General features: G+C 49.5%; 1 protein-coding gene and 1 pseudogene across 3 annotated transcripts; one reads left to right on the top strand and one right to left on the bottom strand.

Annotated features, from left to right (window-relative positions):
- Window positions 1-18,945: 18,945 nt before the first annotated feature.
- Window positions 18,946-43,744, top strand: LOC144277806 (adhesion G protein-coupled receptor E3-like). Of its 3 annotated transcripts, none has more exons than XM_077838803.1 (16): window positions 18,946-18,989; window positions 20,877-20,954; window positions 26,327-27,556; window positions 29,434-29,510; window positions 29,848-29,937; window positions 30,471-30,651; window positions 31,630-31,746; window positions 32,648-32,847; window positions 34,080-34,250; window positions 36,964-37,158; window positions 37,873-38,108; window positions 38,819-38,885; window positions 41,022-41,113; window positions 42,274-42,442; window positions 42,552-42,656; window positions 43,446-43,744. In XM_077838803.1, the coding sequence occupies exons 1-16, from the start codon at window positions 18,959-18,961 to the stop codon at window positions 43,479-43,481; spliced, it is 3,075 nt and encodes a 1,024-aa protein (XP_077694929.1). In that variant the 5' UTR covers window positions 18,946-18,958; the 3' UTR covers window positions 43,482-43,744. The 3 variants fall into 3 exon arrangements, with proteins under 3 accessions (XP_077694929.1, XP_077694931.1, XP_077694930.1); XM_077838804.1 differs by lacking the exon at window positions 18,946-18,989 and adding an exon at window positions 19,590-19,710; XM_077838805.1 differs by lacking the exons at window positions 42,274-42,442; window positions 43,446-43,744 and having other exon boundaries at window positions 42,552-42,622.
- LOC144277899 (adhesion G protein-coupled receptor E3-like) lies at window positions 43,509-68,983 on the bottom strand (annotated as a pseudogene).
- Window positions 68,984-70,930: the final 1,947 nt, after the last annotated feature.

Raw genomic sequence — 70,930 nt, 5'->3', positions numbered from 1 at the left:
ATAATTTAATGACCAAGCTTCCATCCAATGTGACTGCACAGAGTTGCACATACAGTTACATTGATAGAACTGGGTTTTATCATTAAACAAAAACTTTTCTTGACATCTCACATAAGTATCCAAAGTACCCTCCATTAAAACGTCAGAAAAACAAAAGAGTGTGGAAAGGCAGGTTGCACTTTGAAACTTTCTTCTTTTTTTTCCTTCTTTTTTTTATTCCTCTTCTTCCTCTCCATTCCCCCAGGACCAAGTCCCAGCTCCAGTCTCTAAAGGTAGTCTGTTAACTCTGCTTTTGACTTTAAACCCTGTTGTGCCAAATCATCGTTCACTACCCCTATCTATAATGACAGGTTTCAGAGTAACAGCCGTGTTAGTCTGTATTCGCAAAAAGAAAAGGAGTACTTGTGGCACCTTAGAGACTAACCAATTTATTTGAGCATGAGCTTTCGTGAGCTACAGCTCACTTCATCAGATGCATACCGTGGAAACTGCAGCAGACTTTATATACATACAGCTATAAGCTATTACCAGCAGGACAGTGGGGTGGGAGAAGGTATTGTTTTATGATCTCTGTATGTATATAAAGTCTGCTGCAGTTTCCACGGTATGCATCCGAAGAAGTGAGCTGTAGCTCACGAAAGCTCATGCTCAAATAAATTGGTTAGTCTCTAAGGTGCCACAAGTACTCCTTTTCTTTTTACCCCTATCTAATTTACAACCCTTCAGCAGCCCTTGCTGAAGCAGCACCAAACTTGAAAGATTACTGGCAGCTTCCCATAATGCTGCCCTTACTTCAAACCTCTCATGAGCGGACTGAAGTGCCTCCTTTCCCTGGAAGGCATTCAGTCCCATGGGCAGGGACCTTCTTCCACTACCCATATATCAAGGAGGGTGGGCTCCTCAGCCACCCCCCATCCCTCTGGGTCCCCTAACACTTCCTCCATTTCCTTTTTAATCTCATTCCAGATTGACCCCTGCATCTGGTATTGGCCCTGGTTCTTCCTTATCCATTTATCCAAAAAAAAATCCTTTACCCTGGCTTGCCAGAACCCACAACTACCATCACGAGAGTTCGTGATACCCAAGCAGCTGTGCGGACTGTTGGGAAGGGGGACTTACAGGCTGCCACTCACCTATCAAATGCGATGCATCTGAGTCACCGGCACCAAGATGTTAGGGGACTTATTCCTTCACCCACTTACTTCCCTGGTCCCTCTCGCATGAACAGAGAGCAACAATACCCGAAGTCCAAAGGTGCAAACAATTTGATGTTTATTGGGGTGAACTTCCAGCAAGCATGATTCCAGTTTCCTTCCTTAGTATCCTCCTTCCCAGCTCTGACACCACAGAGCCTTACACCCGTGTCCCTGTTCCCATTCCTGCCCTTAGCCAAACAGGATTCCAGTTTCCCCACTCCCATTCCCTGTTCCCATCTCCCCCTTTAGCAAAACATGATTCCAATTTCCTTACCCCATTCCCATTCCCCCCCCCACCCCCAACCACTTCCTGACTGACTGCAGACTATATAGTAAAACTTGAGTTCTGCTTTGCTATACCTTAACCAATCATGTTCCTGAAATTTAACTAACCAATCCTAACACAGGTTTCAGAGTAACAGCCGTGTTAGTCTGTATTCGCAAAAAGAAAAGGAGTACTTGTGGCACCTTAGAGACATATTGTAACATGATTATGTAACCAATTATATCCCACCACCTTAATTAGTTTACACCCAGCAAAATTAATTATGCAGCAGACAGTAACAATCACAGAACCAGACAGAGATTATACAGACAAACAATAGCAAAGTAGGAACTATAATGACAAAACAATACAGAAGTGAGGATTTCACATCTCAGCTAGTGATAAGTGAGTTCTTGCCAGACAGCATGCTATCAAACTAAGTTTCCTTTTACATCTTCTAGGCACTTCCCTTTCTCTGGAGGCGATTGGCATTATCAGGACAGGATTGTGTTCCTAACAGCCCAATAGCACCTTATTTTAATGTGACTAGTTTGGAATGTGAGGAGGGGACCGGTCGTTTCCCAGCTTATGGCTGCCTCTGCCGCTTAGCCAAAGGCCTTAGCCTAAGAACAGGGCCTCAGACTGTCACAGTAAGAGAAGGCCCTTACACTGGCAGACAGTGATTTTGATTCATTTATACCTCTATAACTAGCCAAGTGATAAGAATACACCTAAATTCTTAGAGTATAGGCCTTTACAGACAGACCTGAATATCTATATCTTAACAACACCCATTCACACCAGCTGAGGATCTGGCCCTGTATGATGAACTTCCACACACTCGGGCGTAGGGTCATGCCCAGAACTAGTGCAGGGACGAGATGGGGTGATTAACGAGAATGAGGAAGTTCTTCAGAAGTGTTCTATGTCTAACCTGGGGGCGTGAAACTCAGGCTCAGCACAGAGGCTGTTTGAGCCAAAACACTGAGCTGATGCAGGAGACCAAGCCCAGACTGCAAGGGCTAGTGAGGCTCCCAGCACAGGCTGAGCTTCACGTCCCCCACACAACACAGACCACACACTGCAACTGGAACGCTGTCCCCTCGCCAGAGCAGTTTCTTCCCCAGCAGCACTAGTGTTGTGGATGTTCAATGCAGTGGCTGGTTGTGTCGGGAGCACTGAGTGCACCCGCTGATGAAAGGCTGGTGTTTCGGGGGGCTTGTGGGGCACGGAAGCTGTGGTAATGACACAGTGTGACTGTGCTGGAGCCATGCCATGGGAACTGGCTGTGCTTTTTATTTCCTTTCTTTTGTGGGCTTCATTGTGAACGTGTTTCAATGTGTATCATTACAAAGCTTATAATCTGCTGTGTGTTCATCCTATTTCTATGTATGTATTATTCTTGTATCTAAAACTAGAAATATGAAATATAATTCTGAATAATTCCAATAGGACTTCAAAGTGTGGGCCATTCATAATGGCTCGGAATCTTGATGGCTCCCATTAATTAGAATAATTGACTGTAGATGGCTCAGTTTACCTGCAAGCCTGGTGACGTAACTAGGTTGCATCCAGTTAATGATGCAAACAGAACAAAGGGGTCCCAGTCATGTGGAATCCCCTGCTTTTCACATAAGATGCCTGCTGGAACTAACAAGATCTGTACCAGGGGGAAGGATTGGGCCCAGACTAAGAAGGAGTCTAGTCTGTGAAAGGTTTCAGAGTAGCAGCCGTGTCAGACTGTATTCGCAAAAAGAAAAGAAGTACTTGTGGCACCTTAGAGACTAAATAAATTGGTTAGTTTCTAAGGTGCCACAAGTACTCCTTTTCTTTTAGTCTGTGAAAGAAGCTTATTGGAACATCTCTGAGGGTGAGATTTACCTGTATTAAGGTTCTTAAATGTATTAGGCTTAGATTTGCATGTTTTGTTTTGTTTTGCTTGGTCACTTACTTTGTTCTGTCTGTTATTACTTGAAACCACTTGCATCCTACTTTTTATACTTAATAAAATCACTTGTGTTTATTAATCTGTGCCTAGAAGATCCTTGACCTCCACTCCATCCTCAGTGTTTAGCGGTTCCACTTCTTTCTTTTTGTTTTCTTCTTATTTATATGGCTATAGAACCTTTTACTATTGGTTTTAATTCCCTTTGCAAGGTCCAACTCTACTTGACTTTTAGCCTGTCTCATTTTATCCCTACATGTTCTGACTCCAATAAGGTAGCTTTCCTTGCTGATCCCTCCCATCTTCCACTCCCTGTATGCTTTCTGCTTTTTCTTAATCACCTCTCTGAGATGCTTGCTCATCCTGCTTGGTCTACAAATCCTGCCTGTGAATTTTTCCCCCTTTCTTGGGATGCAGGCTTCCAATAGCTTCTGCAGCTTTGATTTAAAGTAATCCCAGGCCTCCTCTGCCTTTAGATCCATAAGTTCTTCAGTCCAATCCACTTCCCTAACTAATTTCCTTCATTGTTGAAAGTCATCTCTTTTGAAATCAAAAACCCTAGTTGCAGATTTATTTTTGTTAATCCTTCCATTCAGTTTGAACTGAATTAGCTCATGATCACTTGAACCAAGATTGTCCCCTACAACCATTTCTTCTATGGGGTCCTCACTACTCACCAAAACCAAATCTAAAATGGCATCCCCTCTAGTCAGTTCAGCAGCTACTTGATGAAGGAATCCATCAGCTATCGCATCTAGGAAAATCTGAGCCCTATTATTATTACTAGCACTTGTCCCCCAGTCTATATCTGGGAAGTTAAAGTCTCCCATGATCACTCAGTTTCCATTAGTATTTACTTCATTAAAAATATTAAAGAGGGCTCTATCCATATCCAAATTAGATCCCGGCGGTCTATAGCACACCCCAAACGCTATCCCAGGGGAGGCTCTAGTAGTTTTCTTCCCCAATGTAATTTTTGCCCAGACTGACTCCGTCTTATCCATTCCTTCGCTTCTTATTTCTTTACATTCTACCTCATCATTGATATACAATGCTACAACTCCACCTTTACCTTTATTTACCTTTCCTAAACAGCACATACCCTTCAATACCTGTAGTCCAGTCCTGACTACTATTCCACCATGTTTCTGTTATCCCTATAATATCTGGTTTCACTTCCTGCACCAGTAGATCTAGTTCCTCCATTTTGTTACCTAGGCTCCTCGCATTGGTGTACAAACATCTTAATTTTTGCCGTTTGGCCTCGCTCACATTCTGTACTCTATTAGGCACGGTGATTCTATAGCCAGTATAACCTATTAGACTGGTATCCACACTGCCCTTCCTCCTTATGTCCATTCTCCTACCCACGGCTGTATCCTTTCTTACTTCGTTTTCTTCCCTCTCAATGCTAAAATCCAGCGTGGAGATTACCTGGACATCTCCCAACCATCTCCCCCAAATTCCTAGTTGAAAGCTCTCTTAATCAGTTGTTTCAGCCTCCATCCTCAAAGTCTATTTCTTTCCCTACTCAGATGAAGTCCATCCCAAGAGAACTGTCCTCTGTCCATGAATGCATCCCAGTGGGCATACATCCCAAAGCCCTCCTTATAGCACCACTGCCTAATCCATCTGTTGATAGTCATAATCTTGTCACACCTTTGTTGCCCTTCTCTAGGAACAGGCAGAATCGCACTAAAAATCACCTGAGCCTCGATTTCCTTAAGCATCTTCCCCAGCCTAGCATAGTCTCCCTTAATACTCTTCTATTCTCTGGATCAGCTCTAGTTACAGGCCTGTCTATTCTTCTCAGTAAAGAGTCGATCACATAGACCTGCCTTTTCCTGGTGACGGTGCTGTTCTCCAGTCTATCCCCTGTTCCCACTGGCTGCAAGTTCTTCCCATTCCTATTCTCCCTTGTAATCCTCTTCAACCCATCCTGTATCCTCCTGGGGCTCATATTTGGTGTCGTCTCCGCTGACTCTTCCCCTTTTCCTAGCCGCTCTTCTCTTCTTTCTTCGCCCTTCCACCTTCAGTGACTACCTGCTGAGCCACTTCTTCATTTTCCAATTCTGCAAACCTGTTCTTGAGCTCTATTTCTCCTTCACTAGCCCATCTTTTCCTCTGCCTGGTTCTTTTAGTCACATGCTTCCACTGACCACTTTCCTCACCCAGCAGTCTCCCCTCAGAATTCCTCAGTCCTGCTTCCATCTGCAAGTCTGAGCTTTTCCCTTCAGATACCTCATGTCTTTGCTCCATAATCTGCTCGAACCCCTTTCTAAACTCAACCAGACTTTCCACCTGCATCTCCAAACCTCGGATCTTTTCCTCCATCAGCTCTCTCAGACGGCATTTCATGCAGACAAAACTCTTACCAGGTACCCCCTCCAGGACCATGTACATACCGCAGCTTCCACATCCAGTCATCTTCATTGTGTCTTCCACTGCCTGGGTCACTCCCACTGCTGCCTCTGTATCTGTCATCGCCTTCCTACCTAAATCCTGTTCATCTGGGAAACACAAACCACACCAAAACACCACCCCCCACAGCAAAAACAAACCCCAAACAAGCACCACAAACACAAACTACCCTTACAAACTCCCCCTGAAACTCCCCTGTTTACAGCTCTGTTTGCTGGCTCCCGTGCCGCTACAGCAGTCTGTATCTTTAAATATTCATGGTAAACAGGCCCAATGGCCTGTGAGGGGATGTTAGATGGGGTGGGGATTCGAGTTACTGCAGAAAATTCTTTCCTGGGTATCTGGCTGGTGAATCTTGCCTATATGCTCAGGGTTCAGCTGATCGCCATATCTGGGGTCGGGAAGGAATTTTCCTCCAGGGCAGATTGGAAGAGGCCCTGGAGGTTTTTCACCTTCCTCTGTAGCATGGGGCACGGGTGACTTGCTGAAGGATTCTCTGCTCCTTGAAGTCTTTAAACCATGATTTGAGGACTTCAATAGCTCAGACATAGGTGAGAGATTTATCGCAGGAATGGGTAGGTGAGATTTTGTGGCCTGCATTGTGCAGGAGGTCAGACTAGATGATCATAATGGTCCCTTCTGACCTTAGTATCGATGAATCTATGAATTAACCCAGAGTAAGTAATTAATGCCTGGGGGAGTAAACAGCTGTGCATATCTCTGTCAGTGTTATAGAGGGTGGACAATTTATGAGTTTACCCTGTATAAGCTTTATACAGATGAAAAACAGATTTATTTGGGGTTTGGATGCCATTGGGAGCTGGGTGTCTGGGTGCTGGAGACAGGAGCACTTCTTAAGCTATTTTCAGTTAAGTCTGCAGCTTTGGGGGCGTGGTTCAGACCCTGGGTCTGTGTTGCAGCAGGCTTGCATATCTGTCTCAACAAGGCAGGGTCATGAAGGCATACTGCGGCAAAGTGAGATACCATCTCATCAGCTGAGTGTTGGCAGTTTTCATGATGCCTAAGCACCCTAAGGGCTCATGATCGGTTATCAGAATGAAGGGTTTCCCAAAAAGGCAGTATCTAAGGTCCTCAGTCACCCATTTGATGGTGAGCGTCTCCTTTTCTATAAATCGCATAGTGGCGTTCTCTGGGGAGGAACTTCCGGCTAATGTAGAGAACAGGGTGCTCCTCCCCATCCACCTCCTGGGACAAGACCGCCCCCAGCCCCACCTCCAAAGCATCCGTCTGGACCAGGAACTCTTGGTCAAAATTGGGGCTGAATAGTACAGGTTCCTGACACAGGCTCTCCTTGAAAGTTTGGAATGCCTCTTCGCATTCCACAGACCAATGTACTCGACGTGGGCTGTCCTTAGTTAAAAGAGCCCCGACGGATGTGAACTGGGGGATGAAGCGTCAATTGTATCCTGCTACTCCCAAATACTGCTGTACCTGCCACTTTGTAGTTGGCACTGGGCAGGCCTGCAGGGCTTGAACTTTCCCTACGAGGGGCAGTACGAGGCCTCACCCTAGGGTATAACACAGGTAGGTAGTTTCCTGCCATCCAATCCAACATTTCTTCAGGTTGGCCATGAGGCCTGCTTTCTGAATGGTCTGCAGGACAGCTGCTACCCAGGCTAAGTGTTCTTCCCAGTGGGGACTATTGATAACAATGTTGTCTAGGTAAGCAGCTGCTTAGGTGATATGCAGAGTCAGGAGGTGATCCATCATGCTCTGAAAGGGAGCTGGGGCCCCATGGAGGTTGAAGGGCATCCAGACAAATTGATACAGCCCCGTTCAGGTGGCAAACACTGTCTTCTCTCTGGAACACAAGTCCAGGGAGATCTGCCAATACCCTTTTGTGAGATCAAGTGTGGTGATGTAATTCGCAGTTCCCAGATGGTCAAGGAGCTCATCAATCCGGGGCATCGGATAGGCGTCAAACATCGAGACTGCATTTATCTCCGAAAGTCGATGGCTCCTGTCAGGTTTTGGGACCAGTACAATGGGGCTGCGCCACTCAATGACTCCCAATTCTACCATTGTTTGGACTTCCTTCTCCATGATCTCTTGCATCTGCCGTGGGAGGGGGCGGCCCGCTTCCCAGACCACTTGTCCCGGGGTTGACTGGATCGTGTGCCGTACGATGGTGGTCTGGCCAGGGCGTGTGGTGAAAGTCTTCTGGAAGGCTTCCAGGAGGCACTGAGCTTCTTTCCGTTGATCAGCTGACATCGTGTCACCCAACTGGGGCTCCTCCATTTGTCCAACTCAGGCACTTGGGGCCCTAGGGCTGGTTCTGGCGGGTAGGGGGCGATAAGCAATCCTTCCCAGGCATGCCAGGGTTTCAAGAGGTTCATGTGGTATACCTGTTTCTTCTTCCTCCAGTTGGGCTGGTGAACCTCATAGGTGACAGGCCCCACCTGATGGACAATTTTTGTATGGGCCTTGCCACCGGGCCAGGAGTTTTGACTCTTCTGATGGGAGGAGTAGAAGTACCTGGTCCCTGGGTGCAAAGCTTCTTGTTTGGGCCCCGTGGCTATAGCACCTCTCCTGGATCCCTTGGGCCACCTGAAGATTTTCTCAAGAGTGGGTCCTGGCTCGGTCAAGCTGGTCTCACAGTTGCAGTACATATTGGTGAATCCCCATGACAGTTGAAGGGGGTGTACTCCCAGGCCTCTCTCCTCAGATCCAATACCCCATGGGGCTGGTGTCCATACAGGAGTTCAAAGGGGGAGAACTTGGTGGATGACTTGGGGTACTTCGCGGATGGCCAGGAGCAACGGTGGAACTAGCTAGTCCTACCGTCACAGTTCTTGAGGAGGAAACTTCCTCAGCATTGTCCTGAGCGTTTTATGAAAGTGCTTGACGAGCCCATCCATCTGGGGATGGTATATGGACATTTGCAGCTTCCGAAGGCCGAGCAGGGCGTACACTTGATGGAGTAACTGGGATGTTAAATTGGTCCCCTGGTCGGTGAGGAGCTCTCTGGGAAGCCCCACCAGGGTGAAAACCTTCACCAGCTCAGCCGCGATAGTGTGGGGCTGGTGTTCCACAGCAGGATGGCCTCAGGGAAACCAGTGGCATAGTCCAGGATGACGAGGATATGATGGAACCCAGCCTTGTTCTTGGACAGGGGCCTGATCAGGTCCGTGGCAACTCGCTCAAAGGGCACTCCCACCACAGGCGAGGGAACTAAGGGCCCCTTCGACACCCCAGGGTTGGTGGCCAACTGGCAGTCTGGCCATGAGTGGCAATAGTCCCTTACATCCCAGTCAACTCCCGGACAACAGAAGCGGGATAAGACCCAAGCCAGGGTCTTTTCTTGTCCCAGGTGGCCGGCCACAGGGATGTCGTGAGTGAGCTTCAGAACACTTCTCCTATGGCACTGGGGAATGACCAGCTGGGTCTGGACCTCCTGGGTCTGGGGGTCCCGCTCTACCCAAGAGAGGCGATCGGCTGTGAGCTCAAACTGTGGCAACTGTAGTGCTCTCTGGGGGTTTACTACAGTCCCATTGACGTGGGACACTTGGTTATAGGCATGTTCAAGGGTGGGGTCATCCCATTAGTCCTGAGGGAAGTCGGGTAGGGAGGTTTTCGGAGGGTGTTCCCCCCACTGGATCTGGGGGCCAGGTTTGGGTCCGGGACTCATCAGGGTTTTCTTCTCCCTGTTCCTCTTCCTCTGGTTCACGGTGTTGCTCTTAGTTGGCCTCAGGGTCCTGGTCTGCTACTACATCTTCCCCTAGAGCTGTCAGAGGAAGAGTTCCCCGAAGGCTGGCCTCCCAGAGAAGGTCATTAAAGCCCAGCCAGTCCCAGCCAAGAATGACGGGACAGGCAAGGGCGGGGGCCAACTCTACTATCATCTCCTCGGTCACCCCATTTATCGTTAAAAGTACCTGGACCCATGGGTACAGTTTATGTCTCCGTGACCATACTGGAGTCAAATCTCTCCGTCGGTCCTTTTTGGGTTCGGGATGACTCCCTGCCGTATGAGGGTGTGCCCACATCCTGAATCAAGGAGGGCCGTGACTGGCTTGGGGCCTACTTCCTCTGGCGTTGTCAGCTTCGGGGAGGATGGCTTGTGGGTCTGGGATTCCCTGGCGCAGACCTGGCCAAAGCTACAATCCATCTCAGGACATTAGTGCTGTAAGTGTCCGAAATGGCCACACGTGAAGCAGGGCCCCATGTCTGAGTGTGTTGGCAGAGACACTGCTTCTAGAGGTAGGCTCCGATGATAGTCTGGGCCCACCAGGCTCAAGGCTCCCCGAGAAGCGTGCCCTGTGGATGATTGGGTGGGGAGTTACAGGTGCGGTTCTCTGAGTTGCGGGCACCTGGGTGCTGCTCAGGTCTGGGTTCGGGTGTCTGGGTTGATACTGGCTGCCAACTAGACATCGAGCCGTTGATCACTACCCACTGAGCCCGACAATCTAGCCAGCTTTCTATTCACCTTATAGTCCATCCATACAATCCATACAGTATTCTTGCCAGAAAGTTAAAGAAGTATCAAAAGCTTTGCTAAGGTCAAGATATACCATATCCACTGCTTTCCCCATATCCACAGAGCTAATTATCTCATAGAAGGCAATTAGGTTGGTCAGGCATGACTTGCCCTTGGTGAATCCATGTTGACTGTTCCTGATCACCTTCCTCTCCTCCAAGTGCTTCAAAATGGATTCCTTGAGGACCTGCTCCATGATTTTGCTGGGGACTGAAGTGAGGCTGACCAGTCTGTAGTTCCCCGGTTCTCTTTCTTCCCTTTTTAAAATATGGGCATTATATTTGCCTGTTTCCAATCGTCCGGGACTTCCCCTGATCACCACAAATTTTCAAAGATAATGACCAATGTCTCTACAATCATATCAGCCAACTCCCTCAGCACTCTTGGAGCCATTAGATCTGGACCCATGGACTTGTGCATGTCCAGCTTTTCTAAATAGTCCTTAACCTGTTCTTTCACCACTGAGAGCTGCTCACCTTCTCCCCATACTGTGCTGCCCAGTGCAGCAGTCTTGGAGCTGACCTTGTCTGTGAAGACCGAGGCCAAAAAACACCCCAAACCCAAAACCGAAAAAACAAGCCAAAAAAACCCCCACATTGAGTCCCCAACACTCTCCAAAAACTTCCTGGATTGTCTGTGCACTGCTGTATTGCTCTCCCAGCAGATGACAGAGTGACTGAAGTCCCCCATTCGAACCAGGGCCTGTGATCTGGAAACTTCTGTTAGTTGTCTGAAGAAAGCCTCGTCTATCTCATCCTTCTGATCTGGTGGCACACGCCCACCACGACACCACCCTTGTTGCTCTAGCCTCTAAACCAAGTTTCTGTTATTCCAATCAAATCATAGTTCCTTGACTGTGCCAGGACTTCCAAGTCTTCTAGCTTGTTTCCCAGGCTTCTTGCGTTCATGTACATGCACCTAAGGAAACTAGCTGATTGCCCCTACTTTCTCAGTATGAATCAGGAGGTTTCCCGTCATGTACACTCATCCTTGTGTTTCGTCCTGGTATCCCACTGCACTTACCTCTGGGCTTAGGTCACCGTCCCCTGGTGAACCTAGTTTAAAGCCCTCCTCACTAGGTTAGCAAGCCTGCCTGCCTGCGAAGATGCTCTTCCCTTTCTTCGTTAGGTGGATCCCATCTCTTCCTAGCAATGCTTCTTCCCAGAACAACATCCCATGGTCTAAAAATCCAAAGTCCTGTCTCCGACACCACCTGCATCACCACGCATTCACCTCCACAATTTGACAGTCACTACCTGGGCCTTTTTCCCAGCCCCACCCCAGAGCCTGCACCCCCAGCCAAAGCCCTCAGCCCCCCACCCCAGCCCAGAACCCCCTCGTGCACCCCAAACCATTCATCCCTGGCCCCGCCCAAGAGCCGACACCCCAAGCTGGAGCCCTCACCCCCTCCTGCCCCCCAACTCCCTGCCCCAGCCTGGTGAAAATGAGCGAGTGAGGGTGGGGGAGAGCGAGCGACAGAGAGAGGGGGGATGGAGCGAATGAGAGGTGGGGGCCTTGGAGAAGGGGCGGGACAGGGGCAGCACCTCGGGAGAGGGGCAGGGCAGAGGATAGGGCTAGGGTGTTCGGTTTTGTGCTATTAGAACTTTGGCAGCCCTAACTACATACTATCAGTACCATTCTAAGGAGCCTGATGGGTTCTTTAAAATAGTTATACCAGCAAACCCTTCCTAGTGTAGACTAGGCCTTAGTTCCAATCAGTTAGATTTGTGCAAAACTTTTGAAGACAATGGGGTTGCTCCGGTGTCACTGAGGTAATTCAGATTTATACCAGTGTAAATAAGATCAGGAGAATTTCCAGTAAAAGCTGGACGTAAATGACAGGAGACTAAAGCCCAGACACTCCGTTTTTTCCATTCAGGTCTCATCCTCTGATATTGCTTAGGGCATGGGTCTGAGGGGTTTTTCATTCTCCTAGCACTGCAAGTTTTGAGGATGAGACAGGGCTTTCCCTGTGTGCCCTTATTCGTTTGGCCTCTGATTACACAGGACTCTCCCATCCACTCCTCATTGCTCAGTGGGGGAGCACAAAGATTTCTATTAGGGATCAGGAAGACATCTTACCTCTAGTTGTCTTCTATGGGGAAAGAAGACCTTAAAACTCTTCTCTCCTTGTATTTTCAGGAGATGACTTAATGGGATGATTTAATTGGGGATTGGTCCTGCTTTGAGCAGGGGGTTGGACTAGATGACCTCCTGAGGTCCCTTCCAACCCTGGTATTCTATGATTCTATCATGCTATGACTGCTTGCCCACTCCCAAGTTTGCAGCTTCTGGTCTCCTGCACTACCCATACCATATTTCTTTGTGAGGAACATCTGCTCGGCCAATACCCCTTCAAACCCTCCTGCCTGCACCCCTCTTTCTATGGGAGCATAGCTAGAAACACTCCCAGGTCCTGCCCTGCTGCATATGGGTCCTGTGACATTCAGGGAATGTCTACACTGCATTCAGGAGATAAAAGCTAGCTTGAGTAACAATAGCAGTGTCGTCACTGCATTGGGTAGCTCTAATATGGACAGGGCAGTACAGAAAGAAAGTTTAAGGTGAATATTGGAGAATACCAGCAGACAATAGAGCTGGCTGACTTTTTTCAGAGTTTTGACAAAAATGCTGTCAAGGCTGATTCCACACTCTGGTACTTCAAGTGTGGAAGGTGGGGCCTGCTAGGATTTTAAAAATTAATACTTGCCACTCCACGCTTGTATTAAACTCCCAAAGTTACAGCTCCTCTCTGACCTTGGCTTGGTAAACACTTCCACCACCCAAATGCAAAACCCCTTTTGGAATCCAGGAAGACACACTTGGGAATTCCTTCCTGTGGGGTACCGTCAAGCCCTTTCACCTCCTCCCCCCTCTGGGAAGAGCTGAGAAAGAAAACAAAGGAAATTAGCTGTTGCTACCAGCTAATTAAACAACGTATGCACAAACCTCTTAGGACACCAAAAATCCAACCCTATTCTTTAAAACAGGTAAATATTATTAAAAACAGAAAAGAAAGAAAAATACATCTGTAATTTAGGCATGTGCTAGATTCCAAAAATTAAGCACCCAAACTAGCTTTCTTGAGGGTTCAGCTTAAAGGTTACAAGCAAACAAAAGCATCTGGGGTTAGCACAGAGGAGACCATTAGCCATAAGAAATAAACAGAAATAACCCTAATTGGGTCTTTCTAAACATTCCTGATCCACTTATACATTTGGGAGTTCCAAATGAGTAGTTCTAGGTATGATCTGATGATTTATGATCATACCTGGCTTCACACTTCTCATAGCATAACTGCTCCCTGTTCCCCTCTTTCACAGAGCAACAACAACAGAGACACAAAGGGGAAGTTTTTTCCCCATTTAAAAAAGTTCTAGCCTTCCCATTGGCTCTTTTGGTCAGGTGCCCACTCCCTTTTCTTCACCTGGGGGACTTTGTTAACCCTTTACAGGTAAAGCAAGCAGAGAACAGCCACCAAAAGGGACTTTTTAGCTAATTGGCTGGCTGGGTGTCCATAAAAGAGAGCTCCCCCCCCCCGCCCTTCATTTATCACAAATGCATTGAAACCGTAAACTTTAACCAAAAAAAGGAGTGGGGGAAGAAACAAGAACATTTTGAATTTCAACAAAAGGGGGAGAGGGGAGAATGTAGGGAGGAAAAATGTCAAAGTTTTTATAGTTTTTGAGCAACTATGTAGCTGGCTGAAATTTTTTATATTTCAAAATATGTACAGACAATATATGTATATATATATGTATATGAATATGTACAGACAATTTTTCAACAATTTTGTTGTTGTATCTTCCCCACCCCACACAGGTTTAGTGGAAAGTGACTATCAAAATAGTAACTGTAGGGGACTTAGGCACCAGAATTTAAGAGTTCGAAATAAGACTGGGTGACTTAAGCAATCCATTAAAACAGCTTGAGAACTGAACATTGAATAAGTCATTCAGCAAAATTATTCCATGGATAATGTTGAACCATGACTATATTCAAGGGAATTGATTTCAGAGGGGTAGCGGTTTTAGTCTGTATCAGCAAAAACAACAAGGAGTCCTTGTGGTACCTTAGACACTAACGGATTTATTTCGACATAAGCTTTCATGGGCTATAACCCACTTCATCAGGTGCATCAGATATATGAAAGCTTATGCCCAAATAAATGTGTTAGTCCCTAAGGTGACACAAGGACTCCTCGTTGTTTTTATTCAAGGGAATTGCAATCCATTTGGGGGAAATTTGCAAACAGGCAAAGTTAATTTAGGGCCAGATTCTATAACTCATTTAGGCTCCCAACCCCCTTCTCTCTTCCCAGGGGCAAAATGGGATCCTCTCTTCCCACCAGTTTTAAACCCCTCTTTCTGTGGTCTGCCGTCAATAGACGCCTGAGTCTGTTCGAAGGCATCCGTTAAAAGAGCCATCTCATCCACAGACTTGACATCTTCGTCCCATAGACACTGGTTTACTTCAGCCTTACATATGCTTAAGAAATGCTCTTGAGCAACAAGATCAAGCATTCCTTGAAAACTTGCCACCTCTTTACCCCTCACCCATTTCCCCAACAAATCTTTCATTTTGTTTACATATTCCCCATTACTCATCCAAATATCCCTCTTAAGATTCCTAAATGTAACTCTATATGTTTCAGGGGTAATTTGAAATCTTTGCAAAACAGTATCTTTAAATTTACAGTAGTCTAAAGCATCTTCAATAGGCATTCCATTGAATACACTTCGAGCTTTACCAGTTAATTTCGCAATCAGGGTAGGAACTCTCTTATTATTTCATGTATTACACACAGCCTTTCAAAGGTAGTCAGATATTCAGCAATATCATCCTGTATGCAAGACATAAGAGTTCCCATTAGTGGATTTTTGGAGTGATGAGAGTTGTTGGGGTCGGGGGGTTCTGGTTCTGCTTCTCTAGCAGGTCCAGTTGGTGTTTTCGCTCTCTCTCTCTCTCTGTTCTCTTTCTTCCCGCTCTCTTTCTCTTTCTTCCCTCTCTTTCTCTTTTTCTTCTATAGCCCTTCTGTGTGCAACCTCCTCTCTGGCTGCCTTCCTGGCTGCCTCTGCTTCCATAGTTTCCCTGGCTGCAGCTGCTTCTTTGAGCCTCATTTCTGCCTGCCACATTTAAAACTCGCAGTCCTTTGCCTTCTCTGCTGCTTCCAGTCTGGCCAGATCTAGTTTTTTAGCTGCCTCACTGGTAGTCATATTTCTGCTTTCTTGTGCTTATTTCCCTTTCCCGAAATAAACAAACAAACAAACAAACAAACAAACAAACAAACAAACAAACAGAAAATAACAAAATTGTGACCTCCTCCTGACTGTTTTTAGCCAGTGCACTTAAGACTCAGTTAAAATGACAAATATTGGTGCTTAAAGTGTGAACTCTACTTGGAGTAACAAGCTGCACATACAACCCTGCTCTCTGCCCCACTGTGATGTTCCCCTCTGGTGTTACCTGGACCGGTGATCTGCTAGATCAGTCCAATTCTTTGACTCTGGGAGCCAGCCTTACCCTGCTCTGCTGTGAGAACCCCCACTCTTGGGCTGTTCACGCACAGCCTCTGGCATATAAGCTGCTCCTTGGATTGTGCAACCGAATGACACTAGCCAATATCTCCGGTCCCAGACACAAACCTAGGAACCTCCGTCTTGCAGTGTCCAGTTATGCCTGCTGGACGCTGCAAGCTTATATAAATTCGTCAATGCAACAAAGAAATTGATATGTACCAGGCTTGTTATTCCAAGGAGAGTCTCTGACACGCTTCAAACCAAACACACTGCTTCAGTAGGATAAACAAAGAGATTTATTAACTACAAAGATAGATTTTAAGTGATTATAAGTCAAAGCAAAACAAGTTGGATTTGGTCAAATGAAATAGAAACAAAACACATTCTAAGCTGATCTTAACACTTTCAGTGTCCTTACATATTTAGATGCTTCTCACCACAGGCTGGCTGGTTGCCCTTCAGCCAGGCTCTCCGCTTTCATCAGTGCTTCAGTCACTTGGAGGTGATGTCTGTAGATGGAGGTGGAAGAGAGAGGAAGAGCATGGCAAACTTCTCTCCCTTTTATCATGTTCTTTCTTCCCTCTTGGCTTTGCCCCCCTCTTTCAGACTCAGGTGAGCATTACCTCATCGCAGTCCCAAACTGACCAAAGGAAGTGGGGTGACTCACTCAAGAGTCCAACAGACCCTTTGTTGCTGCCTAGGCAAGTGTCCTTTGTTCCTTTGAGGCTGGGCTGGGTTTGTCCCATACATGCCCTGATGAGGTGTGAACTGCCGCTCTGCTCTTGGAGAGTTTTGCCTGGGCCTATTTTAAGCCATGAGGACACATTGTCATCCTCATAACTATATATATGAATTTACAGCCCATAACATTACTATACCATTACTGTAACAACCATTACTATAACATCACTATAACAACAATGCTCAGTGCATCATGAGCCTTCCGAAGACTCCCGATATGACAAACTTTGCATTGGATACCACACAGTCATATTATAAGGATGAACATGGGGGTGCAGGCTGTTCACCCGAGGTACAGAACGTCACTCCTCCCCCATTAACTTACTGCAAGAGGGTTAGTCACTGACGAGCTCAAAGGTAGTTTGTGTTATAGTTCTCTTGGCACCCAGCCATCAAGGCCATCAGGCGGTGTACCTCAGTTTCCTCATTCACACACAGCAAACCAGGTTTTTTATGGTTTCTCTGCTGTGATAAGCTTTAAACCTGTTTACAGGTATTAATTGAAAAGTAGCATTATCATAAGGTTTAACATCCATGTCAAAATTCTTATCCCAAAACTTAACATTCATATCAAAATTTTTATCTCAGATGTACGTTTACCAGTATCTTTATGATATCATGCCCTCTTTTCAGAAAGTGTACTGTAAGTCTAGTTTGTTCATTACCCATGCTGTCCTTTGACTCTCTCCCATGTAATCAGTCACTGGCTTTTCTTTCCCTCCAGCATTCCCCTCTGTGTGGGCTCTTAATTTAATCATGTTTCTGGAATTTTGGTGCCTCAGAGTCTGGCAAGATAGGTGTTCAGGGGGATCCTGCACATTGGCTGGCCCTTTGGGGAGTGGTCTCCCAACACCAGGACTGCACCTAGGTAGAAAATCCAGCTCACTTTTTGGGGTTACCCGGTGTTTCCTCCTCCCAGCACTGAGTCCTTCCCTGCCCCCTAGTGGGCTGTGATCGGGGCTCTCTGGGCGAGGTGTGTTTACCCTTCGATCAGATTCACCTTCTCCCAGCAGCCTTCCTGTAACTGCTCCCTGTTTCTTACCAGCCTGGGGGAAAACACCCCCTTCTCTGTCAGTTTGGTCATTTGTATTCTGGCAAACTACCCCCTGGCAATTTCCTGGTCCCAACTTCTCTGTTATCACAGGCATTGGAGCTGCATCTTGATTTAAAGAGACAAGGTTACTTTCCAAAAACTTATCAGAAATAGCATCCTGAAGAACAGGGACCTGGATTGGGGTACCCTCCGCCACCCCTTTCTCTGTCCCTGAGAAGTCAGCTGTGTGACTGCTCCCCTCCAGGAGGCTCCTTGTCAAAACCTGGGTCACAGACTGAGTGCCTGGGTGCATAGATCCTGACCCAGCCACCCTCCTAGTGTCCCGGGCATCCTGCACTGAGTGACTAGTGAGAAGACATTCCTGTACCCCCATTGTTCCTTCCCCAGTTCCCTCCTCTGGGCCCTCTCCTAAGACATATTCTACTGTGGGTCATCAGCAGGGATTGTACCTAGAACCTTCTGCACTGAAAGCATGAGCCTTGTACCCTTTTAGCTAAGGGATATGCAGCGTAAGGACTGTCTGATTCCCTGTTGGCCTGTGAGGGCACTGTGATGAAGCGGGACTGTTCTTAATGTTTCCTCTGAATATTGTGGGGGTGCCTCAGTTTCCCCTATGCAGTTCTTAAGTATCTAGGTGGTGGGATAAGGGTGTATGATCGTTGCAGAGCCCTGGAGGGCAGGGGTGTGCAGGGGTCTGGACACAGAGAATGGCCAACACCCTGTTTCATGGCAACTGGTGGCCTGGGCCCTTCCCCCCTGCAAGGTGAGAGCTAAAGGGTTGGAGACAAAGAGATCAAGTGACCTTCTGGCCCGGGAAAGGGACAAAGCCCAGAGGAGGAGGGGCTGGAGAGAGTTTCAGTTTGGGGCTGGCTGGGGATATGGAGTGAAGTGCAGACATGGTTGTCTGGCTCACTGCCCCCCAAAATGGACCCAGCTGAGGGGTCCTGTTCTCTGCACCTACAAGCTCTGTTTAGACCATGCTCCAGTCGTCTAAGAAACCTTCTGTTTTACTGGCTGGCTGAGAGTCATGTCTGACTGCGGAGTTGACCCTCTGGCTTCCCCAGGAGCCCCGCCCGGGTGGACTCGCTGTGGGAAGCGCACGGAGGGGCAGAGGTCAGACCCAGGAAGGTGGCAGTTGTGTGAGCTGTGTGTCCTGAAGACAGTCTGCTCACAGAAAGGAGACTTCCCCAGAGTCCAGAGATAAGGGGACTAAAGAGGAAGTTGCTGTGAGCGAGTTTGTGTCAGTTCTGCTTGTGGGTTTGTTTCGGGTTAATAAGGAAGGTGCCAGGGTCAGAATCCCAGAGCTTGTCTTCTGAGCAGCCATGGCACGCCGAGGCTTCGCGTTTCCTCCAAGTAAGTAGAACCGAGTTAGTGATGACAGAGCCGTGGTGTATGGGAGAGTGTGGCAGGCAAGCCGCTATCCACTGAATAGCTGGGAGTAGCCAGCTGGCAACTTATTGGAGATGCCAGGGAGGGGAAGTTAGAAGGGTTCTGTCCTGAAGTACTTCGGAGGTTCCCTGGCCTATCAGGGTACATCTACACAGCCTGTGGCAGGGACCCTCCAAGCCCACCTTGACAGACTCAGGCTTTTGCTACCATGATAAAAAGAGTGGTGTAGTCAGCACTTTTAAGTTGTGGTTTGGACCAGCTGAGGCCCATTCCTTTCCCCAGACTTCAGAGCCTGACCTCCAGTCCAAGCCACCCGCAACTTAGAAGCTCTGTGTACTCAGCTACTTTTAGCACAGGAGCCCGAGCCCGAGTCTGTCGAGCTGGGTTCTGAGCCCTGCTGCTGCAGTCTGCTGCGCGGTGTAGATGTACATTCTGTTACCAGCTGGGCTTCACAGGTGGACAGAGCAGCTGCAGCACCAACTCTTGGCTAAACAGATTAGCAAGATACATGCTCTCCTGCAAACTTATGGTGCATCTTGCCCCTCTCTAGGGCGTGTGTTTGTTTCCTTGCTGAGCATTGGACATGCTGACCCATGAGGAACAGATGGGAGAAGGTTATATCTGACAGAACCCAAATGACAAGGGCAAAGGGGGAAAGCCCTGTGTGGTGATTGTGTGAATTTTGGTAATGATTTATGATTCCTGTGCATGCTTCAGTTTCCCTCCGGCCTTTGCATTTCTGTGCATTGAGCGTAAAGGGATATGATGTGGTATTTGACTCAACAGTCTGGCTGGAGACCAGAGTCATTAACAAACTAAGTAAAGAAAATTTACACCTGTGAATGGAGGGTCTGGAAAAGTCAGCGGAAACCCCAGTGGCCAGGACATTCACTCCTTGTGACCAACAGCTGAGAGGAAGGAGATTTCCTGGAGGCTTGCAGGGCAGCAAACCAAATGCACTGAGCGGGAGAACAAAGGGGAAAGATGACAGTGGGCTGGATTTAGAGCTGAGCTCTCAGAGACACAGGAAACACACCTGGAACTAAAGGAACAGAGACGGTGAGAGAGCGCCAAGATGGTTTGTTCCTACAGCAGCCTGGCTCATGGGAGCCCTGGCATTGGTCAGCATGGACCATGTCTTAACCTGTGCCTCTCTATGCTAAAGTCAGGAGTGTTGGATTCTGTAGGCCAGGTGGCTAATACATTCTTAGCTTGTTTTGAAAAGGCTGCCTGACATTACTGAAAATACTCACTGAGAGCATTGTTCCCTGAAGGAGTAAAGAACAAACCTCGCACTGGAGTCTGGCTCTGCTGGACTTACTACTGGGAGCCATGGAAAATGATGGGGAATGCTGGCACCCAAAGGCCTAGTTTTGGAGGCCACGGGTCTGCCCCTGTGGAACTGTGTAGGTCCTTGGGGCCCAGCACACTACAGGGATCTCTCCAAAGGGACTGGTTACAGGCTGTGGCATAGACCAGACCCCATGACTCCATGACACCCTGCCTCAGGCCATTGAGAAGCTACTCAGACTCCAGCTTCCCAGCTGCCTCCTACAGGGCATCAGAGGATGAGACTAGAATGGAAAAATCCAGTGTCTACCTTCCATTCTCCCCACATCAATGAGGTCCAATGCCCTGATCCTATTTCTGATCTCCTAAGTCCCAGGATAAATCCAGGATAATGCCAATAAAAGTAAATCAATGGAGTCATTCCAAACTGACACCAGTGTAACTGAGATTAGGGTCAGACTCATACAAAGGTGCTTAGACTCCTTTAATTAGTAATGTCTCCCTGTGTTGTTTATTGCCATATCTTAGATTTTAAACAAATTTTGTTCATCTTCTCTCAAGCGTTTTTTCTCCTTGGACTGTTCTGGTTTCTACCACCAGCAAGCGCCCAGACGACAAACAGAATTGGTAAATTCTCAGGTTAGTGAAACATAATGCCTTGTGTAACGTTTCTGTGCCCATAATAAGTGAGTATCATATAGAGTGTCTGCCATGAAGCTGGTATTGGCTTGGCAGCTCTCAGCAGCATTCTCTGGACTCTAATGTGGGGGTTCACTGCATCTGGGTCATTAGGCGCAGCAGAATGCCCAGAGGGGTGAGTCCACCTCAGGTTCTAAACAGACCCTGAAGGGAAAACCCAGAATTTTGAGAACAGGATGATTGGGTGTCAGGGATAATTCCTCCTTCTCTGTGCTCGTTTATTCATTCACTCCCTCTTTCTCCCTCTGTCACTCCTTAGGGTATTCTAGTTTTAGTCTGCTCACACTCTGTCCCATGGTGGACAAGAACCTCTTTCTGCTGCCATGTCCCACTGAGAGGTCTTTTAATCGTGTCACTAGGCCACACTGAAAAGCCAGAGGTGGGCCCAGAAAGCGGTAGCTGGTGACTTCCTATACTGGACTGCAGTTCCTGGAAGTCTGTCAGAAAGGAGCGAGGGAGAATGAAGTAGCAGTAACTCTGGATCTGTCGTTTTGGCAGCTTCCTCTTTAAGGAGCTGTGAGTATTACAGAATTGCAAATGAAAATTGAGATCCTGATCAATTTCATGTAGAAACTAGAAGCGCGGGGAAATTCTTATTGCCAAGAAGGCCAGTGGCACATTGGGCTGTATTAGTGGGAGCAGTGCCAGCAGATTGAGAGAAGTGATTATTCCCCTCTATTCAGCACTGTTGAGGCCACACAGAATATCAGGGTTGGAAGGGACCTCAGGAGGTCATCTAGTCCAACCTCCTGCTCAAAGCAGGACCAATCCCCAACTAAATAATCCCAGCCAGGGCTTTGTCAAGCCTGACCTTAAAAATATCTAAGGAAGGAGATTCCACCACCTCCCTCGGCAACGCATTCCAGTGTTTCACCACCCCCCTAGTGAAAAAGTTTTTCTTAATATCCAACCTAAACCTCCCCCACTGCAACTTGAGACCGTTACTCCTTGTTCTGTCATCAGCTACCACTGAGAACAGTCTCGATCCATCCTCTTTGGAACCCCCTTTCAGGTAGTTGAAAGCAGCTATCAAATCCCCTCTCATTCTTCTCTTCCGCAGACTAAACAATCCCAGTTCCCTCAGCATCTCCTCATAAGTCATGTGTTCCAGTCCCCTAATCATTTTTGTTGCCCTCTGCTGGACGTTTTCCAATTTTTCCACATCCTTCTTGTAGTGTGGGGCCCAAAACTGGACATAGTACTCCAGATGAGGCCTCACCAATGTCGAATAGAGGGGAACCATCACCAGCTCCCTAATCATCTTTGTTGCCCTCCGCTGGACTCTTCCCAATTTTTCGACATCCTTCTTGTAGTGTGGGGTCCAAACTGGACACAGTACTCCAGATGAGGTCTCACCAATGCCGAATTAAGGGGAACGATCACGTTCCTTGATCTGCTGGCAATGTTCCTACTTATACAGCCCAAAATGCCATTAGCCGTCTTGGCAACAAGGGCACACTGTTGATTCCTATAAAGCTTCTCATCCACCGTAACCCCTCGGTCCTTTTCTGCAGAATTGCTGCCTAGCCGCTTGGTCCCTAGTCTGTAGCGGTGCATGGGATTCTTCCGTCCTAAGTGCAGGACTCTGCACTTGTCCTTGTTGAACCTCATCAGATTTCTTTTGGCCCAATCCTCTAATTTGTCTAGGTCCCTCTGTATCCTATCCCTGTTCTCCAGCATATCTACCACTCCTCACAGTTTAGTGTCATCTGCAAACTTGCTGAGGGTACAATCCACACCATCCTCCAGATCATTAATGAAGATATTGAACAAAACCAGCCCCAGGACTGACCCTTGGGGCACTCCACTTGATACCGGCTGCCAACTAGACATGGAGCCATTTATCACTACCTGTTGAGCTCGAGGATCGAGCCAGCTTTCTATCCCCCTTATAGTCCATTCATCCAGCCCATACTTCTTTAACTTGCTGGAAAGAATACTGTGCGAGATCGTGTCAAAAACTTTGCTAAAGTCAAGGAATAACATCTGGAGTATTGCAGTTTTGGTCCCCTCACTACAGAAGGGATGTGGACACATTGAAGAGAGTCCAGTGGAGGGCAATGAAAATAATTAAGGGGCTGGGGCACATGATTTACGAGGAGAGGCTGAGGGAACTGGGGTTAATTTAGTCTACAGAAGAGAAGAGTGAGGGGGGATTTGATAGCAGCCTTCAACTACTTGAAGGGGGGGTTCCAAAGAGGGTGGAGCTTGGCTGTTCTGAGTGATGGCAGATGACGGGAAAAGGAGCAATGGTCTCAAGTTGCAGTGGGGGAGGTGTACAATGGATTTTAGGAAACACTATTTCACCAGGAGGGTGGTGAAGCACTGGAATGGGTTCCCTAGGGAGGTGGTGGAATCTCCATCCTTAGAGGTTTTTAAGGCCTGGCTTGACAAGCCCTGGCTGGGATAGTTTAGTTGGTGTTGGTCATGCTTTGAGCAGGGGATTGGTCTAGCCCAATGCTTCTCAAGCTATCTGATGTGGGGGACAGGCAAATTTTTTTTCCAATGTGCGTGCAGACTGGCAGCCAATGGCTTGCAGACCAGAGCCGGTCCACGGACCACCACTTTGAGTAGCACTAGTCTAGATGACCTCCTGAGGTCTCTTCCAACCCTAATATTCTATGATTCTATGATCCTACAAACGGAGCTAAATCCTGAGAGGCATTGAGGACCGGCAGCCAGGGCCGGCCCTAGACCAAATGGTGTGCACCCCCTTCCATTTGTTAAACCTTTATATACCTTATCTTTGATTGCATTTGTAGTCCATTTCATGACTTTGATGCATGATTTGTATGCATGATTTATCCCTGTCTCATGAGGTTGATACTAGGGTTGCCAGGCATCCGGTTTTCAACTGAAATGCCCAGTCGAAAATGGGCCCCGGCGGCTCCGGACAGCACCACTCACCGGGCCATTAAAAGTCAGGTCAGTGGTGCAGTGAGGCTATGGCAGGCTCCCAGCCTGCCCTGGCTTTGCGTAGCTCCCTGAAGCAGCCAGCACGTCCGGCCCCTAGGCTCAGCGGTGATCAGAGAAGCTCCAAGTGCTGCCGCTGCTCCCAGGGCCAGCTCCGCAGCTCCCATTGGCTGGGAACTGTGGCCAATGGGAGCTGTGGAGGCAGCGCCTGTGGGCATGGGCAGTGCACACTGCACAGAGCCACCTGGCTGCTCCTCTGCCTAGGGGGCAGAACATGCCGGCCATTTCTGGGAGAAATGTGGAGCGAGGGCAGGAAGGGAGCCTGCCTTAGCCCTGCTGCATCACCAACTGGGAGCTGCCTGAGGTAATTGCTGCCCAGCCAGAGCCCCCACCCTGAACCCCCTACCCTAGGTTGGAACCTCATCCTGCACCCAAACTCCCTCCCAGACCCCACGCCCCTACCTGCACTCCAACCCCCTGCCACAGGTCAGAACCCAATTCTGCACCCTAATTCCCTCCCAGACCCTGCACCCTCACCCGCATCCCAAATCCTTGCCCCAGGTTGGAACCCCCTCCCACACCCAAACTCCATCCCAGAGTCCACACCCCCAGATGGAGCCCTCACCCCCTCCCAGAACTCAACCCTCTGCCCCAGCCTAGTGAAAGTGAGGGAGGGAGGCAGAGAGTGACCAATGGAGGGAGGGAGGCTGGAGTGAGTGGGGGGCAGCGCCTTGGGGAAGTGGTGGGGCCTTGGGGAAGGGGGCGGAGGCCAGGGTGTTTGGTTTTATGAAAAATGAATCCACATACGGAATACATGAAACATTTTACTTCAAACATTCTGTTTTCCCTTTTCCTCTGTTTTCCCTTTTGTTGCTAACAACAAAAACAGCACCCCGAGCCCAGGGCCCCCCCAAACCTGGCACCACTGATGGTTGCCTGGGTCACCTGCCCCTAAATCCAGCCCTGCCGCCAGCTCCCATTCAGGCTAAGAATGATGGGCCTCATTCTCTTCTCACGTACATCAATGTAAATCAGGAGAAATGCTCTGAAATCAATGGCAGTCATATGGTGTAAGGGACATGGGAAGGAGGCTCAGCATTTCACAATATCTCCCCTCACCGATTGTATTAAAGGGCTGAAGCTAGACAGCCAGATTCTCAGCTAGTGGAAATTTGAGAAGCTATATTACATTTGGCCTTAATTTTCTTTCAACTCAGGACAGAGAGAGAGCTCTGGGAGTGAGGATAAAATGTTTATTGGGAGATACAATGTTTCTGGATCTCTCTATAAAGAGCCAAGTGGGATGTCAGCTGGGGGGTGATGGGCAGAATCCTCATCTGTTGTAAATCAGCAAAGGTCTGTTGTAGTCAGTGGTGCTACACTGATTTACACTGTCTGAAGATCTGGCCCTATATAACTAAAAGGGAAGTAAAGGAAACTGATTAAATGAAACTTTTATTGAACTTTTTAAATTGTAATTTTATTAATCTGTTTCTTATGTGTGTTTAATGAAAGGTTCTCTCTCTCTCTCTCTCTTTCTGTATATATATATTTAACGGTGGTGGTCACAACAGGAGACGGTGCCAGCGATAACTTGACACAAGACCCAAACCACACTTATAGGTTTAATGTTGTGACAGTACAAAAGGGTTTTATTATCACCTGAGCCAAATAGGCCCAAGGCACCTACCCTTCTCAACACAACAGACTATGGTTCTATAGTTTTTAACGCTTAGAGCACAAGAGACTGAGATTAGGAAACCTGGGTTCTATTCTTAGTTCTACTGCTGATTTGTGGGGTTACTTTGAGCAAGCTCCTAATCCTCTCTGTGCCTTAGTTTTCCGCTCAGTGCAATGGGGACAGTAATATTGACCCATCTCCTGGTGGGACTGAGAATTATTGAATGTCTGTCTGTAAAGTGTTTGGAGCTTAGACAGGAGGTGCTAGGGAAGGGGAAACAATTATTCTTAGAGCTGAGTCCAAATCATTAAGTGTGCATCTGGATCTGACATTGTTCTGTGTTTCCATGAGTGTTTGGATCCAGGATTCTGGTTCTCAACAATTATAGAGATCAGGGACATTCATGGAGTTCTGATCCAGATTGGAACATTCCCCGAAGTCATGTTTGGTTCCAAAGTCTTTGTCGGGTTCTAAGCTGCCTAAGTTGTCCTTGTTCATTATTTAAAATAATGTGTACTATTAATAAAAATTATTTTCATTTAGATTAAAAATATAATGGGAAAAATTTCTAGCTGCATTAAGATTTTCAAGCTCCGTTTCTTTTTACTGGGTCTTAATTTTTGACCTGAACAAAGTTGATCCAGTCCCTTTTACTCTATCCACCTCTTGACAGTGTCTCTCTCTACCTCCAATGTTTTATTGCTATTTTTCCTTGCAGGCACATGTCAGACTGAGACTCTGGGAAGAGAATTCATCACCTCCTACATGGAGGACTGTGGGAACTCGAGTCAATTTGAAGTGGAAATTACTGGCTACTTTGCCTTCACTTCAGTGTCTGTTTCCATCCCCAGTTGCAAGGGTGATGGAGCAAGGTTTGAGAATAAGATTATGGTAAATCAGGGAGACATGGTGCGGGTCAGGCTACCAGAGTCAGTGGGAATTAACGGCAGTGACGTGGTCTCCAAGGTGGTCCTAGTCAAGGCTGACAAAGATATCTCGGTAGTGTCTGTCAGCAACAAGCATGTGAGCCCTGAGATCACTGTGCTGTATCCTGTCTCCAGCTTGGGAAATGAACACTATGTAGTGACTCCCTCTACGGAATCCTTCGATAGTTACCCAGAGTTCTCTATTATAACATACCAAGAGCCCAACTACGTGGAGGTCCATGTGAAAGGCAAGTTACATTACCTAACACAGGTTCACACCACTGGCAGCAAACTGAAATTTAAGCCCTTCAGTTTCCATGTCATCCAGTTACAAGGCATAGAAGATCTGTCTGGCACCAGGATTGTCTCAGAAAAGCCAGTGGCCGTCTTGGTTGGCCAGGTGTGTTTTTGTAATAGCACAAAATGCAACCACGTCTTTGAGCAGCTCCTACCAGTCTGCAGCTGGGGAACAACATACATCATTCCTCCCTTACCCTGGCAGAAAGTAGATGACATAGTCTATATCACTGCTTCCCAGAGCACGACTGTGTTGTATCAACGAGGGGACCAGCAAGAGAATGTTACTCTAACAGGAGGCAATGTACTCCAACTTCCTGTCAAGCCCTCAATCCCACTCTACATCTCTGCTAACGTGAGCATCCAGGTGGTGTTCTACAGCCTGGGCGCAGCTATCCCTAATTCCTCGCACGCCTTCCTGATGAATGTTCCAGATGTTGCCAGTTACTGCCTGATGTATTCTCTAAATGAGCAGGAGGGCTTCAAGAACTTTGCCTTGATGGTGGCCAATAGATCAGAGACTGGCGCCATCATCTTAGACAATCAGCCTCTAAGGGATGTGGAGTGGAACCGAGTCCCTGGCACTGAGTTCGTTTGGGGCATGCATAAGCTTGAACCTGCCATGAGATCCCATGCTGTGGAACATGCCAGCTCTCCATTCGCACTCCTGAGTGTTGGCACTGCTGCCATGGACAGCTATGGGATTCCGGGTTCCTGCAGGAAGGGTGAGTAGCCTGGGTTTTAAATCTATTTTGACCACAGTTTCTGTGCATGCTGCAAAGAAAACAGTGTCACAACCAGGGAGGCAACTATGGGCCTGGTGTAAAGTCTGTTGATTTTGATGGGGCTCCATTGAGTTACACCAGCTGAGAATTTGGCCCAGCATGCCATCCTAGGCCACCACTAGCCACAGTTACTCAGGCTATGTCCTTACTACAGAAGCTACAGCATCAGGTACGGCGCTGCAGATGTGCCTCTGAAGCACTGTCGTGTAGACACTTGGTACAGCGATGGAAGGGGTTTTTCTGTCGCTGTAGTTAATCCACCCCGCTGAGAGCTGGTATCTGGGTTGACGGAAGAATTCTTTTGTCAACCTAGTGGTGTCGACACTGGGCTTTGGACGCCTTAACTTCGTCTCTCAGGGGTGTGAATTTTTCACACCGCTGAGTGACATAGCTAGATCTACCTAAGTTTTAGGCGTAGTCCAGGCCTGTGTTGCTAGCTGCACTCAACTAGTTTCCGCCCAGCTCATGCAGTTAGGCAGCTGCTCGCCAGCTGGTCTGAATTGGTTTAAGGACCATTGCACTTTTCCTCCTACACTTGGTTGTGATGCCCTCTGGGTACCCAAGGGAATTTTGTGCCTGATTCTTACTTATGCCAGTCCTGTGCTTGCACCAGGGAACAGCAATGGTGGAGGAACAGGTCGCTTTGAGCCACCTTTGTGCTTTGTGCATTCTGGGACCATGCAGGGTTGCTGTAATTTACCCTCTGCTTCCCATGGCCCCTGAGAACCAGAAAGTAGCTGTAGCATGGTATGTTCTGACCACATCCTTGATCTGCCTTGCAGATGAAGCCAAGATCATGTAAAGGCCCTTATACCCGTTCCACATTCTTAGGATCCTTTCCAGCCACTTGAACCGCCTTTTCCAGGCCAGAGCAACGTAAGGCTTTTAGTGTAACTGAGGCCTGCTCAACACCTAAAACTTCAGTCAATCATAAGGCAGCCTAAGCCTCAGGGTAGGCAACACAAGGTCAACAGAAGACTTCTTCTCTTGTCCTAGCTACCACCTCTGAGAGGCGGATTTACTACAGCAATGGAAGAACCCTTCCATCACCATCGTCATGTAGACATACCTTGATGAGACTCAGGCCTTTTAGAAGTACAAGAGCAGGGTTAGAACAGTTCTTGGGAAGGGAAACTTCTCTAGTATTGATGTAACAACTGTCATCTTGGTAATCCCCAAGGATCAAACCCAGGACCTTTTAACTCCATGACTCCATGACATGATTGAGCTAAGAGACAAACTCCCATAGCTAGGAACTGTAGCAGAACCAGACCTTTGGTGGAGCAGCCCCAGAGGACACATAAGACACACTGATCAATGAGACACACAGACAAAGCTTAAGCGAGTATTAACCAGGTGATGTGTGGACACACACCAGGCTTTTAGGGCTGAATGTATTGCTAACTGATTATAAACTCAGTTGAAAGTTGTCAGACAGGGCTAAAGGGATCAATGGAGCTAAAGGGAGAAAACACCTGCTGGGTTTCAGGAGATCATCAACTTTGTATTCTGGAAGGAAGAAAGGATGGCCTTTGTGGCTAAAATGCTAGGCTGGGACTCAGCTGATCAAGCTTCCATTTCCAGCTCCGTCATAGAGTCCTTGTGAGTTTGGTCTTAGGTGTGTCACTTTGGCCAAGATTTTCAAAATCGCCTTGTGATTTTGGTTGCCTAACCTGACACCTTAAAGGGTGAGTGCTCAGCACTTTTGAAAGTCAGGGCCCTTTTAAGATGTCTGAAATCACGAGACACTTTTGAAAACCTTAGCCCTGCAGATATTGACTTGATGTAATTGTCCGTGCCTCTCTTTGTGTTGCTAGATGTTACCTTTAAATGCCAGACTGAGACTCAACAGATAAAAGAGAAGTTGAAGATGTGCAAAGATGTCTTTCAGCAGGTACGTGTAAGGGGTTTATTTGGGCTTTGAGGGTTTTCACAAAGAGTACACAGAAAACTTTGAGCCTGAGGATTCTCTGCTTATCCAAGGTTTACCACTGACTTCAGTGGGAGCAGAATCAGTCCAACACAAAGTGCTTTTGAAAACTCAACCTTCAATACTTGTCTGTGGGCTTCAGCACACTTAGCCTTAACATGTCTTAATCTGTGGGCATAGTAGTGGGACAGCCAGCCAACCATAGGTCAAAGCGAGATCACAATGAGGAACCGTTTACCTTAATTTTGGGTGGCCTTTCCATGCTTGTAGAAATAACCCATTTCCTCTGATTGTTCTGCAGGGCAGCACCAGTGAATTTTGCTCCTTCATGAATTCAACCTTAGTGAATTTGGAGACCATGTGTGCAGAGGACAGAGCAGCATCGCTGGAGGTTAGAGGTTCTGCCCCTACGTGGGTGGGCGCTCTATGGCCAAATGCCCTGCGCATTGGTATAGCCCTCTCACTTTGGGGGAAATTGTAGCTGCTCTTCAGAAAAGGGGTGTGTGCGCATGTGCATGATCTCTAGCTGAAGTGGCAGGGGATCTGGGTTCTGTCCCCACTGCTCCTAGGAAGATCCAAATTGCTTCCGGGGGCAACACAGAGAGAACCGAGATGTCTGCTGATTGGTTGTAATGTTCTCTGGCACCTACACTGAAGGGACCAGGGATGAGGAGCGAATGACACACGGTGTTAGACGTACCCTGGCTTCAGGTTACTGTGAAGTCCTGAGCAAGCCTCAGTAGCCTCACTCGCTCAGTAAAGGGCTCCCTCTTGGAGAATGGTGCAGTCCCTCTGAGTGGGAAGGTCACTATGAACCCGTATGTCCCTAAGAAGGTCATTGTTCCCCTGGGAGTCTGAAGAATGTGGCTCATGAACCACTGAAATCCTCCATCCTTCTCAGGGTGTTTCCTTTCCCAATCCCAGGACGTTGCTCGCCCCTTTGGTTCCTTGCTGAATAGCTCCTTCCTCAGTGCTGGTGGGACTGAGAGCAAGAGGGAGGTGGCCTCCGCTGTGACCTTCCTCCTGCAGAGTGTGGAATTGGCTGCACTGACGGTTGCTTTGCGGTCTCCGGAGAATAAGACGAACGTGACAACAGAGTTTATGGGTGAGGAGGATGAGAGGCTCCCACATCGCCTTGTGGCAGCTGTGAGATGGGGGTTATACTCTCTTCAGTGCAGAACACCACTGCAGCCTCACTGCCCCTCCCTCAGGGTTTAAAACCCAGCCCTGGGCAGCAGCTGAATGAGCCACTGAGGGAGGTTAACCATTGAGAGAAACTAGCCCCAGGCCCCTCCCTCTCTGCCCAAGGCCCATCCCCTCCTCTTCCATCCCCCATCTTCCACTAGAGCCCAGAGAAACCTGCCTCGCACCCCGCGCTACCCCAGACCCGGAGCGTCAGATGGCTACTGCAGCCAGAGCACCCCCAGCCCTAGAGTGCTGGGCAGCCGGAGCATCCCCAACTCCAGCGCCGGGCAGATGGGCAGACAGCGTGACGTGGCATGGCCCCAGCCCCAGCGCCCCCAGCTCTGGGCCTTGTGAGCACCTGCCTGCCCCAGCCTGCCTGCCCCAGCCTCTCAGCCATGGAAGAGTCGGAAGGGAACTGGAAGCAGGCAGGAGGGAGCCTGGGGGCAAAGCATGGGCGGGGCCATGCCAGGCTGTTTAGGGAGGCACAGCCTTCCCCGGCCTATGCTACCCACCACCCATAAACCCAGCCCTGGGGCTTTGCAGCAATGGCAGCTGCCTGAGAGGAGTTTAAAAGCAATGCCAATCTCCTGTCGCCACAGGCAGCTGCCATTAGTTCCTCCTTTCACTCCCTGCCGCAGCAATACCCCTTCTTGCTGCTTCCCCTGCTAAAGCGCAGAGGTGAGGCAGCAGGGAGAAGTTGCCTTCTGCCTCTTGGCACAGTGGCATCTTCATGGGGACGCAGGCATGATGGATCACAGAAGGTCAGCCAGAGGGGCTCAGGGAAACGCAGAGAGATGGAGGTGAGGAGGAAGGGGGAGGGGTGGTGGGACTCAGAGATAGTGGAGCTCCAAACCTGCCTTGCCCTTGCAGCAAGAAGTGTTGCCATTTCTCTCTCCAGCTATTGAGACGCTCCTCGTCCGAGATGCAAGTTGCCGTGATGAGGTCTTCAGGCTGAGAGGTCAGGAGGAGACAATGGACATTCACTGCAATGCCGTCACCAGAGCAGCCACAGAAGGTACCATCGTGGTGCTTCCCAGGCACTCACCCTTTTAGACACCAAACCCTGGCCCTAGTTCTCCCCTTCCTCTCGCCCCACGCTGGCTTGCTTGCCTTTGTTATCCTGACACTAGTGTGGACCTTGTTGGCTGAGCCAGTGTTTCTCAGGCCGTTGAGCTCTGCAGAGCCCTTCATTCCTGGCTGTCCCTCAGCATGAAAACCAACCCATGTGGGGCAGGGAGGAGAGAGAAGCTTTGATGAGCATATGAATTGGTCCAGAGAATGGAAATATCAGAGATCCGTTGGCCCAACACATGATGTCCTGAGGATGAGCCCAGATGGGCCCCAGGTTGACGTGTGTGACTTCCTGGAATGGAACCAGGATAATATTGACCAATTTTACTCCAATTATCAGGCCAGTATGATGTAACTGGGACTGGTTCTTAATTCTTTAGCCCCAGGGAAAGCTCCTCACTAACCAACCCCTCTGCCTCTCCTAACCAAGAAAAACTATGGCTTCACCTCAGTGCCTTTCCCCTAGGGCTGTGTACCGAGCTGGATAATGTGTAGTATGGGGGTATGATTTCTAACGAGCACTAACTAACTGTGCATTAATTGGTCTGTATAGACCCTACTAGTGTGCACTAAAGGTTCCCTAGTGTGCTTTAATATACGTTAGTGCACTTTAGGAATCACACTCCTATCGTGCACGCCAGATGTTTCCAACACAGAAGTGCTTCTGTGGAAGAAGAGGGAGGAGGCAACATATTCGAGTGGTTAAAGCTCAAAATGCTAGCCAGGACTCCTGAGTTCTTTTCCCAGCTCTGCCCCAGACTCACTGTGACCTTTGGCACCTGGATTGCTCTTTCTTTGTCTCAGTGTCCCTGTCTCTATGATGAGGCATCATTTCATGTTTTCAGATCCTTGGGCTGTTGCTTTTATTTCTTACTCCACCCTGGACTGCATCATTAACACGACATTACTTGATGAGGGAGATTTAATGGCTGATGAGAAATTGAGGAATTTTCACCTGAATTCCAGGGTGGTGAGTGGGGCTATCGGAGATGGGAGGCCCATGTACCTCTCCAGACCTGTGAATTTCACCCTGCACCATAGACAGGTGAGTGTAGATCCTTTTACTTTGCTGTGTGCCTGGGACTCCAGCTGGTCACTTGAAAGGTGCGTCTTCTGTAGGGCATTTGAGTTCTGCTGCCTTTCTGGACTGAGAAACAGTTATCTGAGAAAGAGAGGGAGCTTCTTCAGTCCTGACGCTGGGGAGGACATTCCATAGCTTTCACACGAGGCCTGACTGGGTTATGATTAATCATGTAAAATGCTCAGGAATAACAATTGTGCCTGGCTCACCCCTTAGAGCAGGAATAAATGGAAGGCAATTCCCTATAGCAGTGGTCCCCAAAGTTTTGAGGGTCACACCCCCCCTTACCCCATTCACAGCCCTCCCCCTGAACCAGGGCCGGGAGCGGGGCCATGGCTCGGGGGCAGGAGGAAAGGACACAGACAGGGGTAAGGGGGCCAAGGCTGGGACTGCAGCTGGTGGTGGGTCTGGGTCTGGAAGCAGGGCCAGAGCCGTGGCCGGGAGCTGAGGCTAGGAGCAGGAATGGAGCAGGAGGCAGGCTGTGGTGGGGGCCAGCAGCTGAGTCCATGGCAAGGTGCGGCTCCACTCCCAGCCCTGCCCCTTCCCCCAGCCTGGGCCGGGAATGGAGCTGCAAGAGGCTGGGGCTGGGAGTGGAGCCATGCTGAAGCTGGGGACGGTGCCAGACATGGGGCTGGAAGTCAGGGATGCGACTACTGGTGGGACCAGAGCAGAGCTCAGGGTGGGGAGGGGCTGGGTGGTGCTCCCTCTCTGCCCCCCATGGGAGCTGACCCAGGACCTGTCATGTCCCTCCAAAGGGGGGCGCACCCCACAGTTTGGGGACCTCTGCCCTATAGATAGAAGAGTTCAGGGAAACGGCATGAGATGGTGCCGTCTTTGAGAAAGTAATGAACTTGCTAGAGTGCATGTGGGTATTTGTGGGCGGGTGTGTGAATGCCTTTTAACGGCTCAAATCAAAACTTCACAATTGTGTGTCATAGACCCCACAGTGCCCAGAGTTAAGGGAATTACCACTTTAGCTCTGGGGTCAGGGACTTGTGCTATTGGAGCGGGAGGATCTCACTTGTATTTCCACTGCCAATGGGAAGTCCCAAATGGCTGTTACGTGCAGCACAATGAGAGTCATGAAGCCGTTGATGATTTCAGGTTTATTATTGTCTATTAGAAACGTGTGACAAAAGAAACAGTATTCTACCCATGACCCAGTGAGGACGATGATGGGGTGTTTTGGTTTCCAGGCAAAGAAAGAGGAGGAAGAGACTCGCTGCGTTCACTGGAAATTCATCCCTGGGAAAGGCACCTGGGCTGAGGATGGCTGCAAAAGTCTCCAGACGAACAGCACTCACACCATCTGCAGCTGTGACCATCTCTCCAGCTTCGCACTCCTGATAGGTCCCATCGGAGTGGAGGTATCTCAGTGTCAGACTCAGATCAAAGGGCTGGACTCTGAGCTCCTTACTTGGACAAAATCAGTGGGAATTTTGCCTGAATGACCGCTGAGTAGGAACCTCAGGGTATAATCTGTGGCCATACAGGATGGGTGGGGTTTTGATCTGAGGTGCCTAGAGTAGCCCACACTGAAAATGCCAAGGTCACGGCAGGCTGCAAAAAGGAGAGCAGATTTCCCCAAAACTGCTGGTTAACAGTGTAGTTAGAATCACCAACCAGTCACAATCTGTGCTCCAGATCTCCAACACTGGTTATTGAGAAGCTGAAAAAAAAAATCACACATCCCCCTTTATTGCATTCCATGCTGCCAGTCAATCTTTTAGTATCTAAAACTAAAGGTTTTTGTTATAAATGAAAAGAAAAGAAAGAGAAGAGAGTTGTTTAATGATCAAAGCAATCCGATACATATGACTTCAAGGTCCATATATCAGGTTCTTAGCAGCGATGGTGAGTTTGCTGGCTTGTAAAGTCCCTCTGGAACACATCCAAAGCTTAGATGGGTCTATCAGACCTTTGTTCAAAGCTTCAGTTTGTCGAGAAGTTACTCCAGAGGTGAGAAGCAGGATTGAAGACAAAATGGAGCTGATGCAGCTGCCTTTTTCTTTCCTTTTCCATGTGGCTTGTACTTCCTCTGTCTGAAACACAAGCTCACAGCACATGGGCATGGAAAGGTACTTGGAGTCCCCTGTTCATAGGCATGTCCCTACATGTCCTGCTGACTCTTGGGCATAGCCCCTGGCTTCTCTCAATGCGTTCATTCTAGAGCTCAGCGATTCTCAAACTTTAGGAACCTGAGGACCCCCATTTTGATTTAAAATTTTTTGCAGACCTTAAACCCCCTGCTCAGCCCCAGACCCCACCCCCATTCCATCTATTCCCCTAAGGCCCCACCCCACGTCTTCCCGCCCCGGTCCACCCCTGCTCCTCCTCTTCCCTGTGTCTGCCCCCTCCCCTGAGCGTCCCCCATGCCCACTCCTTCCCCTCCCTCCCAGTGCCTCCTGAACGCTGCTGAACAGCTGTTCTCTGGCCTGCAGAAGGCACTGGGAGGGAGGTGGAGGACTTGGTCACCAGGGTCTTTGGACCCCCTGGAGTGTCCTCGCGGACCCCCGTTTGAGAAACGCTGGTATGTTACACTAATAAAAATGATACCAACAGGATCTTGTGAGAGGGATAAAGCAAATTGCCACGTTTATTATAAATACAACAAAATATTCCTATATGCAATTTCTATATAGATCCATTCACACACACAGACATTCACACACAGGTTCTACATAAAGGCTGTTATAGTTACCCGCCTAGATGTTGCTCATGCCAAGCCACTGGCCAGGTGGCCTGGACACGAGAGTGGAGCCGAGTCATTCTCAGATGCGCATCCAATGCTCCTGGAGGGTGGTCGTAGAACCAGACTCAAAGAACACATGAAGTAAGGGCGGGGCCACAGGCAGAAGAGGTGGGCTGGGGAGCTACCCTGGGAAAGTACCAGATTAAATCTGGGAAAGTACCAGATTTAAGATGGATTCCAGTATCCTGTGACATACTCTCCATTCTTCCAGCACTGGCCCGCAGTACCCGGAAAGTTTGCAAGTAAACAGAGCCATTTACAGGTGATTGATTCTGAAGCACCCTTAATGGCTTCCACTTAACATGTGTACATCAGTGATACAAGTTTATATCTGATTCTCCTAACTCCAAACATAGAAATAATACATGCAAACAAATGGGATGAACACACTCAGTAGATCCTAAGCTTTGTAATGATACCTTACAAGAGACCTTCTGCGTAAAGCATATTTCAGAAACATCATAGTTACACTCATAAGCATATTTTCATAAAACATTATGGAGTGCAACGTCACGCGCACATTCTGCGTAGGGAGAGGGTACGGGGGTCTCTGTGGGGAACTGTGACTCTCCACCTCCGTGAGGCGGGCCGGGTGGTTCAGTATCCTTGCTGCCTCGTCCTTCTCCCCCCACCCACAGCTTGACTATGAACCACGGATAACTAATCTCTGGGAACGATTTTCCAACCAGTTAGGCACCCACCTAAAAGTGGCTCCATCTAGGTTGTATTTGCCTAGTTTGTTTATGGGAAGTCTCAGAAGCCTTAGGGCTTGTCTACACTGGCAATTTACGGCACTGAAACTTTCTTGCTCAGGGGTGTGAAAAAACACCCCCTGGAACACAGCAAGTTTCAGCGCTATAAAGCGCCAGTGAAGCAGTGCACCAGGTAGCTACGCCTCTCGTGGAGGTGGGTTTTTTAAAGTGCTGGGAGAACTCTCTCCCAGCGCTCTGCTGCGACTACACAAGCCGAGGTAAAGCGCCGCGATGGCAGCACTTTAGCATTGCCAGTGTAGACGAGCCCTTACTAAAGTCAAGAAATACCACATCTACATTGTCACCACCATCCACAAGGCTTGTTACCCTGTCAAAGAAAGCTATTAGGCTGGCTTGACACGATTTATTCTTGACAAATCCATGCTGACTGTTATTTATCACCTTATTATCTTCTAGGTGTTTGTAAACTGATTGCTTAATTATTTGCTCCATTATCTTTCCGGATACGGAAGTTAAGCTGACTGGTCTGTAATTCCCCGGGGTGTCTTTACTTCCCTTTATTTCCCATGTAGCATCACAGGGCTCTCTGGTGAGTCTCCCTTTGCTGTGTTACAGGAGAGTTATCCACTGACCGTCGTCACCTACGTGGGACTGACCTTCTCCCTGCTGTGCCTCCTCCTCGCCATCCTCACCTTCCTCCTTTGCCGCTCCATCCGCAATGTCAGCACCTCCCTCCACCTGCAGCTCTGCCTCTGCCTCTTCCTGGCCGACCTGCTCTTCCTCACCGCGGTGACCCACACCCGCAGTCCGGTCTGTTACCCACTTTTATTGTTGGTTTAAAATTGAGCTGTGTCCAGATCCTCTGTCAGCATTTCTAAAGCTCCCCTCACTCCACCACCTTTTTATACCCTCAGCTGGACGGTAACATTTATTCCATGTTCTTTAGTCCCGCAGAAATAATTATTTACTCCCCTCCAAAAGAAATCTCTCTGGGTGAAACCAGTCCTTCCCTTTCCCTTGTGGGCTCCATCCTTCATCAGACAAAGGAACCTCGATTTCCAGAGTCACAGTCCCCTGCCTGTCCTCTCTGCCCCCACACTGATGGGCAGATGCAAGGCACCTATATCGTGAAGCAGATACAGAGAAGAGAACCGACACCCTCCAGGTCTCTCCCTATTATGAGGACCGGGAACTTGTTTATGTCCCTGCTCCCTATCCTAGGATTCCTCACAGTATCCAAAAATTTCCATGATTCATTTGGGAACTACAACCCCCAGAAACCATCTTTTCTGAGTGGAGATCAGGACTGGCCTGGTCTCTGAATGATTGAAAGGGCCAGCCAGCTTGCCCTTAGACAAGCCCTCATAGACTGAAGAATGTATTTTCTCTGGGAGAGAGCCGTAACTGGAGAGATGTGTTAATAAAGAGCCCTATATGATCCTCACAAAAGTCCCCCCACCTCCAAATTCAGTGTTTCCCTTCCCAGAAGCAGTGTCCCAGAGCTCTCTCTCGTCCTGTCCTCAGGTGGTGTGTGCTGTTATTGCTGGCTTCCTACACTACCTCTTCCTGGCCGGCTTCACCTGGATGTTCCTGGAGGGGCTGCACCTCTTCCTCACCGTCCGGAACCTGAAGGTCGTGAATTACACCAGCGCCAGCCGGTTCAAGAAGAGATTTATGTACCCGTTCGGCTATGGATTCCCAGCCCTGGTGGTGGCTATTTCTGCAGCGGTGAATCCTGGAGGCTACGGAACTTCCAACCAGTAAGTGCAGTGCCCATCCCGAAGGGGAGCTGGGATCTGGCTTCCATGTGGTTGTCTGGCTCATCCCAGGACTGACTTGAACCGAGATTTCCCTGCCTGGGAGCTGACAGTGACACTGAGCTGCCCTGAGCGCTGTAGTTGAGTTGCCCACCTGTCAGACATCTACACTCCTCGCCCCACTGATGATGCGGAAGAACAAGCCAGAAAGATCCCAGCTTGACTTCCAGCTCCCAGGCTGGGTTTGTGGCATTGGTGGGTAGGAAACAATGCACCTTCTTACTGTGGGCAAATCCCTGAGGATCCCCTCTCTCAAGTGAGCGACTCCACTAAAACAGGGCATGGCAGGTTCTAGACACCCCAGGCTAGATCCTCAGCTGGTGTAAATCAGGGTAGCTTCACTTCCTTCAGTGCAGCTAGGCACATATACATCCGCTGCACGTCTGGCCCTCCCTCAATACTGCGCCCATCCACCAGAAAGGGTCATTTGAGGAGGTGGAAGAGGAAGTGGAGGCTGAAAGCAGGAGCTGCTGAGGTAGATGGGGAGAGCTGTTAGCCTGCAGCCCGCAGGAGAGTCGGCCATGTCACAGGCTGGCTGAGATCCATCTTGCTTTTTAGAGTCAGCTGCCCTGTGACACCCTCTCTCTGCCCGCGGTGCTGAAAAAGGGTCGTAATCCCATTAAAGTCACCTTCTTCTTGCTCCCTGCCTGTAGCTGCTGGCTCAGCCTGGAGAGAGGATTTCATTGGAGCTTCCTAGGACCAGTCTGTGCCATAATCCTGGTGGGTACCTCACAGAACCACAGGGCCCCGTTTTCCTCTCTCCTCTGCAACCCTGTGGAGTCCAGTGGAGCCAAGAGAGGAATATCTCCCAGAGAATTTAAGATGAAAGAGTCCAAGAAGATCCCATTTCATTCCTCCCTCTTTGGCCAGTGCAGGATTTCCCACTAACAGAAAAGCCTACGTTCTATGGAGGCAGTCCGGGCGAATGGGTCGGGCACTGGGTTGTGAGTCAGGGGACCTGACTCTGCCCCTGGCCTGCTGTGTTAACTTGGGAAGTAGCTTCCCCTCGCTGTACCTCTGTTTCTCCTCCTACCCTTTGTCTGTCTTGCTCATAGGCACCGAAAAAAATAGCGGATGCTCAGCACCCACTGGCAGCCAGCTCCCCACTGCCGGCGGCCGTGCCGATCAACTCCTCCCCCTCCATCCTAGCGCAACCCGCAGTCAGCTGTTCTGTGGTGTGCAGGACACATGGTGGGGGAGGGGGCGGAACTGGGTGGGAAGAGGTGGGGTGGGGGTGGGAAGAGGCAGGTCTCAGAGAGTCCCCGGGCGATACTCTGGAACTGCTCCCTACGAAGCCAGGCAGGACTCTGGGGAAGTCTCCTTCCTGGGAGCAGACTGTCTTCAGGACACACAGCCCACACAGCTTCCATCTTCCTGGGTCTGACCTCGGAGCATTCAGCATCCTCTGCCCCTCCGTGCGCTTCCCACAGCGAGTCCACCCAGGCAGGGCTCCTGGAGAAGCCAGAGGGTCAGCTCCGCAGTCAGACGTGACTCTCAGCCAGCCAGTAAAACAGAAGGTTTATTAGACAACTGGAACATGGTCTAACACAGAGCTTGTAGGTACAGAGAACAGGACCACTCAGCTGGGTCCATTTTGGGGGGCAGTGAGCCAGACAACCATGTCTGCACTTCACTCCATGTCCCCAGCCAGCCCTAAACTGAAACTCTCTCCAGCCCCTCCTCCCCTGGGTTTTGTCCTGATCTCTTTGTCTCCAACCCTTTAGCTCTCACCTTGCAGGGGGGAAGGGCCCAGGCCACCAGTTGCCAGGAAACAGGGTGTTGGCCATTCTCTGTGTCCAGACCCCTGCACACACCTGCCTATAGGGCTCTGCAACGATCATATACCCTTATCCCACCACCGAGATACTTAAGAACTGCATAGGGGAAACTGAGGCACCCCCACAATATTCAGAGGAACCATTAAGAACAGTCCCACTTCGTCACATCTCTCCCCCTTTCGAGACCGAACTGAGTGGGGTCACTTTAGCCGGTGACCTGGGGAAGTTCTAACCCACCAATGTTCCCATAGATGCCCCAGCATCTCTTGGAGAAGGAGTGGGGTGGGGGCGGGGCTTGGGGTGGGGTGGGGGGTTGAGTGGCCCAGAGGAAGCCGGTCTCTGTGGTCTTGCCTAGTTATTTTGCAAACAAATGCTCCAGGACAGGGGCTGCCCCTTTCTAGGTGTGAGTACAGAACCCAGTGCCATCTCAGTTGGAGCCTCTAGGTGCTACCACAATATGATTAATTATAATATGTCATTACTCATGCAATGCTGCCATGGAAGCAAGTGGGACCTCAGCCAGAATGAGAATAGTTTTGTCCCGTGCCTTGTCCAGCCTGGCTGGTAAATAACCCAAGTGATGGGGGAAGGGAAGGTGGCTGCAGCATGGGGAGTTTGGGGAAGGAAGGGAACATGTGTTGTAAGAGATAAAGGTTGCAAATGTCCTTGCAGATTCCTCCCCATCTCAGGCAGCGGGTTAAGAATTAATTTCAGTCTCAGAATTGAAGGGAATCCTCTATAGATAGGATCTAGAAGCTTTGGGCCAAATCACACAGCTCTAAATCCGGAATAACTGTAGACCCCACTGGAATCAGTGGAGTCACTCCAGATTCAGATAAGAGCAGAATGTGGCCCTCTGGCTGTATGATCACATGTGATGCATTGCAGCCCTGCCTTTGCTAACTGTTCCCTGCATGGCCTGGGACCAAGATCTGGTAGCGAATGGTATATGACCCACCTTGACGAGCAGTCACTGGTCTGCAGCAGTCTGATCCCATAGGATTGTTCTGTGCCTCAGGCAGAGAGACTGGCCTTGGCTAGCATGTTTTACAAGGAATATTTCATGCTGTTTTCACAGATAAATTTAACATTTTTTATTGCAACCCTCTGGATCCTGAGAGACAAACTCTCCTCCCTTAATGAAGATGTGTCCACTCTCAAAGACACCAGGTAGGACAGCACTATGTCTACTAGAACAGGGGTGGGCAAAATTTTTGGCTCGAGGGCCACATCTGGGTGGGAAAATTGCATGCAGGGCCATGAAAGTAGGGCAGTGACAGGGGCTTGGGGTGCGGGAGGGAGTGTGGGGTGTGGGAGGGGCTAAGGGCAAGGGGTTGGGGGGGAGGAGGGAGTGGCAGAGTGTGGGAAAGAGCTCATGGCAGGGGTGTAGGGAGGGGTCCAGAGTGGGGGAGGGGGCTCAGGGAAGGGAGTCAAGATGTGGGTTACAGGAGGGGTTCGGTGTGCAGGCTCTGGCCTGGCGCCACTTACCTGGAGTGGCTCCAGGGTGGCAGTGGGGCTCAGGCAGGCTCCGTGCCTGCCCGCCCTGGCCCTGCACCACTCCCGGAAGTGACCGGCGCCACATTCCTGCGGCCCCTGGGAGATGGGGGGCCAGAGGGCTCCGTGCGCTGCCCTCGTCTGCGGGTTCTTCCCCCGAAACTCCCATTGGCCGTGTTTCCTTGTTCCTGGACAATGGGAGCTGTGGTGGGAGGGGGTGGGGGGAAGGGGTAGAGGAGCGGTGTTGGCAGGCGAGGGCAGTGTGCGGAGCCCTCTCCTCTCCCCATGCCCATGCCTAGTGCTGTGTAAGGAGAAATGCAAGTCTGTGCTGATAGTGAGAGCTGGGCCATGTGCTACTTAGGGAGGAAACTCATCTCTTTTCCCTGAGGCTGTGGATACTGTCGAGGTAAAGTGCCATCCATTGAGGACGAAGGCAAGTGTGGCTTACTGTTGCTCTGTAGCAACCCCTCTGTCTATCTATGGACCAACATAGATGGGTTCCCGAGAGCCCAATATCCTGTTCCCTCTTGATTGTCACATTGCCAGGGCCTGATGTGAAGGGATTAAAAACAAAACAGTAATGAGAGGTTGAACCATTTGCTTTGGAAGAGCCACCTGTGGGAGGTTAAGGTGTGTGTGTGTGGGGGAGATGGTTGGGCACAATATTGTATTTTGGATTCATAGGCGTAAGTTGCCATTGTGTTCATCTTGACAGTACCCCTAAGTCACAGTAAAGCGGGTGCCAGCTGTTTCGCCCCACACTGCCCGCAGCCCCCTGACTCAGTCACTCACCAGAGGATCGTTATAATAGGATCTCTCCGTCTGCCTTTATCCAGACTACTGACTTTTAAAGCTATCGCCCAGCTATTCATTCTGGGCTGCACATGGAGTCTTGGTCTCTTCCAAGTTGGCTCAGCAAAAATGGTCATGGCGTATTTATTCAACATTGTCAACAGCCTGCAGGGAGCCTTCATCTTCCTGGTGCACTGTCTTCTCAATCGCCAGGTAATGCCCATGGCATGTCATCAGCCACCCAGTGACTTCACGGGACTAGCAGTGGCCTGTCTGAGGGTGTTAGTTACATGATGTAGTGACCATGTCCCTTATTCTGCAGGTGAGAGAGGAGTACAGGAGATGGATTAAAGGCACAAGAAAACCCAGCCCCACAACTCAAACGTTTAGTCCGACTGTGTCCACTGTCACAACCAACACCAAGATGGTAAGAGATCCTCTATTCTGTTCCAATATCAGCATCCAAAAGTCTCATCCATCTGGGTCTGTCAGAGCTGCTGAGATGCCTTATCCCCTGAGTGACATATGCTTGTTTTAACCCATCTGAGAACGGAATTGGGAGTCTTAGTGAGGTTCAGTTGCATCCAAATCAAGGGGGAATCCCAGGTCTCCTAGAACCCAGCACAGAACTCCTCTTTTCTTGCGCACCTCCACGTTCCCTTCCCTTTGCTTCTTTGCAAGCTCCATGCATCACTTGCTGTGGAATGGGCTGGGATACAAATTCAGGTAATTATCCAACTGGGGAAGTTTGCAAACCAAAATCTGGGTGGAAATCTTCCCAGTGCAGATGGGCCAGGCCAGTGAAGAGTTAGCACTGGATGGAATTTCCTCTGGCTCTGTTACCTCTACTGGGAAAGGATCCAGAAGCTTTGTCTGGAGCGAAAAATGGAGACTTATAGCTGGGAAAATCTCCCTGCTCCAGTCCCAGCACGAGACACCACAATCTTTGTCTGGAAGTACACATTTCTGGTTTATTTAGAGCAGCCTCTATTAAGCGCTACTTTATGGCTTACCTGTGCATGGGTTGGGGAAGGGAGTGGGCTTTGTCTTCACTTGTTTAGTTATTTTCCTGCACGTGATGTCACTTCAGTGGAGGCTGGCTGAATTTTGCAGACTCTGCACTATTCCTGAATGAGAACCCAGTCCTGATCCCATTGAAGTTGACTGGAGTTTTCCCATGGGATTGGCACTCAATGTATATTTGTTTTGCTGGCAGGTGAGTTGGGGAGAGCCCTCCACTTCATCTCCATGAAACAATCACCTCTCCAACCAACGATGTTTATCGTACAGCCGGCTTTGCTGTGCCAGCGGGGCAGTTGCCGTTCTTCATCCCAACTACATACAAAACCTGGAAGGGGAAGCGGGATTGGACAAAATCCTCTCTCTAATCCAAATCCAAAACTCCTACTGAATTCAAAGGCCACCCTAGTGTTTTAGCTGGGTGTGTCTCCCAGATTTAAAGGGCCAGATCCCAGGTCAGAGAGCAGTTATTTCTTAGGGAAAGCACAACATGTGTGGGGGTTGGGGGGTGGGAGGCGATTTGCAGAGGCCTCGCGTGCTGTGTGTGTGAGCTAGCTCTGCTGTTTCAATGTAATGCGTAAATAATAAAATAACCTGCTTATGGAGCTTGGTTGCTTCTTTGGTTTGAGGGTTTGCTGTCAGATTCTGCCTGTCCTGGAAACCTAGGGCCCAGTTCTAAAGCCTCTTTATGCCACTCTGGCTTAAAGGTGTAAAGGGGCTTTAAAGTGGGCAGCAATGGCCCTGTGATTAGCCCTCCTGGGCAGGAGTCCTTCCTGGCTGCTGTGGAGCTGGCATAAAATCTCTCCATTAGCCCTGCTCCCAGCCCCTGACATGGGGGTTGTGACTGGTGGGGTGGAGGTGCTGCTGAGGGCATGGCTGAGGCACACTGCTTCGTGGCTATTGTCTGCTTCCCAAGGCCCCGAAGGTCCCTTGGAAATGCACGAGTTTACACCAGTTGAGGACCTGGCCTGTAACCGCGTTTCAGCTTCACCGATGTCGCTGCACCACTAAATGCTCTTCTGCCTTTTTTTTTTTTAAGGACATTTGTTTCAAACCGTGCTGTCCCCGCAGCACTAGGAAATTCGCTGATGTCATCGTTCTGTTAGAAACTTCTCCAAACTGAGAGCAGTGACGGTGTCAGCCCACTTCTGTTCGCCGTGTTTATTTATGTGATCTGGGCACGTACAGTCCCACTGTGCGTGGTGCTGTACACACACACAGTCAGAGACAATCCCTGTCCCAAGGAGCTCACAATTGTGTGCTATTTTACAGGTTGAATGACTGAATGACATAATCCCTCCCCTCCCCCCCGCAATGTCCGTCACGAAGTCCGGTAATTTTGTCAAGTGTCCGTCACGCAATGTGGTGGTGCCTACTCCTGCCCTGTGCTTCAGGGGGACACAGGGTCCAGGGTGGCCTGCAGGGCTAGTGGGGGGCCTGGCGGCAGAGGCAGCAAGTAACCTGGCTGCAGCCCGCTCTGCTCCACCCCGCCGGGTTCGCGGGGTTGCTCATGGGTGGGGGTGGGGGGAAAGGGTGGGGGTGGGAAGAGGTGGGGTGGAGCAGGGTGTGCTGGGCCCGGGTTGCTCGCTGCTGCTGGTGCCAGACACCCGCTGACCCCCCCAGGCCGCCCTGGACCCTGCGTCTCCCTGAAGCACAGGGCTCCCCAAAGCACGGGGCCTGGGGCGTTTGCCCCGATCCATACTATGGATGGGACGGCTCTGCTTGGGCACCACCAAAAATTATACAAACCTGCTGCCCATGTAGATTGGACATCTGAGATTTCGTGCTGGACGTTCGGAAGCCCTTGATCCATCTCCTGTACGCCTCTCTCACCTGGAGCGTGAGGGACACGGTCACAGCACTATGTAACTAACTCTGAGGAGATCAGGCATGGCCACTGCGAGGCTGATGAAGGTGCTGGGTGGGGGTGATGAGAGGCACAGGCGTTACCTGGCAATTGAGGAGAGAGTGCACCCAGGAAGATGAAGGCTCCCTGCAGGCTGTTGACGGTGGTGAATAAATACGCCATGACCGTGGCTGCTGGGCCGACTTGGAGGAGACCAAAGCTCCATGTGCAGCCCAGAATGAAGAGCTGGGCGATGGCTTTAAAGGTCAGTAACCTGGATAAAGGCAGATGGAGAGATCCCGTTACAATAACCCTCTGGAGAGCAACTGGGTCAGGAGGATCTGGGCAGAGTGTGGTGGAGCTACTGGTCCCTGCTTTCCTGTGTGGGACATGTTTACTGTAAATGAGAACACACTGGGAATTCGTTCCCATGGATCCTAGATATGCTGTTCCCCTCCTGTAATCCCTCACACCCTCCGCATGCCAAGGACCTTCCAAACCAAGGCATTTGACCCTCCAGGGTTGCTTTCTTGCCTTCTCAACTATGGTCTCTGAGAGTGGACATATCTGCGCCGAGGGAGGAGAGTCTGTTTCTCAAGATCCACAGGGTCGGGGCAAAGAACGTCACATTTATCTGTGGAAACAGCTGAAAATATTTTCTGTAAAACGTTTCATCCGGGGCCAATGACTCGAGCTGAGGCAGAGAACGATCCCAGGGGACAGATCTGAACACTGCAGAACCAGGGACCATTGATCCCCTCTCTGTAATATCCTCTGGCAGCTCTCGGTCCCTCCCCATGCACAGAGCTGATGGCACAGCCAGGGGTGAGATGGATCAATGGGATCACAGAGGCCAGATTCTGCTTAGAGTTAAAAATGAAGTGACTCCAGCCTCCAGTGGGCTCAGTTTAGACCAGTGTAACTGAGAGCAGGATCTGAGTCAGAGTTTCCAGCGCCTGTCTTTAGGCTCTTCCCTGCCACTTTCAGGCTGCAACTAATCTCCCCATCCCGGGCTCTGGGAAGAAACCACATGGACTTTGTCATCTTCACTCCACCCAATATAGATCCTTTCCCCCACCAAACACTGCATGGTGCAGCCCTTCCCTTCCTCATTCCTTGGGTCAGTAACTGGACTAGACCAAACTCTTGCTGTCCTCAAGGTAAGCTCCCACTGGTTTCTGTGGCAGCTGTGCCCGAGTAAAGGCTCTGGCCTGGGGATACAGCCATACATAGAGTTTTATGGGCCATGTTCTCCTCCTGGCTCCTCTGAAATCAGTGGGGTTGCAGAGGTGAGAGGAGAATGGGGCCCTGTGGTTCTGTGAGGTACCCACCAGGATTATGGCACAGGCTGGACCCAGGAAGCTCCAACGAAAGGCTCTCTACAGGCTGAGCCAGCAGCTACAGGCAGGGAGGAAGAAGAAGTGCATTATCCCAGCTCAGTGACATTAATATGAGTATATTACCCCTTTTCAGCCACTGGAGTAGAGATGGGGTGTGACCGGTTGGGTCACAGAAACCCCTTTGGGAACTGCCACCTGATGTGCTGTGAGTACCTCTGAGCGCGTTTTCCCTGGCATCTTGGGACTTCAGTACCTTGCCGGGTTGTGCCAGACACACTAGCCTGCTACAAACACAGGCCCAGGTCCAAACCACGCCCCCAAAAGCTGCAGGCTTTACTGAAAACAGCTTAAGAAGTGCTCCTGTCTCCAACACCCAGATACCCAGTTCCCAATGGGATCCAAACCCCAAATAAATCTGTTTTACTCCATACAAAGCTTATCCAGGGTAAAGTCATAAATTGTTCGCCCTCTATAACACTGATAGAGAGAGATGCACAGCTGTATGCCCTCCCAAGTATTAATACATACTCTGGGTTAATTAATAAGTAAAAAGTGATTACATTAAATATAAAAAGTAGGATTAAGTGGTTCCAAGTAATGACAGACAGAACAAAGTGAATTACCAAGCAAAACAATTAAAAACACACAAGTATAAGCCTAATACAGTAGGAAACTAAATGCAGGTAAATCTCACCCTCAGAGATGTTCCAATAAGCTTCTTTGACAGACTACAGAGTAACAGCCGTGTTAGTCTGTATTCGCAAAAAGAAAAGGAGTACTTGTGGCACCTTAGAGACTAACCAATTTATTTGAGCATGAGCTTTCGTGAGCTACAGCTCACTTCATCGGATGCATACCATGGAAACTGCAGAAGACATTATATACATACAGAGACCATGAAACAATACCTCCTCCCACCCCACTGTCCTGCTGGTAATAGCTTATTTAAAGTGATCATCAAGTTGGGCCATTTCCAGCACAAATCCAGGTTTTCTCACCCTCCGCCCCCCCCCCCACACAAACTCACTCTCCTGCTGGTAATAGCCCATCCAAAGTGACCACTCTCTTCACAATGTGTATGATAATCAAGGTGGGTCATTTCCAGCACAAATCCAGGTTCTCTCACTCCCTCACTCCCCTCCAAAAACCACACACACAAACTCACTCTCCTGATGGTAATAGCTTATCAAAAGTGACCACTCTCCCTACAATGTGCATGATAATCAAGGTGGGCCATTTCCAGCACAAATCCAGGTTTTCTCACCCCCCCCCCCACCCCCATACACACACAAACTCACTCTCCTGCTGGTAATAGCTTATCTAAAGTGATCATCAAGTTGGGCCATTTCCAGCACAAATCCAGGTTTTCTCACCCTCCCCCCCCCCCCACAAACTCACTCTCCTGCTGGCAATAGCCCATCCAAAGTGACCACTCTCTTCACAATGTGTATGATAATCAGGGTGGTCCATTTCCAGCACAAATCCAGGCTTTCTCACCCCCCCGCCCCCCCGGGGACACACACACAAACTCACTCTCCTGCTGGCAATAGCTCATCCAAACTGATCACTCTCCAAGTTTAAATCCAAGTTTAACCAGAACGTCGGGGGAGGGGGGGTAGGAAAAAACATGGGGAAATAGGCTACCTTGCATAATGACTTAGCCACTCCCAGTCTCTATTTAAGCCTCAATTAATAGTATCCAATTTGCAACTGAATTCCAATTCAGCAGTTTCTCGCTGGAGTCTGGATTTGAAGTTTTTTTGTTGTAAGATAGCGACCTTCATGTCTGTGATTGCGTGACCAGAGAGATTGAAGTGTTCTCCGACTGGTTTATGAATGTTATAATTCTTGACATCTGATTTGTGTCCATTTATTCTTTTACGTAGATACTGTCCAGTTTGACCAATGTAAATGGCAGAAGGGCATTGCTGGCACATGATGGCATATATCACATTGGTGGATGTGCAGGTGAACGAGCCTCTGATAGTGTGGCTGATGTTATTAGGCCCTGTGATGGTGTCCCCTGAATAGATATGTGGGCACAGTTGGCAATGGGCTTTGTTGCAAGGATAGGTTCCTGGGTTAGTGGTTCTGTTGTGTGGTATGTGGTTGTTGGTGAGTATTTGCTTCAGGTTGCGGGGCTGTCTGAAGGCAAGGACTGGCTTGGGAGTTCAGCTGAACATTCCTTAGCTTCTCACCAGCTGGTAGATTCCCCTCACTGAGAAATGTCTTGTTAATGATGGAGTCCAGGGTCGAATAAGTAATACAAGCAACAGCCGTGAAACCTGTTGGAACAGGAGATGATACCTCGTTTTGGACATAGGGATGCTGAAGTTGAAGAAAGAGCCAGCCAGGTGCAGCTAACAGGGGAATTTCAGAGAGCATAGCTGCAGAGCCTATGGTTGGAGCTAGAGAGACTTGGTGAGCTGTTCGGTGGTGGTTTGTCTCCATGTAGCTGGAATTTGGGGCCCCTGAAGAGGTCAGGTGAGAGAAGTCTGTTCTTGTGTCTGTGTGGGGCAGAAGAAGAACCACCATCTGGAAGCTGAAGCCAGACAAAATGAAACTGGAAATCAGACACCACAGCGAGAGCAATTAACCATTGGAACAAACTCCCAAGGGAAGCAGTGGATTCTCCACCCCATGCTGTCTTCAAATCCAGACCGACTGCCCTTCTGGAAGGCACCAGGCAATTTAGACAAGCACAAGTTATTGGGCTCAATTCACGGGGCCAGTTCTATGCAGAAGGTCAGACCAGATGATCCAATGGTTCCTTCTGGCCTTAAACTCTATGAGACACCCACTTCATACCACAGAGGCCCTCTGCTGAGCCATCTCCCCTCGGAGCCCCCACTTCTGTGAGACAAACAGAAATGAAGGTGTCTGCACAGTCCCATGGCCGACAGCCTGAGAACCACTGGCACAGTCAGCAAGGTTCCCACTCGTGCTGGAGCCAGAGACGAGGCTCCTGGCCTGGGGATCCACAGGGACAGAGCAAGGATAGAACCAGGACTGGGGTTTGGTGCCTGGGAATTGCTCTGTGCTGCAGTTTGGTCCCTGGGCATCTCCATCCCCTGGATGGTACCTTGTGTGGTTGCCATGGTGACTGTATCACAGGGAATGTCCATAGTCTCCTCCTGAGCTCTCAGCCTGAGGCCCCGCTGTCTGCACTGTAGTTCCCTGTGACACGCGAGTCTCAGTACCTGGTGGGAGGGGAGGTGGGAGAGGAAGTGACAGAGCTTCCCACTGTGAAACCACTTCCACAGGAATCTGTTCATCTGGCCCAGATCCTTACCCCTCTCCCACTCTGCCTGGGGTGTGAAGGTCTTCGGGGTTCTTCCCTGTTGGGGAAGGGGATGGTTGGGGCTCCCCCTCTCTGCCTGTCCTTGGCCCATCTCCCCGTATCCCCTCCCCACATTCTGGCTGTACCTCCCTGGGGGTTCTGCATCCCCTCTGCACTCACCCAGCTGGTGGAGTGGCGTTTGGGGTGGGGGCAGAATGGGGGGAGAAGTGCCTGGCTCAGCATAGCTGACCCTAGGGGCAGACTGCAAGTGCTGCATTGAAAACCTCTGGCATTTTCTGATACACCTCAGGGCAGGTTGGGCTGGGCTGGATTAAAATTCCTGGGGCAGGGGGCAGTGCTGTTCTGTGTCTGTATTGAATGCACTGTATAATCTTCTATCCCCCAGCAGCTGAGAGCCAGATGGCCCCTTCACCTGTAGATCCTGTCCTCCCGTTCTGAGTCTTCATCTCTGGAGACCGGAGCGCAGTGGACAACATGGCCTGTTTCACGACCTGCATCAGGAGCGTCACAGCCGATGCCACCTCTCCCTCGCTGGCACCAGGCCGGAGGGAGCTGCTGTTCAGGAGGGAGTCGAAAGGGCGAGTTGCTTCCTAGCAATAGGGAAAGACACACCTTGTGAGTGAGGAATCTGGGGGCTCCTGTGCCACATCCCGTGTGGGGACAGTGACGTCACTTGGGAACATTGGGGGTCAGACTGGCCTTTCCCAGCTTGGGGTGCTGCACACAAATGGACACTCACCACTAGAAAAAAGAAAAGGAGTACTTGTGGCACCTTAGAGACCAACAATTTTATTTGAGCATAAGCTTTCGTGAGCTACAGCTCACACATCCCCAGTGGAAGGCATAGATATTTTCTGGAGTATCAATCTACACATCCTCCTGCTGTGAGACCCCTACATGAGCTCAGGGGGCACTGGGCTGTGGGGTGCACCCAGGGCAGACCCTCTCACCTCCAATGATAACGCAACACTCCCATCTCTGCACGTGGATGTCAAAATCCTTACAGTTGAATTTATGAAGGAGTAAACCCCGCAGCTGCAGAGAAACCTCTCACCTGCAGGGATAATGCTGCACTCCCATCTCCGCGTCACTGGAGGGGCAGAGTTAAGGTCCTTCGCATGCAGAGGGAGTGAGGGATTGCAGGAGGGTAACAGCATATCTAGGATCCATGGGAATGAATTCCCAGTATGTTGTCATTCACAGTAACCCTGTCCCACACAGGAAAGCAGGGGCCGGTAGCTCCACCCCACTCTGCCCAGATCCTCCTGACCCAGTTGCTCTCCAGAGGGTTATTGTAACGGGATCTCTCCATCTGCCTTTATCCAGGTTACTGACCTTTAAAGCCATCGCCCAGCTCTTCATTCTGGGCTGCACATGGAGCTTTGGTCTCCTCCAAGTCGGCCCAGCAGCCACGGTCATGGCGTATTTATTCACCACCGTCAACAGCCTGCAGGGAGCCTTCATCTTCCTGGGTGCACTCTCTCCTCAATTGCCAGGTAACGCCTGTGCCTCTCATCACCCCCACCCAGCACCTTCATCAGCCTCGCAGTGGCCATGCCTGATCTCCTCAGAGTTAGTTACATAGTGCTGTGACCGTGTCCCTCACGCTCCAGGTGAGAGAGGCATACAGGAGATGGATCAAGGGATTCCGAACGTCCAGCATGAAATCTCAGATGTCTGATCTACCTGGACGGCAGGTTTGTATAATTTTTGGTGGTGCCCAAGCAGAGCCGTCCCATCCATAGGACGGATTGGGGCAACCACCTCAGGCCCTGCGCTTTGGGGGCCCCCGCACTTCAGGGGAAGCGGGGTCTAGGGTGGCCTGGGGGGTGGTCTGGCACTGGCAGTAGCAAGCAACCCAGCCCCAGCATGCCCGCCCCCACTCCACCCCTTCCCCCAAACCCTCGCCCATGAGCAATGCTGCAAGCCAGGGGGGTAGAGTGGAGCAGGCTGGGACCAGGTCACTCGCTCCTGCCAGCACTAGGCCCCTCGCTAACCCCCCAGGCAGCCCTGGACCCCATGTCCCTCGAAGCACAGGACAGGGGTAGGCACCACCATGTTGTGTGACGGATACTTGACAAAATTACTGGTCATTGTGGGGGTGGGTATTATGTCATTCAGTCATTCAACCCTTAAAATAGCACACAATTTCCCACACTGAAAAAACACAGTAACCTAATAATAATAATTAATCATAATAAATTCAACTCATAGAATTCATGAGCACACCTCCTTTTTGCAAGTTCATAGCCACTTTTTCTGCAGCTCTTCCAAAGTGAGCAAGACACCGCGCTGCCTGATACCCTTCCACACACCTTAATCTACAGGGACTGTTAGGCAACACCTCTTCAGAACAACAAAGCTGATTTTCACCAGCTGAATATCTGAAGGGTGCTGAGGAGATAGGAGAGAGATGGGAAAAGTCCGTCTTAACCAAAAAACCATCCTAAGGAAGCAGAACTGAATTTAGTTCCTGATTCTACTACAGGCTCCCTATTTGACTTTAGCCAAGTCACCTGATCCCCTCTTCCCCTGCTGTCAAACAGGGGTAATAATCCTTCTGTTCTCCCACCTTGTGTCCATCTCGTCTACTTGGCTTGTGAGCTCCTTGGGACAGGGATTGTCTCTGACTGTGTGTGTGTACAGCACCAAGCACAGTGGGACTGTACGTGCCCAGATCACATAAATAAACACGGCGAACAGAAGTGGGCTGACACCGTCACTGCTCTCAGTTTGGAGAAGTTTCTAACAGAACGATGACATCAGCGAATTTCCGAGTGCTGCGGGGACAGCACGGTTTGAAACAAATGTCCTTAAAAAAAAAAAAAGGCAGAAGAGCATTTAGTGGTGCAGTGACATCGGTGAAGCTGAAACGCGGTTACAGGCCAGGTCCTCAGCTGGTGTAAACTCGTGCATTTCCAAGGGTCCTTCGGGGCCTTGGGAAGCAGACAATAGCCACGAAGCAGTGTGCCTCAGCCATGCCCTCAGCAGCACCTCCACCCCACCAGTCACAACCCCCATGCCAGGGGCTGGGAGCAGGGCTAATGGAGAGATTTTATGCCAGCTCCACAGCAGCCAGGAAGGACTCCTGCCCAGGAGGGCTAATCACAGGGCCATTGCTGCCCACTTTAAAGCCCCTTTACACCTTTAAGCCAGAGTGGCATAAAGAGGCTTTAGAACTGGGCCCTAGGTTTCCAGGACAGGCAGAACCTGACAGCAAACCCTCAAACCAAAGAAGCAACCAAGGTCCATAAGCAGGTTATTTTATTATTTACGCATTACAGTGAAACAGCAGAGCTAGCTCACACACACAGCACGCGAGGCCTCTGCAAATCGCCTCCCACCCCCCAACTCCCCCACATGTTGTGCTTTCCCTAAGAAATAACTGCTCTCTGACCTGGGATCTGGCCCTTTAAATCTGGGAGACACACCCAGCTAAAACACTAGGGTGGCCTTTGAATTCAGTAGGAGTTTTGGATTTGGATAAGAGAGAAGATTTTGTCCAATTCCCTTCCCCTTCCAGGTAGTTGTGATGAAGAATGGCAACTGCCCCGCTGGCACAGCAAAGCCGGCTGTACGATAAACATTGTTGGTTGGAGAGATGATTGTTTCATGGAGATGAAGTGGAGGGCTCTCCCCAACTCACCGGCCAGCAAAACAAATATACATTGAGTGCCAATCCCATGGGAAAACTGCAGTGAACCCCTGCCCTGAGCTCTTTCCCGCACTCTGCACTCCCTCCTGCTCCCCAACCTCCTGCCCTGAGCCCCATCCTACACCCCACAGCCCTCCTCCACCCCAACCCCATGCCCTGAGCCCCTTCCTGCACAATGCACCCCCTCCCACACCCCGCACTCCCTCCCGCACCCCAAGCCCCTGTTCCAGCCCTACTTTCATGGCCCTGCATGCAATTTCCCCACCCGGATGTGGCCCTCGAGTCAAAAAGTTTGCCCACCCCTATTCTAGTAGATATAGTGCTGTCCTACCTGGTGTCTTTGAGAGTGGACACATCTTCATTAAGGGAGGAGAGTTTGTCTCTCAGGATCCAGAGGGTTACAATAAAAAATGTTAAATTTATCTGTGGAAACAGCATGAAATATTCCTTGTAAAACATGCTAGCCAAGGCCAGTCTCTCTGCCTGAGGCACAGAACAATCCTATGGGATCAGACTGCTGCAGACCAGTGACTGCTCGTCAAGGTGGGTCATATACCATTCGCTACCAGATCTTGGTCCCAGGCCATGCAGGGAACTGTTGGCATAGGCAGGGCTGCAATGCATCACATGTGATCATACAGCCAGAGGGCCACATTCTGCTCTTATCTGAATCTGGAGTGACTCCACTGATTCCAGTGGGGTCTACAGTTATTCCGGATTAGAGCTGTGTGATTTGGCCCAAAGCTTCTAGATCCTTTCTATAGAGTATTCCCTTCAATTCTGAGACTGAAATTAATTCTTAACCCGCTGCCTGAGATGGGGAGGAATCTGCAAGGACATTTGCAACCTTTATCTCTTACAACATGTTCCCTTCCTTCCTCAAACTCCCCACACTGCAGCCACCTTCCCTTCCCCCATCACTTGGGTTATTTACCAGCCAGGCTGGACAAGGCACGGGACAAAACTATCCTCATTACGGCAGAGGTCCCACTTGCTTCCATGGCAACATTGCATGAGTAATGACATATTATAATTAATCATATTGTGGTAGCACCTAGAGGCTCCAACTGAGATGGCACTGGGTTCTGTACTCACACCTAGAAAGGGGCAGCCCCTGTCCTGGAGCATTTGTTTGCAAAATAACTAGGCAAGACCACAGAGACCGGCTTTCTCTGCGCCGCTCAACCCCCCACCCCACCCCACACCCCTCCCTCACCCAACCTCTTCTTCCAAGCCACCTCTTCTAACCTCCGAATGGCCCCAAGTCCCGCCCCCACCCCACCCCACCCCTTCTCCAAGCCCCTGCCTCTTCCCACCCCCACCCCACCTCTTCCCACCCAGTTCCGCCCCCTCCCCCACCGCGCGTCCTGCACACCACAGAACAGCTGACTGCGGGAGGCACTGGGATGGAGGGGGAGGAGTTGATCGGCACGGCCGCCGGCAGTGGGGAGCTGGCTGCCAGTGGGTGCTGAGCATCCACTATTTTTTTTCGGTGCCTATGAGTCAAACAGACAAAGGGTAGGAGGAGAAACAGAGGTATATAGCGAGGGGAAGCTACTTCCCAAGTTAACACAGCAGGCCAGTGGCAGAGTCAGGTCTCCTGACTCACAACCCAGTGCCCAACCCATTCGCCCGGACTGCCTCCATAGAACGTAGGCTATTCTGTTAGTGGGAAATCCTGCACTGGCCAAAGAGGGAGGAATGAAATGGGGTCTTCTAGGACTCTTTCATCTTAAATTCTCTGGGAGATATTCCTCTCTTGGCTCCACGGGACTCCACAGGGTCGCAGAGGAGAGAGGAGAATGGGGCCCTGTGGTTCTGTGAGGTACCCACCAGGATTATGGCACAGACTGGTCCTAGGAAGCTCCAATGAAATCCTCTCTCCAGGCTGAGCCAGCAGCTACAGGCAGGGAGGAAGAAGAAGGTGACTTTAATGGGATTACGACCCTTTTTCAGCACTGCGGGCAGAGAGAGGGTGTCACAGGGCAGCTGACTCTAAAAAGCAAGATGGATCTCAGCCAGCCTGTGACATGGCCGACTCTCCTGCGGGCTGCAGGCTAACAGCTCTCCCCATCTACCTCAGCAGCTCCTGCTTTCAGCCACCACTTCCTCTTCCACCTCCTCAAATGACCCTTTCTGGTGGATGGGCACAGTATTGAGGGAGGGCCAGACATGCACCGGATGTACATTGGCCTAGCTGCACTGAAGGAAGTGAAGCTACCCTGATTTACACAAGCTGAGGATCTAGCCTGGGGTGTCTAGAACCCGCCATGCCCTGTTTTAGTGGATTTGTTCACTTTAGAGACGGGATCTTCAGGGATTTGCCAACAGTAAGAAGGCGCGTTTGTTTCCTACTCACCAATGCCACAAACCCAGCCTGGGAGCTGGAAGTCAAGCTGGGATCTTTCTGGCTTGTTCTTCCGCATCATCAGTGAGGCAAGGAGTGTAGATGTCTGACAGGTGGGCAACTCAACTACAGTGCTCAGGGCAGCCTAGTGTCACAGTCAGCTCCCAGGCAGAGAAATCTAGATTCAAGTCAGACCTGGGGTGAGCCGAACAACTGCATGGAAGCCAGATCCCAGCTCCCCTTCGGGATGGGCACTGCACTTACTGGTTGGAAGTTCCAACCAGTAGCCTCCAGGATTCACTGCTGCAGAAATAGCCACCACCAGGGCTGGGAATCCATAGCCAAACGGGTACATAAATCTCTTCTTGAACCGGCTGGCGCTGGTGTAATTCACGACCTTCAGGTTCCGGACGGTGAGGAAGAGGTGCAGCCCCTCCAGGAACATCCAGGAGAAGCCGGCCAGGAAGAGGTAGTGTAGGAAGCCAGCAATGACAGCACACACCACCTGAGGACAGGACGAGAGAGAGCTCTGGGACACTGCTTCTGGGAAGGGAAACACTGAATTTGGAGGTGGGGGGACTTTTGTGAGGATCATATAGGGCTTTTTATTAACAGATGTCTCCAGTTACGGCTCTCTCCCAGGGACAATATGTTCTTCAGTCTACAGGAGCTTGTCTAAGGGCAAGCTGGCTGGCCCTTTCAATCATTCAGAGTCCAGGCTGGTCCTGATCTCCACTCAGAAAAGATGGTTTCTGGGGGTTGTAGTTCCCAAATGAATTGTGGAAATTGTTGGATACTGTGAGGAATCCTAGGATAGGGAGCAGGGACATAAACAAGTTCCCGGTCCTCATAATAGGGAGAGATCTGGAGGGTGTCGGTTCTCTTCTCTGTATCTGCTTCAAGATATAGGTGCCTTGCTTCTGCCCATCAGTGTGGGGGCAGAGAGGACAGGCAGGGGACTGTGACTCTGGAAATTGAGGTTCCTTTGTCTGATGAAGGATGGAGCCCACAAGGGAAAGGGAAGGACTGGTTTCACCCAGAGAGATTTCTTTTGGAGGGGAGTAAATAATTATTTCTGCGGGACTAAAGAGCATGGAATAAATGTTACCATCCAGCTGAGGGTATAAAAAGGTGGTGGAGTGAGGGGAGCTTTAGAAATGCTGACAGAGGATCTGGACACAGCTCAAATTTAAACCAACAATAAAAGTGGGTAACAGACCCGACTGCGGGTGCGGGTCACCGCGGTGAGGAAGAGCAGGTCGGCCAGGAAGAGGCAGAGGCAGAGCTGCAGGTGGAGGGAGGTGCTGACATTGCGGATGGAGCGGCAAAGGAGGAAGGTGAGGATGGCGAGGAGGAGGTACAGCAGGGAGAAGGTCAGTCCCACGTAGGTGACGACGGTCAGTGGATAACTCTCCTGTAACACAGCAAAGGGAGACTCACCAGTGAGCCCTGAGATGCTACATGGGAAATAAAGGGAAGTAAGGACACCCCGGGGAATTACAGACCAGTCAGCTTAACTTCCGTATCCGGAACGATAATGGAGCAAATAATTAAGCAATCAATTTGCAAACACCTAGAAAATAATAAGGTGATAAATAACAGTCAGCATGGATTTGTCAAGAACCAATCATGTCAAACAAACCTGATAGCTTTCTCTGACAGGGTAACAAGCTTTGTGGATGGCGGGTGGGTGGGGGGGAACGGTAGATGTGGAATATCTTGACTCTAGTAAGGCTTTTGATACTGTCTCACATGACCGGTCAGCCTCACTTCAGTCCCTTGTAAAATCATGGAGCAGGTCCTCAAGGAATCCATTTTGAAGCACTTGGAGGAGAGGAAAGTGATCAGGAACAGTCAGCATGGATTCACCAAAGGCAAGTCATGCCTGACTAATCTAATTGCCTTCTATGACGAGATAACTGGCTTTGTGGATGAAGGAAAAGCAGTGGACGTGTTATTCCTTGACTTTAGCAAAGCTTTTGACACGGTCTCCCACAGTATTCTTGCCAGCAAGTTAAAGAAGTATGGTCTGGATGAATGGACTATAAGGTGGACAGAAAGCTGGCTAGATCGTCGGGCTCAATGGGTAGTGATCAATGGCTCGATGTCCAGTTGGCAGCTGGTATCAAGCGGAGTGCCCCAGGGGTCAGTCCTGGGGCCAGTTTTGTTCAACATCTTTATTAATGATCTGATGATAGGATGGATTGCACCCTCAGCAAGTTTGCGGATGACACTAAACTGGGGGCAGGTAGATATGCTGGAAGTTAGGGATAGGGTACAGAGTGACCTAGACAAATTGGAGGATTGGGCCAAAATAAATCTGATGAGGTTCAGTAAGGACAAGTGCAGAGTCCTGCACTTAGGACGGAAGAATCCCATGCACTGCTACAGGCTGGGGACCGACTGGCTAAGCAGCAGTTCTGCAGAAAAGGACCTGGGGATTACAGTGGATGAGAAGCTGGATATGAGTCAGCAGTGTGCCCTTGTTGCCAAGAAGGCCAACGGCATATTGGGCTGTTTTAGTAGGAGCATTACCAGCAGATTGAGGGAAGTGATTATTCCCCTCTATTCGGCAATGGTGAGGCCACACCAGGAGTATTGCGTCCAGATTTGGACCCCCCACTACAGAAGGGATGTGGACAAATTGAAGAGAGTCCAGCGGAGGGCAATGAAAATGATTAGGGGGCTGGGGAACATGACTTATGAGGAGAGACTGAGGGAACTGGAGTTATTTAGTCTGCAAAAGAGAAGCGTGAGGGAGGATTTGATAGCAGCCTTCAACTACCTGAAAGGGGGTTCCAAAGAGGATGGAGCTCGGCTGTTCTCAGCTGTGGCGGATGACAGAACAAGGAGTAATGGTCTCAAGTTGCAGTGGGGGAGGTCTAGGTTGGATATTAGGAAACATTATTTCACTAGAAGGGTGGTAAAGCACTGGAATGAGTTACCTAGGGAGGTGGTGGAATCTCCATCCTTAGAGGTTTTTAATGCCTGGCTTGACAAACCCCTGGCTCGGATGATTTAGTTGGTGTTGGTTCTGCTTTGAGCAGGGGATTGGACTAGATGACTTCCTGACGTCTCTTCCAACCATAATATTCTATGATTCTATGACCTTTTCATAAACAAACTAGGGAAATACAACCTAGATGGAACTACTATAAGGTGGGTGCATAACCGTTGGAAAATCGTTCCCAGAGAGTAGTTATCATTGGCTCACAGTCATGCCGGAAGGGCATAACAAGTGGGGTCCCGCAGGGATCAGTTCTGGGTCTGGTTCTGTTCAATATCTTCACCAGTGATTTAGATAATGGCATAGAGAGTACACTTATAAAGTTTGTGGATGATACCAAGCTGGGAGGGGTTGCAAGTGCTTTGGAGGATAGGATTAAAATTCAAAATGATCTGGACAAATTAGAGAAATGGTTTGAAGTAAATAGGATGAAATTCAATAAGGACAAATGCAAACTACTCCACTTAGGAAGGAACAATCAGTTGCACACATACAAAATGGGAAATGACTGTCTAGGAAGGAGTACTGCGGAATGGGATCTGGGGCGTCATCTTGGATCCAGGGCCGCCCTTAGGATTTATGGGGCCATACGCAGTATTATTAAACTGCTGCCCCTATGCCCGATGGCAGGAAAGGATACCAAGACGCCCAGCTCGCCTCACGGCGGTGGAGACTCACAGTCCCTCGCAGAGATCCCCGGACCCTCTGCCTCACACAGAATGCCCAGTGCCGGCGCATTCGGCTCTGTGAATATGGCCCCTGCCTAAGGACACTGCAGCGCATGCTGGGTGTGTGGGAGCCGACCCGCTCTTACCTGCTGTCATGGGCGGTGCGTGAAGCTGCTGCTTGGGGAGGCTAGCTCCCCAGCCCACCTCTTCTGCCTGTGGCCCCGCCCATACTTCACCCCTGCTCTGCCCCAGGCCCCGCCCCTCTCCACTGTCTCCCTCCTCTCTTCCCTCCCCCTCCCGGCTCATCCCCTTCCAGCCAAATCCCTGAACCCAAATGAAGCAAATGACATTAGAAGAAATTGCATAAGAGTGGGGGGTTTTTTTCAAAAGAAAATGGAGATGTTTTCTACTGCATGCCAGAAGGTGAAGACTGGACATGCAGAAGGTACCTAATTAAAAGCACTAAATTTAGGAATAAAAAATGTCAGTCTCAGGTATTTTGTTATACCCTGAAGTTTGTCAGAGATTTATTTGAAAAAACTTTGTAGTAAGGGCAAGTCAGCTGTCCTGCCGAATACAACATTAAATATTATGGAATACATGATGCAGCTCTTCTCTGTTTTACATTTTCTTAATCAGTATTTCTACGCTCATTTTATTTTTTAAATATACTCTTAAGCCTTCATAAAGTTATCATTCCAGATGACTACATATTGAACTCACTGAAACAATATTATTTTAAATTAATCAGTCACAGAGGTTTAGTGTGTTCATAACAATGTTCATTGCTTTTAGAGAAAGGGAAAACTAATTTACTTTGTGTGATCTCCATAACAACAGACACGTTTATGAAATTTCACCAACTTCAAAAAATATGTTTCCAAAGATTTTAGGCATAACAAAGGATTTTATATCTTACTAAGGTACTGATTTTGCTGGAGGGTTCTCTTAAAACTAGTTCATCAAATGATAGCTCAGTGGTTTGAGCATTGGCTTACTAAACCCAGGGTTGTGAGTTCAATCCTTGTAGGGGGCCATTTAAGGATCTGGGGCAAAAATTGGGGATTGGTCCTGCTTTGAGCAGGGGGTTGGACTAGATGACCTCCTGAGGTCCCTTCCAACCCTGATATTCTATGATTCTATGAAATAGTCAGAAGTAAAGAAAGGGAAACTCATTTGTCCAGCTATCTGGAAGGAAAGGGATGTTGTCCCTTTAAGAGCTAGCCTCTCTTCAATGGGGGGGAGGGAAGAGGGGGAGGGAGAAAGGGATGGACAGGAAGTAAGTTTTTTGTACTATAGTAATTAAAATTAAAATGTGTATTTTAGATAAGAGTGGTCGTTTGAAGGATTTATTTAAAAAACTAGATGTCTGATGATCCAAGCATTTAAAGCTAAAGATGAATACTCAGATTGTGGATCTAAAAATCCACGCAGGGATTCTTTAGAGATGTGATTTTATGATCTTCAGCAATCTTGTAATGAAATATTTTTAAAGCAAATTTTAAACTAAGGTCCTGTAGACTAACATGTTCTGAGTAAATATTACAGTAATGCACAACTGTTTTTGTCAGTAAATTCAGAAACTGACAGTATATACCTAGGGGTTGGCAAATGCCTGTTAAATGGCTTCATTACCACTTGAATGGCTCTTTAACAGTTTCAATGTTGTTCTAATAGGTCTGGCAGACTGGAGGCTTTTTCATTTTAAGTTACTAGATCCCTTCTGGAGTAAGAGTCACCAGGCTGCAGCAGCTGCAGGAAGGGTCAGAACAGGGATAGGAAGAGGCAGAGGGTGGACACTAAGACCCACGGGTGCCCCAAATTTTCAGATGCCCTACACAGCCTTGTATGTTGAGTATGCCTTAGGACAGCCCTGAGTGGATCACAAGCTAAATATGAATGAACAGTGTAACGCTGTTGCAAAAAAAGCAAACATCATTCTCGGATGCATTATCAAGGAGTATTGTAAGCAAGACACGAGAAGTAATTCTTCCGCTCTAGTCCACGCTGATTAGGCCTCAACTGGAGTACTGTGTCCAGTTCTGGGCACCAAATTTCAGGAAAGATGTGGATAAATTGGAGAAAATCCAGAGAAGAGCAACAAAAATGATTAAAGCTCTAGAAAACATGACCTATGAGGAAAGGTTGAAAAAATTGGGTTTGTTTGGTCTGGAGAAGAGAAGACTGAGAGGGGACATGATAACAGTTTTCAAATACATAAAAGGTTGTTACAAGGAGGAGGGAGAAAAATTGTTCTTCTTCACATCTGTAGAAAGGGCGGTTTAGGTTGGACATTAGGAAAAAATTCCTAACTGTCAGGGTGGTTAAGCACTGGAATAAATTGCTAGGGAGGTTGTGGAATCTCCATCATTGGGGATTTTTAAGAGCAGGTCGGACAAACACCTGTCAGGGATGGTCTAGATAATACTTATGCCTGGCGTGAGTGCAGGGGACTGGACTAGATAACTTTGAGGTCCCTTCCAGTTCTATGATTCTATGGACTATGGGTGACCATTTATAATATGGTTACCAATGTTACAAAATTTCAGTGAATCTTACCAGATATGCCATGTAAGGTATCAGTCGAAAAGTTACGATTTGTAAGTATGATAATCTTGTTAAAATGTAGGTATCGTCTTTGCATCGTGAGTAATAAATGTGTGATATGTCTGTGCTGTGTTTCTGGGTGACACCCCCAGACAGATTGGCATCAGCACTATCCAGTCTGTTTGGTGGCCCATTGAGGGTAATCACCTATACCAGTGTTTCTCAAACTGGGATCTGCGAGGGCATTCCAAGGGGTCCACAGGCCCCGCTGACCAAGTCCTCCACCTCCCTCCCAGTGCCTTCTGCATGCTGGGGAACAGCTGTTCAGCAGCATGCAGGAGGCGCTGAGAGGGAGGGGGAGGGGCGGGGATGGGGTACGCTCAGGGGAGGGGGCAGAAAGAGGCAGGGAAGAGGAGGAGCAGGGGTGGACCGGGGGCGGGAAGAGGTGGGGCCTTAGGGGAATAGATGGAATGGGGGTGGGGCCTGGGGCTGAGCAGGGGGTTGGAGGTCTGAGAAAAATTTTAAATCAAAATGGGGGTCCCCAGGTTCCTAAAGTTTGAGAATCGCTGAGCTCTAGAATGAACACATTGAGAGAAGCCAGGGGCTATGCCCAAGAGTCAGCAGGACATGTAGGGACATGCCTATGAACAGGGGACTCCAAGTACCTTTCCATGCCCATGTGCTGTGATCTTCTCTTTGGGACAGAGGAAGTACAAGCCACATGGAAAAGGATAGAAAAAGGCAGCTGCATCACCTCCATTTTGTCTTCAATCCTGCTTCTCACCTCTGGAGTGACTTCTCGACAAACTGAAGCTTTGAACAGAGGTCTGATAGACCCATCTAAGCTTTGGGTGTGTTCCAGAGGGACTTTACAAGCCAGCAAACTCACCATCGCTGCTAAGAACCTGATATATGGATCTCGAAGTCATATGTATCGGATTGCTTTGATCATTTAACAACTCTCTTCTCTTTCTTTTCCTTTCATTTATAATAAAACCTTTAGTTTTAGAAACTAAAGGATTGGCTGGTAGCTTGGTATTTTGGGTAAGAGCCAAACTAATATTGACCTGGCAATGTGGCAGTCCCTTTGGGGATCAGACGAACATTTTGTTAAGTGAATAGCATTTTAAGCAACTTCTCGCTTTACTGGACCTATCTGCTGATTGGGAGCTAGAGACGGGAATTCAATAAAGGGGGCTATGTGATTTCTTTTTTTCAGCTTCTTGGTAACCAGTGTTGGGGATCCGGAGCACAGATTGTGACTGGTTGGTGATTCTAACTACACTGTTATCCACCAGATCACAATCCCAGCCCAGCCCACTTGACCCTGACCGATCCTGTGTGGCCACAGATTATACACTACTCAATGGTCATTCAGGCAAAATTCCCATTGATTTTGTCCAAGTAAGGAACTCAGAGTCCAGCCCTTTGATCTGAGTCTGACACTGAGATACCTCCACTCCGGTGGGACCCATCAGGAGTGCGAAGCTGGAGAGATGGTCACAGCTGCAGATGGTGTGAGTGCTGTTCGTCTGGAGACTTTTGCAGCCACCCTCAGCCCAGGTGCCTTTCCCAGCAATGAATTTCCAGTGAACGCAGCGAGCCTCTTCCTCCTCTTTCTTTGCCTGGAAACCAAAACACCATCCTCCTCCTCACTGGATCACGGGGAGAATACGGTTTCTTTTGTCACACATCTCTAAATAGACAGTAATAAACCTGAAGTCACCAATGGCTTCATGGCTCTCATTGTGCTGCACGTAACAGCCATTTGGGACTTCCCATTGGCAGTGGAAATACAAGCGAGACCCTCCCGCTCCAATAGCACAAACCCCTTGTGATGCTGTCAGGGTTTCCTCCCCACTCTGAAATCTAGGGTACAGATGTGGGGACCCGCATGAAAGACCCCCTAAGCTTATTCTTACCAGCTTAGGTTAAAACTTCCTCAAGGCACAAATTCTTTGCCCTTGGAGGGTACGCCGCCACCACCAAGTGATTTAACAAAGAATCAGGGAAAAGACCACTTGGAGAATATCCCCCCAAGCCCTTACACCCCTTTTCCTGGGGAGGCTTGAGGATAATATCCTAACCAATTGGTTACAAAGTGATCACAGAGCCAACCCCCTGGGTCTTAGGACAATAGAGAAATCAGTCAGGTTCTTAAAAGAAGGATTTTATTTTAAAAAAAGGTAAAAATCACCTCTGTAAAATCAGGATGGAAAATAACTTTACAGGGTAACAAAAGATTAAAAAACACAGCAGAACTTCCTCTAGGCTTCGTTTCAAAGTTACAAAAAACAGGAATAAACCTCCCTCCAGCAAAGGAAAAATTCACAAGCAGAACAAAAGATAATCTAACACGCCTTGCCTGGCTTTTACTTACAATTTTTGTAATATGAGAGACTTTTAGGATGGTTTATAGGAGTTTTCTGACCTGATGCTTCTCTGCTTCCCAAGAGAACACACACAAAACCAAAGCCTTTCCGCCCCACCCCAAGATTTGAGAGTATCTTCTTTCCCCACTGGTTCTTTTGGTCAGATGCCAACCAGGTTATTTGAGCTTCTTAACCCCTTACAGGTAAGGAGGAATTCTAGGCTTCCCTTATCTGTATGGTTATGACAGATGCAGCAGGGAGTGGGGAGTATTGACCTGGGAATGTTGCAGGGGAGTTTTACTGGGACTGTCTGCATTGGGGATGGGAGACTTTTCTTGAGGGAAGATACCTGAGCATGTAACATGAGAGCCCGGGAGGGGGGTTGGGGCCAGGTGACACCTTCTGCCCAGGAAACTGGACAAAGGCTGGAGGAGGGGGGTGTGAGATGGCTGGAGGGGGTTTCAGTTTGGAGCTGGCTGGGGAAACAGAGGTAGCCCCGGGACTGGGGTCTAAGCTCCCTGCCCCACAGAAGGACTTGACTGAGGGGTCCGTGTTGTACCTACCAGCTCTGTTTGGGACTGTGTTCCTGTTGTCCAATAAACCTTCTGTTTTACTGGCTGGCTGAGAGTCACAGTGAATTGCAGGAAGTGGGGGTGCAGGGCCCTGACTCCCCCACACTCCGTGACACCCCTGACCCCAGAGCTGAAATGGTAATTCCCTTAACTCTGAGTACTGTTGGGTCTATAGCACACAATTGTACAGTTAGGATTTGAGCCATTAAAAGGCATTCTTACACCCACCCACAAATACCCACATGCACTCTAGCAAGTTCATTACTTTATCAAAGACGGCACCATCTCATGCTGCTTCCCTGAACTCTGCTATCTATAGGGCAGAGGTCCCCAAACAGTGTGGTGCACCCCCCTAAGGGGACATAGAGGAACCTTCAGAGGGACATGACAAGTCTCGGGTCAGGCCCCATGTGGGGCAGAGAGGGAGCACCATCCAGCCCTTCCCCACCCTGAGCTCTGCTCTGGTCCCACCTGTAGCCACATCCCGAACTTCCAGCCCCATGCCTGGCACCATTCCCAACCTCAGCATGTCTCCACTCCCAGTCCCAGCCCCTTGCGGCTCCATTCCCGGCCTTCCATTTATTCCTGCTCTGAGGGGTGAGCCAGGCACAGTTGTTATTCCTGAGCATTTTACATGATTAATCATAATCAGGCCTGGTGTGAACCCTATGTAATGTTCTCCATCAAAACAGCCCCAGCGTCAGGACTGAAGAAGCTCCCTCTCTTTCTCAGATAACTGTTTCTCAGTCCAGAAAGGCAGCAGAACTCAAATGCCCTGCAGGAGACGCACCTTTCAAGTGACCAGCTGGAGTCCCGGGCACACAGCAAAGTAAAAGGACCTACACTCACTTGTCTATGGCGCAGGGTGAAATTCACAGGTTTGGAGAGGTTCATGGGCCTCCCATCTCCGATAGCCCTACCCACCACCCTGGAATTCAGGTGAAAATTCCTCATTTTCTCATCAGATCTCCCTCATCGAGAAATGTCGTGTTAATGATGGAGACCAGGGTGGAGTAAGAAATAAAAGCAACAGCCCAAGGATCTGAAAGAATGAAATGGTGACTCATCATAGAGACAGAGACACTGAGACAAAGAAAGAGCAAGCCAGGTGCCAAAGGTCACAGCGAGTCTGGGGCAGAGCTGGGAAAAGAACCCAGAAGTCCTGGCTAGTATTTTGAGTTTAACCACTCGAATATGTTGCCTCCTCCCTCTTCTTCCACACAAGCACTTCTGTGTTGGAAACATCTGGCGTGCACTATGGAAGTGTGATTCCTAAAGTGCACTAACATACATTAAAGCACACTAGGGAACCTTTAGTGCACACTAGTAGGGTCTATATGGACCAATTAATGCACAGTTAGTGCTCTTTAAAAATCGTATCCCCATACTGCACATTATCCAGCTCGGTACACAGCCCTAGGTGAAAGGCACTGAGGTGAAGCCATAGTTTTTCTTGGTTAGGAGAGGCAGAGGGGTTGGTTAGTGAGGAGCTTTCCCTGGGGCTAAAGAATTAAGAACCAGTCCCAGTTACGTCATACTGGCCTGAAAATTGGAGTAAAATTGGTCAATATTATCCTGGTTCCATTCCAGGAAGTCACACAGGTCAACCTGGGGCCCAGCTGGGCTCATTATCAGGACATCATGTGTTGGGCCAATGGATCTCTGATCTTTCCATTCTCTGGACCAATTCATATGCCCATCAAAGCTTCTCTCTCCTCCCTGCCCCACATGGGTTGGTTTTCATGCTGCGGGACAGCCAGGAATGAAGGGCTCTGCAGAGCTCAATGTACTGAGAAACACTGGCTCAGCCAACAAGGTCCACACTAGTGTCAGGATAACAAAGGCAAGCAAGCCAGCGTGGGGCGAGAGGAAGGGGAGAACTAGGGCTGGGGTTTGGTGTCTAAAGGGGTGAGTGCCTGGGAAGGACCAGGATGGTACCTTCTGTGGCTGCTCTGGCGACGGCATTGCAGTGAATGTCCATTGTCTCCTCCTGACCTCTCAGCCTGAAGACCTCATCACAGCGACCTGCAGCTCGGACGAGGAGCGTCTCGATAGCTGGGGAGGGAAATGGCAACGCCTCTTGCTGCAAGGGCAAGGCAGGTTTGGAGCTCCACAATCTCTGAAACCCACCACCCCTCCCCCTTCCTCCTCACCTCCATCTCTCTGCGTTTCCCTGAGCCCCTCTGGCTGACCTTCTGTGATCCATCATGCCTGCGTCCCCATGAAGATGCCACTGTGCCAAGAGGCAGAAGGCAACTTCTCCCTGCTGCCTCACCTCTGCGCTTTAGCAGGGGAAGCAGCAAGAAGGGGTATTGCTGGGGCAGGGAGTGACAGGAGGAAGTAATGGCAGCTGCCTGTGGCGACAGGAGATTGGCATTGCTTTTAAACCCCTCTCAGGCAGCTGCCATTGCTGCAAAGCCCCAGGGCTGGGTTTATGGGTGGTGGGTAGCATAGGCTGGGGAAGGCTGTGCCTCCCTAAACAGCCTGGCATGGCCCCGCCCATGTTTTGCCCCCAGGCTCCCTCCTGCCTGCTTCCAGTTCCCTTCCAGCTCTTCCATGGCTGAGAGGCTGGGGCAAGCAGGCTGGGGCCGGTGCTCACAAGGCCCAGAGCTGGGGGCGCTGGGGCCGGGGCCATGCTGCTCCCACTATGCTGCCCACCTGGTGCTCCGGGGCTGGTGTAGCGTGGCGTGCAGGCGGGACGGGTTGCTCTCGGCTCCATTGGAAGAGAGGGGGTGGAAGGGATCTATGGCAGAAAGGGAGGGGCCGGGGGCTAGCCTCTCTCAATGGCTCGTTCTCCTACCACCCATGGCTGGGTTATAAACCCTGAGAGAGGGGCAGTGAGGCTGCAGTGGTTTTCTGCACTGAAAAGAGTATAACCCCCCATCTCACAGCTGCCACAAGGCGATGTGGGAGCCTCTCATCCTCCTCACCCATACACTCGGTTGTCACGTTCTGGGTCTTCTTCTCCGGAGACCACAAAGCAACCGTCAGTGCAGCCAATTCCACACTCTGCAGGAGGAAGGTCATGGCGGAGGCCACGTCCCTCTTGCTCTCAGTCCCACCAGCACTGAGGAAGGAGCTATTCAGCAAGGAACCAAAGGGGCGAGCAACTTCCTGGGATTGGGAAAGGAAACACCCTGAGAAGGGCGGAGGATTTCAGTGGTTCATGAGCCACATTCTTCAGACTCCCAGGGGAACAATAACCCTCTTAGGACATACGGGTTCATAGTGACCTTCCCACTCAGAGGGACTGCACCATTCTCCAAGAGGGAGCCCTTTACTGAGCGAGTGAGGCAACTGAGGCTTGCTCAGGACTTCACAGTAACCTGAAGCCAGGGTACGTCTAACACCGTGTGTCATTCGCTCCTCATCCCTGGTCCCTTCAGTGTAGGTGCCAGAGAACCAATCAGCAGACATCTCGGTTCTCTCTGTGTTGCCCCCGGAAGCAATTTGGATCTTCCTAGGAGCAGTGGGGACAGAACCCAGATCCCCTGCCACTTCAGCTAGAGATCATGCACATGCGCACACACCCCTTTTCTGAAGAGCAGCTACAATTTCCCCCAAAGTGAGAGGGCTATACCAATGCGCAGGGCATTTGGCCATAGAGCGCCCACCCACGTAGGGGCAGAACCTCTAACCTCCAGCGATGCTGCTCTGTCCTCTGCACACATGGTCTCCAAATTCACTAAGGTTGAGTTCATGAAGGAGCAAAATTCACTGGTGTTGCCCTGCAGAACAATCAGAGGAAATGGGTTATTTCTACAAGCATGGAAAGGCCACCCAAAATTAAGGTAAACGGTTCCTCATCGTGATCTCGCTTTGACCTATGGTTGGCTGGCTGTCCCACTACTATGCCCACAGATTAAGACATGTTAAGGCTAAGTGTGCTGAAGCCCACAGACAAGTATTGAAGGTTGAGTTTTCAAAAGCACTTTGTGTTGGACTGATTCTGCTCCCACTGAAGTCAGTGGTAAACCTTGGATAAGCAGAGAATCCTCAGGCTCAAAGTTTTCTGTGTACTCTTTGTGAAAACCCTCAAAGCCCAAATAAACCCCTTACACATACCTGCCAAAAGACATCTTTGCACATCTTCAACTGCTCTTTTACCTGTTGAGTTTCAGTCTGGCATTTAAAGGTAACATCTAGCAACAGAAGGAGAGGCACGGACAATTACATCAAGTCAACATCTGCAGGGCTAAGGTTTTCAAAAGTGTCTCGTGATTTCAGACATCTTAAAAGGGCCCTGACTTTCAAAAGTGCTGAGCACTCACCCTCTGAAAATCAGGCCCCTTTAAGGTCTCAGGTTAAGCAACCAAAATCACAAGGCGATTTTGAAAATCTTGGCCTAAGTGACACACCTAAGACCAAACTCACACGGACTCTATGACGGAGCTGGGAATGGAAGCTTGATCACTTGAGTCCTAGCCTAGCATTTTAGCCACAAGGGCCATCCTTTCTTCCTTCCAGAATACAAAGTTGATGATCTCCTGAAACCCAGCAGGTGTTTTCTCCCTTTAGCTCCATTGATCCCTTTAGCCCTGTCTGACAACTTTCAACTGAGTTTATAATCAGTTAGCAATACATTCAGCCCTAAAAGCCTGGTGTGTGTCCACACATCACCTGGTTAATAGTCACTTAAGCTTTGTCTGTGTGTCTCATTGATCAGTGTGTCTTATGTGTCCTCTGGGGCTGCTCCACCAAAGGTCTGGTTCTGCTACAGCTCCTAGCTATGGGAGTTCGTCCCTTAGCTCAACCAGGAGTGGGTCATGGAGTTACAAGGTCCTGGGTTTGATCCTTGGGGCTTACCAAGATGACTGTTACATCAATACTCAAGAAGTTTCCCTTCCCAAGAACTGTTCTAACCCTGCTCTTGTACTTCTAAAAGGCCTGAGTCTCATCAAGGTATGTCTACACTAGGAACGCTAAAGTGGTGCAGCTGCAGCTGTGCCATTGTAGTGTAGACACTGACCATGGTGATGGAAGGGTTCTTCCATTGCTGTAGTAAATCCGCCTCTCAGAGGTGGTAGCTAGGACAAGAGAAGAAGTCTTCTGTTGACCTTGTGTTGCCTACCCTGAGGCTTAGGCTGCCTTATGATTGACTGAAGTTTTAGTGTTGAGCAGTCCTCAGTTACACTAAAAGCCTTACGTTGCTCTGGCCTGGAAAAGGCGGTTCAAGTGGCTGGAAAAGGCTTCTAAGAATGTTCCCTGTGGAGGGACCCTCCACAGCGAGTGTGGAACTGGTATAAGGGCCTTTACATGATCTTGGCTTCATCTGCAAGGCAGATCAAGGATGTGGTCAGAACACACCATGCTACAGCTACTTTCTGGTTCTCAGGGGCCATGGGAAGCAGAGGGTAAATTACAGCAACCCTGCATGGTCCCAGAATGCACAGAGCACAAAGGTGGCTCAAAACGACCTGTTCCTCCACCATTGCTGTTCCCTGGTGCCAGCACAGGACCGGCATAAGTAAGAATCAGGCACAAAATTTCCTTGGGTACCCAGAGGGCATCACAACCAAGTGTGGGAGGAAAAGTGCAATGGTCCTTAAACCAATTCAGACCAGCTGGCGAGCAGCTGCCTAACTGCATGAGCTGGGCGGAAACTAGTTGAGTGCAGCTAGCAACACAGGTACAATCTTAGGCCTGGACTACGCCTAAAACTTAGGTAGATCTAGCTATGTCACTCAGCGGTGTGAAAAATTTACACCCCTGAGAGACGAAGTTAAGGCGTCCAAAGCCCAGTGTCGACACCACTAGGTTGACAAAAGAATTCTTCCGTCAACCCAGATACCAGCTCTCAGCGGGGTGGATTAACTACAGCGACAGAAAAACCCCTTCCATCGCTGGACCAAGTGTCTACACGACAGTGCTTCAGAGGCACATCTGCAGCGCCGTACCTGCTGCTGTAGCTTCTGTAGTAAGGACATAGCCTGAGTAACTGTGGCTAGTGGTGGCCTAGGATGGCATGCTGGGCCAAATTCTCAGCTGGTGTAACTCAATGGAGCCCCATCAAAATCAACAGACTT

Source organism: Eretmochelys imbricata, chromosome 20, assembly GCF_965152235.1.
Source record: "Eretmochelys imbricata isolate rEreImb1 chromosome 20, rEreImb1.hap1, whole genome shotgun sequence".
Taxonomy (NCBI): Eukaryota; Metazoa; Chordata; order Testudines; family Cheloniidae; genus Eretmochelys; species Eretmochelys imbricata.
Note: the sequence above shows the minus strand (reverse complement) of the source record. Positions and strands in the feature narration are given on the sequence as shown.

Excerpts from the sequence above, each read along its gene's own strand:
- LOC144277806 (XM_077838803.1), top strand. The coding sequence starts at position 18,959 with ATGGCACGCCGAGGCTTCGCGTTTCCTCCAA. Across the intron at positions 18,990-20,876 it reads AGGCTTCGCGTTTCCTCCAA|CGTTTTTTCTCCTTGGACTG; the intron begins GTAAGTAGAACC and ends TCTTCTCTCAAG. Across the intron at positions 34,251-36,963 it reads TAGGTCCCATCGGAGTGGAG|GAGAGTTATCCACTGACCGT; the intron begins GTATCTCAGTGT and ends GCTGTGTTACAG.